This window comes from Zootoca vivipara, chromosome 1 (genome assembly GCF_965207765.1).
Source record: "Zootoca vivipara chromosome 1, rZooViv2.hap1.1, whole genome shotgun sequence".
NCBI classification, from domain to species: Eukaryota; Metazoa; Chordata; class Lepidosauria; order Squamata; family Lacertidae; genus Zootoca; species Zootoca vivipara.
Genome location: NC_142582.1, coordinates 9,277,043 through 9,348,014, shown reverse-complemented (window position 1 = coordinate 9,348,014; position 70,972 = coordinate 9,277,043). Strand labels below are relative to the sequence as shown.

Genomic DNA, 70,972 nt, shown 5'->3' with positions numbered 1-70,972 from the left:
GTCACCGCTTCACGCCCTGCCCCCCTTTAGGAAGATAGACTAAAGGATTCCGCCCAAGGCCTGAAACCGCCAAAGCTGTGACGTTTTGCTACGGGAAAGGCAAAACCTGCCAATGCAGGGGAAATTCCTTTCCGGCCCTTCAACAGCGACCTTGATGTAGCAGTGCCTGCGTACCTGTGGAGAAGAGGTTAACCTGCAAAAGAAGACTTAACTGAGGGAGGAGAGGGTGGAGAAGCTCTGGAGCCGACTGCCGCTTCGTAGGTATGATTCACCTTCTGTTGTGTGGGCAGGACGGACCCTCCCCTTACCTGGCCAATCCCCTGGCAACGCTTCCCTAGGCGGGATTGGACGATTGGCTGAGGTAGGGGGAGACCTCCAGGTATCCAGCCTGGGGAGGATGAGGCCAGCCGGAACTACCACGAGTTGCATTGGGATCCAGGGGGCTGCGCACAACCATGTGATGTGGGGAGCTGTCATTACTGAAACTGGCGGCCAGGCAAGTGGTGTGTTGGCAGAGAGGAACAGCAGCTACTACCCTTAAGAGGAGGAAGGACCAGCTTTCCCCTCCCAAAGCTCACTGGCTCTGTGACTGTTTAATCTTGACCACCATTGAGGGAAAATTCCTTCACTCTCCTGGCTTTGAAGAAGAGCAGGAAAACTTTCCTAGTGCCCAAGTTTAGACAGCCTAGAAAGACAGGAGATGGACAATCTGCTGGGGAAGAGATGCGATGCATTTCATACTTAAAGACAAACCTCCGTAATCTGAACCCAAACAATGTGTGAATCAGAAGCCATCCATTCTTTGAAATTTGCACTTGTATAGCTTTTACGGTGCAGTTCTGCAGCCAAGTCATGTGTACAAAACGGTGTATCCTAGAGTCAGGTGGAAATGCATATAGTACTGGAAATGGCATAAAAATGCCTTGTATTCATATATTGAGTGTAAGCTAATGAGTGATCATACATAGGTACGCATCCATGTGCAGGCATGTGCCGAGAAATATGTGGATGTATGTAATCTTAGAATTATCTTTTATAACAACTTTCACATTTTGAAGCAACTTCAGAGGTCTATCCTAGTGGTGAAGTAGACACCTATAGAAGTCTCAAACGGGATTTCACAGACCCTGTGCATGCCATAGACATGCTATGCAATTTGTGAAGGTAAAGGGACCCCTGACCGTTAAGTCCAGTCGAGGACGACTCTGGGGTTGCGGCACTCATCTCGCTTTACTGGCCGAGGGAGCCGGCGTTTGTCTGCAGACAGCTTCCGGGTCATGTGGCCAGCATGACTAAGCCGCTTCTGGCGAACCAGAGCAGCGCACGGAAACGCCGTTTACCTTCCCGCTGTAGCAGTACCTATTTATCTACTTGCACTTTGACATGCTTTCGAACTGCTAGGTTGGCAGGAGCAGGGACCGAGCAACGGGAGCTTACTCTGTCGCGGGGATTCGAACCGCCGACCTTCTGATCGGCAAGCCCTAGGCTCTGTGGTTTAGACCACAGCGCCACCAGCGTTCCTTCAATTTGTGAAGTAACGCTGAACAAAGTGAAAATTCCAGCCTAAATTGTTCACTTTCTGGTTCTCAAATTGCTCTCACGAACTAAGCAGCATCAGCAGGAAGGCAGCTTGCGCCGGTCGATACCACATTCCCCTAAGGCTGTGTTGTCAGGCATTTCAGTTCAAATTTATGTTGGGGTCTCGATGCCCAAGTTTCTCATGGAGCCCACTGGCACAATAGTTATGCACCGAAAATGCAAGAGTATGGGGAAATATAAAGACAACGTGGCTAAAGGGAGGTGGGCAGCGTTTGCCTCCAATTAAATTATTAGTTAAAATAACAACATGACGTTCTTTTATTTTCTCACTTGTTATATTTTAAGTTTACTGAGGGATTGCTGGATGTCTGGCATGGGTGTGATAGGACTTCATCCCTTCCTCTCCTACCTCCTGTAGCCCCACCCTTCAAAATCTTCTCTGGGGTGGGGGGGTGGGGGAGATTCTCTGGAGAAGATTTGGGGAGAGTGGGTGGGGAAAGAGGAAGAGGAAGTCTTCTCACGCGAGCAGAAGTCCATTCATGTGACATTGGGTGCTGCCCGATACTATTCTATATATCAATGGAAAATAACACAAAGAATGGAAGGAAATGAACTCATATTGACGCTGTAGGGGATAATCTCCTCTCCTTCCTTGCATCTTAATATTGAATACAAGTTTCATATTGACTAATTTTTCTAGGTGATGAACATTTGCTTTGCTGACTGCTGTTTGAGGTTAAGAGCACACGTATCGAGAGGCCCACGGTTTCCTGTCTTGAAACAACCAAAACATTGCTTACCTTTTCAGGTATATCCTTCCCTCCCCCCCCCTCTCTCTCACACACACTGTGTGGGTTCCGCTCACATCGAAATCCTCTATCGTGAACAAAGGACCTACCCATTCTAAATATCAATCTGGTTTGTTTCCAGCTTGTCTCGGACTAAGAAAGCATCAAACACCTACATGAATCCAACGTCTGGCTGTGTGATGATTTCATTTTTTCTCGCCATTGTCTTTCCCAACTTAGCTGCTGGCTTCAGCAAAGGTGAGTTATTAATAATATAGGACGAGACTGAGAAATTTCTCCTATGTAAAATTATCCAGAAGAGACATGAGAAACACATTAGAAAGTAGGGTTGTTGCTGGTGTCACTAAAGTAGTTGTTACATCTGCATTGGGAAATTTTTAATGTCTAATGTTTTACCATTTTTTCATGTGCTGTAAGCTGCCCAGTGTGCCTGGGGAAACCGGAAAACTCTCATTTATGTGCACTTTTAGTGATAGGATTTTGATGTTGTTTTCGTGCATTCTTGTTTTCACAAACATTTAACTGAGAGCCGCTTGAGGAGGACTGTTAGTTTTGAAAAGCTGTATGCAAAATTAATTAAGTAAATAAGTGAGAGACCAGAGGGGACTGCATTTCTCTGCTGCTATAATTCTCGAGACGTTACTGAGCGACTGCTAAAGAAATAGGTGTCTAAAATAAACAAATAAAACTTTTGTGCAAATTACAGGTAGGTAGCCGTGTTGGTCTGAGTCGAAACAAAATAAAAAAATTCCTTCAGTAGCACCTTAAAGACCAACTAAGTTTTTATTTTGGTATGAGCTTTCATGTGCATGCACACTTCCTCAGATACACTGAAAACAGAAGCCACCAGACCCTTATGTATATTCAGAGGGTGGGGGGTGATGGGAATGGGTGATGGGCTTATAGGAGTGGTAAACCTGTTGATGACTGTTAACAACTGTTAATGACTGCAATTGGTCTTGCGGGGGGGGGGCTGAGGTGCTAAGGAAAGCTTGATCATGTATAACAGTGGTCCTCAACCTTGGGCCTCCAGATGTTTTGAAACTACAATTCCCATCATCCCTGACCACTGATCCTGCTAGCTAGGGATCATGGGAGTTGTAGGCCAAAAACATCTGGAGGCCCAAGGTTGAGGACCACTGATGTATAAGCTTTCCTGTAACTTGACTTCTCACGGCGAGGGAACCGCCAGAAGGCCCTCGGCACTGGACCTCAGTGTCTTTCAGGACCGGTGTTATGTGGTCTCTCTTCCCTCAAGATATAAATGTAAATTAAATAACCGATATTAAATAAGTATCTGAGATACCTGCCATTCCCTTTTCTATGGAAACAGCCTATTTCCCTTGAGTATGTTTATTTATCACGGTGCTCTGTTTGATATTTCATTACAGTCATTACAGTCATGGAAGTAACTCAGCCGTCGTTCCTGGTGGTAAAAAGGCAAGACCCTGCCTTCTTTTCGTGTGAATACAGGAATGCTGGAGATCCAGAGGGACTCGTAATAACTTTACTTAAACACCTTGGCAACGAGTCTCTCAAGATGTGTGCTTCTTCGCTTACTGCTGGGTATGAGCCGTTCATCACGAAAGATGGCATCAAGTGCCAAGTCCACCCTGGTCTTAATGGTGTAAACGTTACTCTTTGGGGTCTGCAGCCGACTGATGCTGGTCTGTATATCTGCAAGATGGAACGAATTTTCCCACCACCCTACAACCGAGTCATGGGAAGGGGGACCCAGCTCTATGTGGTTGGTGAGTTAAGAGAGCTCATGATCTGATGTCAGAGTGCTTTCAAGTGTTTTGCAAAATTAACGGGTGTCCTTGAGGTCTATCAGTTCAATCCTGTAACTCTCAAATCAGCCTTCTCACAGTACACACACGTTTATGCAGAAGTCTGTCCCACTGGGATTTGCTTCCTAGTAAGTGAGTTATGAATTCCTCGCAGCACGTTGTCCTCCATATCTGTTGCCAGTAGGGATGGGGAGAAATCAGATTCAGTTTGCATTTATACTACCTGTGAGGGGCAAGGGGTATCGCGAAGCCCCTCCCCTCCTGAGTTCCAGCCCAGCCCAGAGCACGACTGAGAGCAGGGAGAGCTCCAGCTCCAGTGGGGAAACAGGAAGTGGGATCCAAGGCTCTGGCAGGGTAGAAGAGCCAGCGTCCCAGGTGGGACAGAAAGGAGGAAAGAGGGGGGGCAGGCCCATCCCCCCAACTCCGGAACTTCGCAGAAAGCGTCGGGGGAAGAGGATGGGGCTCCCCAAGTTGTTATGCTGGCGCAAGACGCGCCAAAAGCCATTCGGAGGTTCTGATGAAAGCTGAAAAGATGTGTCTCTGTAAATAGCTCTACCTTTAGCACTGTAAATACGCAGCACCAATAAAAAGATAAAATGCAGAGCGGTGGAGAGTCGTTACTCTGAAGTAGTCCCATCCGACCACTGTGACACTACCTAATTCATATTTCCCAAAACAATAGGAGAACTGAAGCACAGCCATCCTTGGTTTCCGAACGTTTTGGAAGTCGAATGGACTTCCATAAGGGATTCCGTTCGACTTCCAAGGTACGACTGTACAGTGGAACCTCTGTTTGTTAACACCTCGGTTTACGAATTTTCGGTTTACGAACGTCGCGGACCTATCTGGAATGGATTAATTCACCTTCCATTACTTTCAATGGGAAAGTTCGCTTCAGTTTATGAACGCTTCAGTTTATGAACAGACTTTCGGAACCAATTGTGTTCATAAACCGAGGTACCACTGTACTTGACAACTACGGAGGAGGCAATTATGGAGGAGGAAATTACAATGAGAGCCAGTGTGGTGTAGTGGTTAAGAGCGGTAGACTTGTAATCTGGGGAACTGGGTTCGCGTCTCTGCTGCTCCACATGCAGCTGCTGGGTGACCTTGGGCTAGTCACACTTCTCTGAAGTCTCTCAGCCCCGCTCACCTCACAGAGTGTTTGTTGTGGGAGAGGAGGGGAAAGGAGATTGTTAGCCACTTTGAGACTCCTTTGGGTAGTGATAAAGCGGGATATCAAATCCAAACTCCTCCTCTTCTTCTTCTTCTTCTTCTTCTTCTTCTTCTTCTTCTTCTTCTTCTTCTTCTTCTTCTTGAAAAACGTGTGTGTGTGTGTGTGTGTGAACGTGTGTGTTAAGATTTGCTCTATCTTCCTGAAGATAATTTGAAATATTAAATGTATTTCAGACACAGATCCATGCCCAGACCAGCATCTCTATCTTTGGATCATAACAGCAGTAGCTTCTGGATTGCTAGTATTCAGCATTTTAATCACAACCTGCATTATGAGAAAGGCTGTAAGTACGTGATCTGTAACATAGCACATGGGCATTTAGGAATAAATCCAGGGGAATTTGTAATATCATGACCATCATATTTTTGGCAGTTTGGTTCCATTGCATTCTGGTCAGCAGACAGGCCTGAAAAGTCAGCCTGGAGAATGTAGCCATGCATTCACATCAATTGGTGTGTACGTGTGTGCTAGAAATTGCATCCAGAGTCTTGAGTTGCTATCCCAAGAAGGACTTGAATGCAATCTCTGCCTTTGTATATCCTCTGGTCTACATTGCTATGCAGCTGAGCAGAATGTAGAACAGGCATGGCCAAACTGTGGCCCCCCAGCTGTTTTGGGACTACAACTCCCATCATCCCTAGCTAACAGGACCAGTGGTCAGGGATGATGGGAATTGTAGTCGCAAAACAGCTGGAGGGCCAAGTTTGGCCATGCCTGATCCAGAATGATTAGACCAAGGAAGGGGTGTCCTCACCACCATATTTTAATTTGGTCCACCAACATGCTTTGTTTTTTGTTTTAAGCAAGAGTACATGTGCAAGAACTCTTGACACAAGAGGCATAACTGACCCATATTAAGTCATCTAAGACCAGATTATTTGTTGTTGCAAGAATTACAACACCCAACAAGCAATCCACCAGAAACAGTACTATTAAATTATTACGGTACTCTTGCCGTGAAAGGTGAAGGAACAGCGAGATACCGAAAAGTCTGTATTACTTCGGTAGAAGATGAAACGAAATTCCTTGCAGGGTTATTTAGTTCTTCAAGGTCAACTGCTGTGCTAGGCTTGAGGTCAAAAATGATGTTCATCAATGTGAAAAGAACGGCAGCAGTTTCTTTCTGATTCAGAACTAGCAAACACTGCCCTTGCCTTCCTCACCACAATACCAGAGAACTGTAATAATCTCAATACAATGATTAGAGTCAGCATGTGCTGAACAGGGTGGTTTAACTCTTCACAGAGGTGTGTTGTCTATCGGAATTAGAGTATATGCATGTTCCTTAGAGTCTTCCAAGCACTCCCCATCCTGTGCTTTTGCCTTCTAAAGTCTTACCTGAGTTGAATCTGCCTGGCACATCTTTTCTGGATATTGTGGATGTTGGGGTTTTTTGGACTTTAATCTGGAGATTATTACTGAGTTCTTAGGTAAAGGTAAAGGGACCCCTGACCATTAGGTCCAGTCGTGACCGACTCTGGGGTTGCGCGCTCATCTCGCATTATTGGCTGAGGGAGCCAGCGTATAGCTTCCAGGTCATGTGGCCAGCATGACAAAGCCGCTTCTGGCAAACCAGAGCAGCACATGGAAACGCCGTTTACCTTCCCGCTGGAGCGGTTCCTATTTATCTACTTGCATTTTGACGTGCTTTCGAACTGCTAGGTTGGCAGGAGCTGGGACCAAGCAACGGGAGCTCACCCCGTCACAGGGATTCGAACCGCCGACTTTCTGATCAGCAAGCCCTAGGCTCAGTGGTTTAACCACAGCGCCACCTGAGTTCTTAGCCACCTTCAATCCTTCTCCAGCTGCAGCCTATTTGAAAATCCCACCTACTCCCTTTGGAGAATATTTTGCAAACCCTCCCCCCCACTCTGCCCAAATTTCACCCCTGGAAAAGAGTGTAGAGAATTTGGAGAGGCCATTTCCCCTCAGCCGCAGTGCAGAAATACAGAGAAGAAAGCTGTGGTTGTGTAAAATTGTGAGAAGCATTAAGGAATATGTTGGGTCCAGGCATCTCACCATCAGCGTTGCGTATAGTAGACTGGGAACGCTTTATCTAAATTTCTCAGGCAGAGGTTACAAAAACAGCAAACAGGCCATCAATTCTAATACATTCAGACTTAATCTTTGTTGTCTTCCTGGATTTGAGATTATGGAAGAATGAAAAAGTTTACAGATTGTGAAATATTCTGTCAAAAGCAGTTATCAGGGCCCTCATTTGTTAAGATCAACAGAAATTAGAGAGGTTGAGAATATATACCTGGAGGTAGGTTATATCAATCTCATTTGGAAGCATATATGGTAGGATGGAACACAGTTTTCTTGCAGTGCCAGATAATTTTTCTTATTTTACAGATACGGAAAAGCAGCTATTTTACTCCTGGGGTCTATGAGAAAATTGTACCAATGTAACCGGGGAAAAGAAAGGAAACCTGCCACGGAAAAGGAGGAAATGATGTTGATTTCTACCAAGTATCGACAGTGAAAATAATTGTCTAATAAATAGGAATGCAATTTGTTACTTCCAGATTGGATCACTTAACAAAGGGAGATGCAACACATCAACAAAAGAATACTAAATTGACCCTGGAAAGTCTGTTTGGTTCTTGAGTTCCTTAGGATGTAGCCACACCACTCCACAGCGTGAACTCCCAAGTACCCATCTTCTTTGCAAAATCTCCCCACAAGTTCTACCATAACAAAAATAGCATTATGCTTAAGGTCAGGCTATATAGAGTCCGCAGAATCAGCAGGTACAGCTTTTCCTAGACCGCACCACTTCAGGCTGAAAGTAGGGGTGTTGTTTACATGTTTGAATGCTTCCCCTCAAACAAGAGCATGTACCCTTGCTTACCTTTTTCATGTGCCTGTGTTTTTGTTGTTGTTTCGTTTTTACTCTCTCTCACACTGTTGAACAAAACCAAACCCTGACTCCTCCTAGAAGCAATCCCAGCCAACCAGGCAGAGAGACGATGTCTATCCTCACCTAGCCAACTACCGTATTTTTCGCTCCATAAGACACGAAGATGCTTTTTTCCTCCTAAAAAGCAAGGAGAAATGTCTGTGTGTCTTATGGAGTGAATGTGTGGTCCCTGGAGCCAAATTGCCCAGGGGCAAAAAGCAGATGGTGCTTTTTTGTTTTTGTTTTTTAGAAAAAGCTAAAGGCTAACAAGAGGGAAAGAGGGGTGTTGAAAAGCAGCCGCTCAGCAGCTGATTGCAAGAGATCTGGGAGGGAGATAAGGGAGGCTAGCTCCCTTCCCGGCCCCGCCCCCTTGCCCAGGCCTCCATTGTTGAATGTTCTGCAGAGGGAGGCTGTTTGTTTCCCCAGCAACATGTGACTGGCTGATTGGATTATGTGGCTGATTAGATTATCAGAAGCTGCAGAACTGTGAGTTGAACAGAATTTTTCCCCTTCGCAAACTAAACTCAATAACTTTGAGCTGATCCTTTAAAAAATGGGGCTTTTCCTCTTTGCAAAAGAAACTGCACAACTCTGAGCTTTCCCCCTTTCCTCCTCAGAAAACTAAGTGCGTCTTATGGTCAGGTGCATCTTATGGAGCGAAAAATACGTTATGTATAGCTATACGATGATGTCTGAAAGTCACATCAGAATAAGGACAGGAAAAACTGCCCATACGCCAAAGAGGCTTCCCGATTATGCCATGTAGCTATTCAGACGTGAGCATGGGAGGACATCACGAATCCATATTGGAGGAAAGGCAATCCATCCATGTTCCTTGCTCCAAAACTGGCAAGTCTTTTGCCTCTGCATAGAGTCCTTCCAAAATGGGAGGGCATTTAGGAGAAGCAAGTGTTTTAATTATTTGCTTTATGTCAACCCTAGTTCCGCACTCCAGTACTGGAGTCAGGAAGTATATATAGTGGTACCTTGGTTCTCAAACTTATTCCGTTCCGGAAGTCCGTTCCAAAACCAAAGCGTTCCAAAACCAAGGCAGACTTTTAAAAACAACCTCCAAGACAGTCGATTTAACATGAATTTTACTCTCTAACGAGACCATTGAACGATAAAAGGAAAGCAATAAACAATGTACTGCAGTCACACAATCAATTAATCAGTAGCTGAACAGGGTTCCACACAGTCACAAAAAAGAGCCGCAAATACAAAAAAGCAAAATAAATAGCAAAAAGAGACAGACCTCAGCGTAACACTCAAAACGGAGCACGTTTGGCTTCCGAAAAAGGTTCGCAAACTGGAACACTTACTTCTGGGTTTGCAGTGTTTGGGTTCCAAGCTGTGTTAGTACCAAGGTGTGTGAGAACCAAGGTACCACTGTATTTCACTGTATCTTTTATTTCATATCCCAATGAACTTCTCACTTTCATTCTGCTCACTGACAATCACAAGGCAGTCATCAATACTCTTATTGTCTCCTTCCAACCAAGTATCTACCACCCAGTCTGGTCTTTATTTCTATTCTTTTTTAATATATATTTTTAGTTTTCTAAATTTTAACAATTTACAAACAATCAACATAACAAGAGAATTCTGAAGAATCTCCTGGATTTCCCTCCTCCCCTTTGTGGGTCCTTTGTGGGTCCTTTTCCTCCTGCATCTTGTCTATTAATCCAAATCTTTTAAATCTCCATTATACCCAAAATTCAGCATTATACTACAAGTGTTATGCCAATCCTACTAATAATTTTAATAAGTGGTTTTTAAAGTAAATTACATATTTCCCCCATTCCTTATTGAAATTTTGGTCTTCCTGGTTTCTGCTTCTTCCAGTTATCTTTCCCGATTTGGCACAGTCCACCAACTTAATCTGCCATTCTTCTCTGGTAGGTACTCTGTCTTCTTTCCATTTCTGGGCTAATAACATCCGAGAAGCAGCAGCGGCACCTAGAATTCCTAAGACAAAAGCTTTGGGTTTTTGTTTTTGTTTAAAAAAGAAAATGTTATTTTAAACACACACACCCCAGTTCCTGTCTTTCATGTTGCACCCCTTGTCTTGTCCTTAGCTCCCTTTGCTATCCTCTCGTTTTAAATAAAGCTTTGTAAATAACAGTATAATTATCAAATGAATACCATCTGGTCTCTTCTGTGTATGTATTCTAACTACAGTGGTACCTCGGTTTACAAACACAATTGGTTCCGGAAGTCTGTACTTAACCTGAAGCGTACTTTCCCATTGAAAGTAATGGAAAGTGGATTAATCTGTTCCAGACGGGTCCGCAGAGTACTCAACCTGAAGCGTACTTAACCCGAGGTATGAGTGTAATTGTTTCTGGAAGTCCGTACTTAACCTGAAGCGTACTTAGCCTGAAGCGAACTTTCTCATTGAAAGTAATGGAAAGTGGATTAATCTGTTCCAGACAGGTCCGCGGAGTACTCAACCTGAAGTGTACTTAACCCGAGGTATGAGTGTAATTGGTTCTGGAAGTCCGTACTTAACCTGAAGTGTACTTAACCTGAAGCGAACTTTCCCATTGAAAGTAATGGAAAGTGGATTAATCCGTTCTAGACGGTCCGTGGAGTTTTTAACCTGAAGCGTACTTAACCTGAAGTGAACTTTCCCATTGAAAGTAACGGAAAGTGGATTAATCCGTTCCAGACGGGTCCGCAGAGTACTTAAACTGAAAATACTCAAACCGAGGCGTACTTAAACCGAGGTATGACTGTACTGATTTTTATTATTTAAATGGCATTGTGGAGGTGTAACTAATTAACACTTGAATAGGGATGGGGCAGGGGGAATTTGATTCCATTCACATTTAAAGGCAGGCTCACCTAATATACACATTCTGAAATAATGTCTGAACCCAAGAAGTAAAGATGCATCATATTAGTGAAAATTGCATACGGACATATATATTAAGAGAAATAAAATGCTGGTGAATTTTTGTGAAGACTTGTTTTTTTAATTTTTTTAAAAATGGAAGCTGATTGTTAGGGATTGTCAGGAGACCGCCTCCCCAGCCTGACCCTTCCAGAGAAGAAGACAGTTCAGAATTACAATAGGGGTTTGAGGGAGGTCACAGCTCAGAGGCAGATGAGGGGGAACGTTGGGAAATAATGGGGGAGGAGGAGGAGGCAGAGCCGGAGCAGCTGGCTGACACATTATCACTAGAAAGCATTCCAGACCCACCACATCCCAGAACCCGGCGATCCTTAAAAGTAGGAGAGCAAAGAGCTCAGAGACAAATGGCCCTAAGCTGTAGGGGGCTTGTGGGAGAGAAGGAGGTGTGGAGATTTACTCGGGACAATGCCATTATTCCAAGAGGCTGCATTCCCAAGCCTCTCACTGTAAATATTGAATAAAAAGCAGATAGTAGGGACTTTTCCTTGTCTTATCTGTTCCTGGCAACCTGATGTGGGGGTTGGTTCCTCTGCCGCCTGACACTGATGTGGAAATAAAGAGAACTGGAAAAATGAGAAACTGAGAGATGATGACGACGACAACAACAACAACAGCAACAAGACTATTCTGTTTCCATGCCATGAATTTGAACCTGGGGATGACCCTGAATGTCCAGAGAAGTCACTGTCCTTTCCTGGTGTTGAATCAGCAGTAGGACATCGTTCCTTGTTCCTCTCTCCCTTCCTTGGCGTTGCGCCAGAGTTATGTCAGGCAGTAGTTAACGCTGATGGGTTTCTGAGCCAATGGCGACAGGAAAGAAAGGTCACACTGCAGGAGTCCTATTAGGCTGTTGCTGGGAGGATGCTCAAGCTCAGCAGGAAACTTCAGCTTTACAAATGATCGTATTAGAGTGCTCCGCTGTTCTAGCCACGGGCACTTGCCGGGGATTTTACAAATGTTAAACTGCAAAAAGCAGAAGGCAGCCCGGCTTGTTGTCTCTCCTACAGAATTTATCCAACAAAGCTAATTTCTCAACCAGCATGCATGCTTCTGTTTGCTAGCTGGGACTAAAATAGTTGGGCAGGGATGGGAGATGCAGCTTTCCGAAACTTCCAGGTTCTGGGATGCCCTCCCATCAGATGTCAAAGAAATAAACAACTACCAGACTTTTAGAAGACATCTGAAGGCATCATGGGCGTAGGCAGGGGGGGGCAGTTGCCCCCCCTAGAAGCAAAAGGCTGAGGGGCGCAGCATGGCGGCCCCAGGCTCATGCTCCCCGCGCGCCTCTGGAGCTGCGCGCGGAGAGCGGGAGCCTAGGGCCGCCTCCTTGGAACAGCTGGGAGGCACAGGCCACGTAGCCCCGCCCACATTCCCACTGTGGCCCCTCCCCTCCGTGCCTTGGCCCCGCCCATTGCCCCCCCCAATTTTGATCCTGGGTACGCCTCTGGAAGGCATCTGTTTAGGGAAGTTTTTAATGACTGATGTTTTAATGTATTTTTAATCTTTTGTTGGAGTGACTGGGGAAACCCAGACATATGGGTGGGGTATAATTAATTAATTAATTAATTAATAATAATAATAATAATAATAATAATAATAATAATTCAGCAAGGGGTTGTCCCCAAATCAATCAACATAGGGACATGGGATAGGGATGCCATATTTCAAACAGAGACAGAGCTTAAAGAAAGCAAACAACTCACCATTGTCCTCTAAGCAGACAATGACGAGCTGTTTGCATTTTTTATGCAAACAGTGGTCTTACCTATGCCAGGGTTGCCATATTTCAAAAAGTGCAAACCCGCACAGAAAGGTTGTTGAGCTTTTTTGGAAAAGTTGTTGAGCCGTTTTTTAAGGAAAATCACCCAAAACGACTCTGCCGACATGGGATGCCATGGGTTGTCCGGGACATATTAGTGATTTCTGCCGGGACACTGCTTCCGACTGCAGCATCCTGGACATGTCTGGGGAATTCTAGACTTATGGCAACCCTAACATAAGAAGACTCCAAATGAACCTGCCCAAGCTCTGAGATCTTTCAAGGGAGGCCCTTCTCTTAGTTTGGCCACCCTCACAAGGACCTTCTCAGTGGCTGCTCCCAGACTTTGGAGCTCCATTTCTAGAGAGGCGTAGGAAGGGGGGATCCGTGGGTGCAGTCATCACTGAGGGGGGGGGGTGACAAAATGGCAAAAATATGTGTTTTTGAAAAAACAACTCCTGCACCCCCCCCCACCGCATGCCCCTTCCTACGCCACTGCAGGAACACTCTCCCCTTGAGTGATTTCCAGAAACCAGCAGCATTCCTGCCTCTAACTTTGCAGGCAGAGCACAGCATTTATGGCTAGTAGCCTTCGATAGCCCTCTCCTCCATGAATCTGCCTAATTCAGAGGCATAGCTAGGTGAGGCGGGGGGCATTGGGTGTCACACCGCGGGGGCTGCAGCGTGCCTGAGCCACGTGTTTCTCCTGGGGGAGGCGCGGTGGGCGGACTGCCTGCAAGCTCTGCACTGCTTTTTCGAGCAATGCGGGGCTTGCTTCTGCCCACCGCCTCAGCTGCCCCCAATGCAGATGTTTTGATCACATACTGTTGTCCACCTGGCTGCACCTGCAATCTAGCCAATACATCCTGGACTAGGTGGAACTTTTGTTTTTCAGTTTCCAAGGCACATGCTGCTATTGTCCTCTACACTTACAGATTAGCTCTTCCAAGTTAAGTGGAGACCTACTAGATCAGCTCAAAGGCCTATGCAGTCCAGCATCTGGCTTCCTACACAGGCAGATGTCTCCAGGAAGTCCTCAAGACACACATGGGCGCAGTAGCTCTCTGAGGCAGCTTTTGAAGAAGAGAAGAAGAAGAGTTTGGATTTGATATCCCGCTTTATCACTACCCGGAGTCTCAAAGTGGCTAACATTCTCCTTTCCCTTCCTCCCCCACAACAAACACTCTGTGAGCTGAGTGGGGCTGAGAGACTTCAAAGAAGTGTGACTAGCCCAAGGTCACCCAGCAGTTGCATGTGGAGGAGCGGAGACGCGAACCCGGTTCCCCAGATTACAAGTCTACCGCTCTTAACCACTACACCACACAGGCTTTCATCCCACAGATTTCGCCAATTCCCCCTTTAAACTATCTAAAGCGACCAGCCATCGTCACAACTTGGTGCTCACAAATGTCATACATTCTTTATAGACTGTGTGGGAAAGTATCTCACCCGCTCACATCCCGAATCTATCGCCGGTCAACTTCATTGGATTATCCTGAATTTTAGTTGCCATACCATGCATAATTTTGTAAGTTCCTATCATTTGCTTATTAAGAGATTTCAAAGACACCCTTCATCAATTAGATATTAGGGCAATGTGTATAAAATGCCACCCTGAGTTCTCTTTTTCTGAACTTAAAGGCCACTAGGGTGTATCATGTCGGTTTCCCTTTTTTTTTTTTGCACTTTGTGTATTCCAAAAGTGATCGCACCATAAGGCATGTGTACGGAACCTTTGGAACGGCTGAAGTGGTCATATAACAACAACAACAACAACAACAACAACAACAACAACAACAACAACAACTACTGGCTTCCAACAGAAATATTAAAACACACTAATTTCTTAAAGATTAAAAGCTTCCCTAAACAGGGCTGCCTTCAGATGTCCTCCAGTAGTCTGGTATTTATTTTTCTTTTTGACCTCTGGTGGGAGGGCGTTCCACAGGGCGGGTGCCACTACCGAGAAGGCCCTCTGCCTGGTTCCCTGTAACTTGGCTTCTCGCAGCGAGGGAACTGCCAGAAGGCACTGGCACTGGACCTCGGTGTCCGGGCAGAGCGATGGAGGTGGAGACGAACTACAACCCTCATCATCCCTTGACCATGCTTGCAGGGGCTGATGGGAGATGAAGTCCAGCAACATCTGTAGGGCCATAGGTTCCCCACTGACATTCCCTTTTATAATGTACTTTACCAGTATTTGGGTGGCCCTGACGCCCCCTTCAGTTCCCTTTACTCGACCTGAATGATGAGCTGTGACAAACAGACAAGAGTCTGAGCAGAATGCCTTTTGTTATCTCTTCCTCCTAAGACTTGCTGTACTATCAAATGAATGTTTTGAAAGGATGCGGCTGAGGTCCTCGGGCAACATCTGAAGCCAAGACACTATTGTTGCTGCAGGGATCTCATTCTAACCTCAGGAAAGCCCCCTTCGATTAACCTCCTTTCAAATGACCTCGTTCCTCTCCCAGAGAGATAAAAAACAATATATTGCAAATGACAACTGGAGGTTTTAAAAAACAACACACACGCAACTCTTAAAACCCATCTGGGGGAAAAGAAGAAGATATAACTGAAATATGCCAGCAATATTTGCAGGTTATCTGGGGATTTCTTTTAGCCAAAGCCATAATTGAATTATTGCATTCAGAGTGTGATACTTAGCAGCACTTGCACAGGAAAGGAAAGCAAAACTACAATATCAGAATCTTTCTGGTAAATTGCAATGGTGGAAATACTGAGTTGTGCTGACTCCTTGCTTATGCATGATGAGAAATGTGTTCTTATCACTTCCCAGCAGAACGGGTTGGTTTCATAACTGAGCTTTGGTGGCCTGTTATGCTCTGTGGATGCCAAATCATTGAAAAACATTTTCAATTGACTTCATCCAATTGCCTTAACTCTTAAAATGGGTATCTATACGTATGTACGATTGCTTTTCTTTCAGGAGTTCCCCCTCCTTTATAGTCCGCTCTACGAACCTTGGTTTTGTTGTTTAGTCGTGTCCGACTCTTCGTGACCCCATGGACCATAGCATGCCAGGCACTCCTGTCTTGCACTGCCTCCCGCAGTTTGGTCAAACTCATGTTCGTAGCTTTGAGAACACTGTCCAACCATCTCGTCCTCTGTCGTCCCCTTCTCCTAGTGCCCTCAATCTTTCCCAACATCAGGGTCTTTCCCAAGGATTCTTCTCTTCTCATGAGGTGAGAAGAGAACCTTGGTTTATTCAGTTTCAAAGTGGTGGATGCTGTTGTGTCCCAAGAGAGCCCATTTGAACACAATGTGACAGCAAACATTTGAGCACTCTTTTAAGCACAGCATCGACGTGACAAGTCATTATAGCGTCAAGGCTTCACTCTTAGAAGCATTTCCAGAGACTGATCTAGACTCACCAAAGCCAGGGTCTCTGGACATTTTTCCAGAAGCACTATAAAACATAACGTTTTTATTCATGTCATGTCCACACCATACATGTAAAGTTGACTGTCACAGTCATGGCTTTCCCCAAAGGATCCTGGGAACTGTGGTTTGCATACCACAAAGCCACCGTTCCCAGCAACCCTAAAAAACTACAGTTTCCGGGAGTGCTCAGGCGACACGGATCCCTCAAGCAGTTGTGCCACCTCAAAATGCAAGTGTCGGTAGGCATTTCAATGTCAAAGGCTGCCCACATGCCATGCATTTTAAGCACATTCAAAGGACATGGCTTTCCGCAGATAACCCTGGGAGCTTTAGTTTACCCCTCAGCACCCTGTACAAACTATCGTTTTGCAAGCTGATGTGGAAATATGGGCAACTGATTTCTGCTAATAGGCACTTTCTGAAAACGAAATTTGGCCACACACCATATTTTCCTGTGTATAACACGCCCCTGTGTATAAGCCACCCTCTATTTTGGGGGACTCAAAATTAAGAAAATGGGGAGAGATTGCCTCCGTGTATAAGACTACCCCCCTTTTTAACATTAGTTTTTAGTAAAAAAACAACAAGTAGCCTCATACATGGAAAAGTACGGTATTTGCAAATCAGTTTCCCCATACATATTGCATTTATGTCCTCTGTTTTCACTGATACATGCCATAGCTGCCAAGTTTTCCCTTTTCTCGCGAGGAAGCCTATTCAGCATAAGGGAAAATCCCTTAAAAAAAGGGATAACTTGGCAGCTATGATACATGCATTTCTATGCACACTGTATCACGGCATGTGTGTTTTTGTACACATTCCTTTGCTGCAGAATTGCACTGCAAAATCAGGAGAAATGCCAGTGTTTTTGGTTTGTGTACAGGGCTACATTTCTAGAAAAAGAGGTGCCAGAACTCACCACAAATGCCTCCTCTGTTCTCTTATAATGACAATGGTGCCCACCTAAGAGGTGCCAAAACTGAGTTCTGGAGAGTTCTGGCTGAAAAAAGCCCTGGTTCCATAAAGTGCAAATTGGGAAGAAAAAAGGTAAAGGACCCCTGGCAGTTAAGTCCAGTTGCAGATGACTCTGGGGTTGCGGCGCTCATCTCGCTTTACTGGCCGAGGGAGGCATTTGTCCGCAGACAGTTTTTCTGGGTCATGTGGCCAGCATGACTAAGCCGCTTCTGGCAAAACCAGAACAGCACACGGAAACACTGTTTACCTTCCTGCTGGAGCTGTACCTATTTATCTACTTGCACTTTTTGGCATGCTTTCGAACTGCTAAGTTGGCAGGAGCTGGGACCGAGCAACGGGAGCTCACCTCGTCGTGGGTATTCGAACTGCCGACCTTCTGATCTGCAAGCCGAAGAGGCTCAGTGGTTTAGACCACATCCCGCAAATTGGGTAAGTCTATCTTTAAAAGCAAACTGATTTGAATCTCGCCTCCACCCCTGCCAACAACACATATTGCATTGGGCCATAAATAGAGAGGAAGACAGGAGTTGATCCAGGCATGCCAAAATGCAATTCCTTTGTTCGTGTTGGGTGTCCATCAGTATATTATTAAGGTAAGAGGAGGAATTATTTATTTTATCTCCTCTAGCATAGACTGGAAGAAAAAAGGCAAAGAGAACTGTACTACCCAAAACGATCCAAGTAAGTGTCACATAATATAAAGGCAAGTTTATTTTTTCTCCATTTTATCGAACACAGCTCACAAAGCTAACAGAAAAACAAAGCAGAAAGGCTGAATGTTTGGTGAGAAACTGGGAAACCAGGTATCTGGTATTGGCAAAAATGTATAAATCCAAATCAAATGTTGGAAATGTAAAGAGAAAGAAGGTTCTTTTTATCATACTGTATATGGTGGTCTTGTAGTAAGGTTAAGACTTACTGGGAAATGATATATAATGAATGGAAAAAGATGTTTAAAATAACGTTTGTAAAAAACAAACCCAGAAGCCTTCCTTTTGGGAATTATAGGGACAGAACTACCCAAACTGTATAGAAATTTATCCATGCATGCGACTCCAGCGACAAGAATGTTACTTGCCCAAAAATGGAAAGAAGAAGATGTCCCAGTGAAAGAAGAATGGATACAAAAACTTATGGAATATGCAGAAAAGGCGAAACGTATCAGAAAAATAAGAAATCAACTTTTTTATAAAAGAATGGTTTATTGAATATTTACAAATAAATTGTAAACAGATAAGAACATTGGCAGGATTATTGTAACAACCTGCAGTTTTATAAGAGCATATATTTAAAGTAGATGAATAAATGAGCAAATTAAGTCAATTTGGATCTGCGGAAAATATTAAAAATAAATTTAAGGAACTGCACAAAGAGGGGGAAAGGAAGTCGAGTTTCGAAACGTTAAAATGATTGTGAAATTATTTAAATGTATAAAATTGAAAAAATAAATAAATAAGAAACCGGAAAACCAAATTTGAGTGAACGCCTATGATGAACTTAGGGAATGGTGTGCCATCTCTGCATCGCTACAGCACAAAAGCAGAACTCTGTGCACCTGAAAGCTTGATCCAACCTTGAGGATGAAATGTACGAGGCCAGAAGGTCGACTTTTTTTTAGGGACAAAGGAGCTGCTGACATGAAGACGTGCTCCATTCTCTGCTCACTACCCCCCTCAGCTGTTGAATGAAATCTTAGCGTTGAATTAATAGGTTATGGCTGTTAGCCTGAGGCCCAGTAAGGTCACATGCCGGGAAGGGAGGGAGAGAAGGAAGGAAGGAAGGAAAAGAGAATCATAGAATTGGATGGGTTGGAAGGACTACTGAGGGCTGTCTAGGAATCTGCATACTCTGCGAAAGGAAAAGCTACAGGTCCCAAACAAATGAAGGCGGAACAAGGGCAGCAAAGGAAACTTTCCCCTAGCAGGTTGATCAATTGAAAAGGAAGAGTAGGGAGGAATCCGCAATCTATCAGCATTGCAGTGTTTCATCCTCTCATTGCATAGTGTGGCAGGACGCATTTAATTGCCTAATTGCTTGATGTATTGTTGTATGGGAAAGGGAGCTATTTGAATGTCTCCTCCCTCTTACCCTTTGGCTTGTTTCTGGCTTGGGAGCATTGAGTCAGCTCTTCGGTATGTCAATTGATTAGTTTCTTTTGTAAAAATAAACCATGATGCCAGGCCCGTCCTAGCCATAGAGGCTAGTGGCGCGGAGAACCACGATGCCGGGCGCTGGAGGGTGCTGGAAGGGCGCCAAGTGAGCGCAGGGTTCCGGCGATCTGGCCAGGACTGCACTCCTTCTCCGAGAACTCAGTGCTGCGCCTCCTTCTCGTTTCCCCACTGCTGGGTTCCGCTCAGTCGAGCTTCGCCACCATCGCGCACACAGCGCCCAAGCAGCTCTTGCTGGTCCCGCGGTGCGTGCGCTGGTGGCGAAGCTTGACTGAGCGGAACCCAGCAGTGGGGAAACGAGAAGGAGGCGCAGCGTGGAGTCCTCGGAGGTGGCCTCCCGCTGCTGCCGCAGTCCGCTTGGCACTTCCGGGCCCTTGGAGAGGTGCTGGAGGGGGGCGCTGGAGGGACCTAGCACCAGGGCGCTGGGTGGGCTTAAGACGGCCCTGCGTGATGCTACATTCCAACCACAGTCTGCTTCTGCTGTACTCTGCTACTAAGGGTTGAGTCCCTGACCCCCAGGGCTAAAGGGAGGGCCTCGGCCCACACTATCGTGCTGTCTGCCTATCGGCTCACCTAGCCAATACAGTCTATTTGGGCTGTTGGTTGCTTTATCGGCTGCTTAGATTGTGTGGCGATCCCTCGATCCCTCACAGAATAAATAAAGACACAGGACACATCGCATAAGGTTAATGGGTGTAAAAGGCCACAACTTTATTGATTACGGATGTAGAGAGGTATTGGCTTAGACATTGGATCTAACCGTCTATATCCGACTCCAGCCCACTCTGCTGGCAGTCTGTGAAGGGTTAACCACCACTGAGTGAGCCCTGCGATGCACATCAACTAGGAACTCACCCTGGGGCCACCCCTAGGGGGCGTGCCTTAGGCCCTCACCTACCACGGCTTCGGACAGTTGTGATGAGTCACTACGAGGTAGGTGAAAACCTCCAGGCCACACACACACAAAGAAGCGGCTGGGGGTCAGGAAAGAAAGGCTGAACCCCCGGCCACACGCTAGCTTTAATTGGCGAGCCACGCCCCCTTGGAGCGTCCGGATTGGACACGCCAAGGGAGCGCCGCGTCCAGGAGCCAGCCAATGGGCTGGGAGGATGGCAACTATCCCCCCCCCAGCACGTGCTCAGGCTCGGGCTGCCCACAATGTCCCCTCCTCCTACGGCGGAAGGGACTTTCTTCACTGGGAGATGCTGAGCACTGAACCTGGGATCCACTGCCTGTCAGAAGCATTTTTGGCAAAGGGTGTTTAAGGGGATAACAGAAATCGCCGGGTTAAAGCTGACCGAAATTCCAGAGGTAGCATTGCTATCGATTTTCGATGGGGTGGAAGGTTGGCAGGCTGTGAAGGACTTGCTCATAAATTTATTGACAGCCGCACAAGTTATTATAGCTAGGAAGTGAAAGGGACAAGCAGAATATAAAATGGAAGAATGGTATAAAGAGGTGTGGGATATTGCTATTAATGATAAATTAACATGTGCTATTAAGGTAAGACATGGAATAGGCGGGAGAAATTATTCTGAGGAGATATGAAAGGAGTTTGTAGGATTTGCACATCGCGAGAGGTGTTGAAATTTTGGGACGTTGGATAGTCACAATGGAATCGTCTTGCGGATGGGGTGCACATTTTTATTCTTATTTATTTACTATTATTACTTTGTCAAAATAAAATAATATAAAAAGAAGCATCTAGAGAGGGGTCCAACGCATGAGTTGTCCGATGCTAGAAGCCACTGAGCTAAAATGGCGGAATTAGCTTTTGAAGAGATCTTGCGGAGTTGAGAAAGGGGGAGGAAAGGATGACCAAAATGATCAGAGAGATGGAGCAACCAGGAATGGTTAAGACATTTGGGGTGTTTTAGTTCAGAACAAAGCGGGCCCATGATAGAAATGTATAACATCACACCCATGGGTTTTCAAAGCCAGAACTCACCAGAACTCAGTTCCGGCATCTCTCAGGTGGACGCCATTGCCATTCTAAGAGAACAAGGGAAGTGTTCATGCTGAGTTCTGGCACCTCTTTTTCTAGAAAAATAGTCCCAATTATGCCTAGTGTGGTCAAAGTGGACAGAGATGAATTTTCTTCTCTCTCTCATAATATTCACACTAAATAAATGTGATCTGTGAGGTTCAGAGCAGACAAAACCACATACTTCTCCACACAACACATGGTTGAGCCGGCCAATTTGCGTTCTCTGGATGCGGTGATACGCCACCAACTGAGGTGGCTTAAAAAGGGGATTAAGGAAATTTAGAGGAAAAGGCTTTAGCGGGCTTTCCTAACCTTCCTCTTGTTCCACTGCTCCCCCTGCCACAGGAAAAACCGCTCTTTAGCGCTCAATCAGAGCAAATGGCAATTTGGGTATTCTCCGGATTGACGTTTGTTCCGATTTAGCATTAGAGAGTTTTGCCTGGGAAAAGAGTGGGGAAGCGGAAAAACCGCTCAGACCCATGCTTTCTACACACAGGACAAGTGGCAGTGCAGATGAGCCCCAAGTGAGCCACAGGATCGGGGGAAGAATTTGGGCTTTGCAGTGCTGTCCGCTTTCTCTTGGGATCTGACGCTGGGCAGGCAGAATTTTGTGGCCTGCTGGAGTGTCCACATGGTGCCTCTATTCCTGCATTGCAGGGAGTTGGGCTTAAAGACCCTTAGAGGTTTCTCCCAACTCCACAATTCTTTGGTTCTATCTATATTTTTAAAGTAAACTCACACATTACAAAATGATGTAGGCCTCCAGCAAAGCTTTGTTGTTAGATCTAGACAAGCACTGCACCTCTGGGATGGCCTCACCTTTTGGAGAAGTGGGGTGAGCACAGCAATGTCATCAAAGCCACAATAAAGGTAAAGGTAAAGGGACCCCTGACCATTAGGTCCAGTCGTGACCGACTCTGGGGTTGCGCGCTCATCTCGCATTATTGGCTGAGGGAGCCGGCGTATAGCTTCCAGGTCATGTGGCCAGCATGACAAAGCCACTTCTGGCAAACCAGAGCAGCACATGGAAACGCCGTTTACCTTCCCGCTGTAGCGGTTCCTATTTATCTACTTGCATTTTGACGTGCTTTCGAACTGCTAGGTTGTCAGGAGCTGGGACCAAGCAACGGGAGCTCACCCCGTCACAGGGATTCGAACTGCCGACCTTCTGATCAGCAAGCCCTAGGCTCAGTGGTTTAACCACAGCGCCACCTGGGTCCCTTAAAGTCACAATAGAACCATCCTTACAGCAAACCCTGGAAAGTAGGTCAGTGTCGCTGTCTTCTCCGTTTCACATATGAAACTGTGGCTGGCCAAGGGGCATGGCGTGGACTTTGTGTCTGCGGCAGAATTTGCACCGGAGGCTCCCTGGCTCGCCGTTCATATTTTAAAGCCCCAATTCAACCACCCTAGGCATAGATAAGTGTCCTGTTTAGTCAAAGAATTTATCCTCGCCTACCCTCAGTGCAATTTAATGGAAAATATAAACATCCACTTCCCGCCGTGTCTTGGGGGCAAGTTAAAATTTGCAGACAGCCGTGCTCAAACCACTTAGATGGCAGGGTTTTGTGAATGGCTTCTTCTGAGGCGTATAATGGAGCTGTGACTAAGGCTGAACGATGAGCGCAGAGCCAACAAACAGCTCATTAGGAGATGGCTCACAAATGCAGCCTGAGCATGAGCGCCACAGGCTGAATCCTGCCCACTGATCCGCACGACAGGACCCCTTCTCAAGGCTTTCTCTTTCCATTTGTGCCTGAGTTTAACGGCAAGCATTACGCCGGAATCCAGAGATGCCCAGAATTACCTCCCCTCCCCTCCCTTTTGATTTTGGCTTCTTTGTATAATTTCCCAGGAACGTTGAAACCAACTCAGCAATATAGACGTCATGGGCGACGAATCTTCCTCTGACCCCTCAGCTGATTATTTGACAAATAGCCTCCCAGGAAAGGGAGGCTGTGAAGCTCTGAGCACTTGCAAACTGCAGAGAAATGGCCTGCTCTGTTTTCTTTTTTTGCAGCTTCTCTTGCAGCCTGGCCCATTCCTAGACAGCTGGAAGGTAAGTATTGCAACCCTGCCCCCCCCCCCCGGAAGGCAACGTGGGTCGACCAAGCCGATAGGATCACTGCTGTGGCTTTATTGTTTTTCTATAAACCACTTAGAGGTTTTTATTATATCAAGTGGCATAAACATTTCTAAAATAAATAAAATAATGAAATAGCTAAGTTCAGACAGCTTCCCAAGGGATGTACACATCAGTGCAATTCAGCTTGCAACACTGCTTTAGAAAGAAAGGCAAATTATGCTGCTTAGCTCGTCATGTAAAAAGTGTTGGTTCTGGGGAGAAAAACAGGTTATAGAGGATAGCAAACATTAGTCACATTCAGAGTTTTTTTTTAAAAAAACCAAGTTTTTATTTATACTTTTCATGTTTATACATTTCATTCATTTTTACAATCAATTTAACATTTCAAAATTTGACTTCCACCCCCCCTCTTTCTGCAATTCCCTAAATTTACTTATTTTAAATGTCTTCTGCATATCCAAATTCATTTAACTTGCTCGTTTAATTATCTACTGTGCTCTGGTCCATGGGGTCATGAAGAGTCGGACACGACTAAACGATTAAACAACAACAACAACAACAACTATATACTCTTGTGAAACTGCAGGTGAAACTGCTAATGCTTTTATTTGCTTACAATTTATCTGCAAATATTCAATAAACAATTTCCATTCTTTTATGAAAAGTTTGTCATCTTGATTTCTTATTCTTCTGGTAAGCTTCGCCATTTCTGCACATTCAGAGTTGACCCAGTTCATTGATTTCAATGGATCTGCGCTGAGTTGGGTAAAACCAACCATCGATTCTGTTTACATCTCTTAACCTCATGGCAAGGAGTATCTGGAGTTCCTGGAGATGGAACCATCTGCCCACAAAGCCTCCATCTTCCAAGGATTCAGACTCAGTGTCTTGACCCAGAGTGCATTAGCCCTCAGGTTATTTACACGCCCCTGCAAGTAGGAATAGAGCTACTGTAGCACAGGGCCGCCTGACGCCCATTCCACAGAGCTGACCCAGCAGGATTCCTTTCTTGTTGGCATCCGCCTGTCTCGAGAGACTATGGAGTGCAGCCCTGGGCATGAAGCCAAACCACCAGAGAAGAAGAAGAAGAAGAAGAAGAAGAAGAAGAAGAAGAAGAAGAAGAAGAAGAAGAAGAAGAAGAAGAAGAAGAAGAGTTTTGATTTGATATCCACCTTTATCACTACCCAAAGGAGTCTCAAAGCGGACACAAAACCGGTTCACCAGATTACGAGTCTACCACTCTTAACCACTACAGCACACGGGCTCACAGCGCCCGCTGTGACTGCAGACCTGTAACTTGCAACTGCTGCCTCCCGTGTTGTTTTTGCTGCATTAGCAGCACTGAAGTGACCTCACAGGGGCACAAGCCTGAGCAGTGTGTATGGAGGCCCTGGGCTGCCCAGACAACAAGATCCCCCTCTCAGCCTCGCTGATGTGGGCCAAAGGAAAGCAGAGCAATACGCCTGGCTGCAGGAGTTGACGGAAGGAGGCCTACAAGGCACCACCCAACCGCCCTAGGCTTTTCTTTTCCCGAAGATGTCCCACAAAGCAGCAGGTATGGATTTTTCCTCAGAGTTTACTCCTGAAGCTTCCTCATGAAAAGGCAACAGAGGGTTTAGGATCGGTGTTTTCCATCTCCTAGATGAGCTACCTTCTCAGGTTGATGAATCCTATCTGCAGGACACTACGGTCAATTTATATCAAAAAGCTTCTGTGCATTCACCTGCCTCTCTCCTAATACCTGGGCCTGAACCAAGATTGAAATGGATCTAGATCAGGCATGTCAAACCTGTGGCCCTCCAGATGTTTTGGACTACAATTCCCATCTTCCCCAACCACTAGTCCTGCTAGCTAGGGATCATGGGAGTTGTAGGCCAAAACATCTGGAGGGCCGCAGGTTTGACATGCCTGATCTAGATCATCAGTGTCCTCCAGAAACGCCGCTATGACCTTTGCCACTACCTTACCCCCAAATAGGGAAGCAGGTGGCGCTGTGGTCTAAACCACTGAGCCTCTTGGGCTTGCCGATAGGAAGGTCGGCGGTTCGAATCCCCGCGATGGGGTGAGCTCCCGTTGCTCTGTCCCATCTCCTGCCAACCTAGCAGTTTGAAAGCACACCAGTGCAAGTAGATAAATAGGTCTTCTTCTTCTTCTTTGGCGATCACTCATAGCCGAATAAGATTGTCTTCCATAAACACGGTTTTAACAATGGGTCTGTAAGTGACTGTGGAGGCCAATTCTGCATCCACACGTCCTTCCACAGTGGGGACATTGGTTTCCAGGCCGGAGTTGATCACAGTGTGGATTTGCCAAGCGTGCCTTCCTCTTAGCACGTTTCTCCCTTGTGTCCTGAGATCAAGTGTCTTCAAAGTCCACGACACCTTTGGTAAAGGCTGTTCTCCAACTGGAGCGCTCGCAGGCCAGTGTTTCCCAGTTGTTCCTAGTGTTTCCCAGTTCCCACATTTTTTTAAGATTTGCCTTGAGACAGTCTTTAAGCCTCTTTTGTCAACCACCAGCACTATGCTTTCCATTTTTTAGTTCAGAATAGAGTAGTTGCTTTGGAAGACGATCATCAGGCATCCGCACAACATGACCAGTCCAATGAAGCTGATGTTGAAGAATCCGCTGCGGTGGGAAGGTAAACGGCCTTTCCGTGCGCACTGGTTTCCGTCACGGTGTCCCGTTGCGCTAGAAGCGGTTTAGTCATGCTGGCCACATGACCTGGAAAGCTGTCTGTGGACAAACGCCGGCTCCCTTGGCCTGAAAGCGAGATGAGCGCTGCAACCCCATAGTCGCCTTTGACTGGACTTAACCGTCCAGGGGTCCTTTACCTTTTTTAAAAAAAAAACCCAAAATGGAATTTTAGCAACTGGTCAATAGTTGCTGTTTTCCATTGGTTCTGGCTTTTTAAGAAGTGGACACACTCTTTCAATATGGCAGGCCCCAGGGCCTTCTTAAGCCCATCCAGCGCCCTGGCGCTCGGTCCCTCCAGCGCCCCCCTCCAGAGACTCTCCAAGGGCCCGGGAGTGCCAAGCGGACCGCGGCAGCAGCGGGAGGCCACCTTCGAGGACTCCACGCTGCACCTCCTTATTGTTTTCCCAGCGCTTGGTTCCACTCAATCAAGCTTCGCCACCAGCGCGCACACCGCGGGACCAGCAAGAGCTGCTTGGGCGCTGTGTGCACGCTGGTGGCGAAGCTCCACTGAGCGGAACCCAGCGCTGGGGAAACGAGAAGGAGGCGCAGTGCTGAGTTCTCGGAGAAGGAGCACAGTCCTGGCCAGATTGCCGGAACCCTGCACTCACTTGGCGCCCTTCCAGCGCCCTCCAGCGCCCGGCGGCGTGGTTCTCTGCGCCACTAGCCTCTATGGCTAGGACGGGTCTGGCAGGCCCCACTCCTTCTTACAGTCTCTCACACACTGGCTGGCTGGCTTTCACCAGCCGGGACAGGCAAAGCCACAAGTTATCCTTCCCACTTCATCAGGCTGCGCTAAGTGACAATGATCACATTTTTATGGTTTCTCATTTGTATTGGACAGGCAATTCTCCCCCCCCCCCCGGCCATCCATTAAGTCCTACCCACCAAAAGGATGCCAAAGTATCTTTAGCATGAGTTCATCCCACCTTTTACGAGCTGTTGATTAAAAAAGATGCTTTAAAAGTTTCTTTCTGTACAGCTTTTGTTATAAGCATCCCTCCACCTGCCCGACACAGCTAAGCAATGCACAATGCATCCATCCTTTTTCCACTAAAAGGGGAAAATGCAGATCAGCAGCACCCCTTTGTGGCAGATGCTGGTAACTGCATGTGGAGGGAATTAAGCCAACATGGGAAAAAATAATAATTGTTTTCAGTATGGCCTGTTCCCCACCCTCCCATAACTACATGCCTCTTGGTGTGCTTTTAGAATTGCAACCATCAACCTTAATTTATTCTAAGAAAACGAATTAACCTGCCAATATACAACAGTATATTCACACGCAGGGCCGGATTTAGGCTCAATGAGGCTCTAAGCTACTGAAGGTAATGGGGCCCTTTATATGTTCAGCTGTCCTTTGTTAACATCAAATAGTCGCTGTTATATGGTAATTTATGGACCTAATAGGTATCTAAAGCCATTTGCACATGCAGAATGTAGGCACCCTATATATAGAAATGAGCAAATCAGTGATATTTTAGGGAGCAGGCTAGCAGACGGGACCCATTACTTACACCATAGGAGCCTACACAACGCAATACACTGTTGCTCTATGTAGGTTTGATTTTATTGGTTTTTTATCTTATATTTTGGAAATGTACATCCAGTTTTTTCCCTTTAATTTTTTTGGGGCCCCCCAAGAAAGTGGGGCCCTAAACTATAGCTTGTTTAGCTTACATGTAAATCCAGCACTGTTCACATGCCTTATCTTGATGCTCTGGAATAATTCTTTTCAAACTCGCTTTGGAAAACTGTTTTTTTTTTTAAAACTGCATTGAGAAGAACAGTAGGTACAAGGAAACCATTGAGGAGATTTTTCTCTTGCCACTGCCGGGCAACCCTGGGGATTGTTGTCATGGGACATATGTCATTCATTCTTGGGATCTATCGTGAAATTTACATATTTAGGTTAAAATGCATACAAAATGCATATTTTAGGATTAAATGCCTTAAAATCTATGCTCTGATGCAGAGTTGTTTCGTTTAAAATCACGGGCTAAGGAGCAAATGGGATGGAACACTTGCAAGACTGACGTGTCAGTTTTGCAAGGGTTCTGTGCATAAGTCTGACCCGTCCACCCTTAATAGTAAAGCATTTTCTGATGATTAAGTGGTTAGCATTCTCAGGCAGATCTTAATTGCCTTGCTGATCTTTTATTTATTTCGGTGAATTATCTGGTGATCTTAATTGTAAAGCTGTATAGGATATGTCACAAGGGTACATTTGATCCACCGGGATCCATCCAAGATCCACCAGGATGAGTGTGTCAGGATCCGGTGGACCTCTGGCGCAGCTGGCTAATTCCTGGTGCAACTGAGCTATGCTAATATAAGTCCCATATCCTGGCTCGGCCAGAGAGATGTTGGAGCAAGTTCCTCACCCCTGAGACCTGCAGATCTTACATTAGAAGAAGCTGGGTAATCCGGGAGAGAAGCAGGGGAGCAATGGGGGAAGGAATCAGGCTGAGTGAGGGACCCTTATTGTCACAGTGGCCGGAGCGGACTACTTCAGAGTAACGACGCTACGCAGCTCTGCATTTTATTCTTTTATTGGTGCTGCGTATTTACAGTGCTTAAGTCATTGCTATTTACACGGAGTGATGTGGTCAGTCGGTTTCAGAACCTCCTAATGGCTTTTGGCGCGTCTTTCTCCAACACAAAAGCTTTGGCAGACCCATCCTCTTTCCCCTCCTCTTTCTGCGTAATTCCGGAGTTGGGGGGATGGGTCTCCCGCCCTTATTCGCCCCTTCCTGTCCCACCTGGGACCCTGGCTCCTCTACCTTGCCTGAGCCTCGGACACGACTTCCTGCTTCCCCACTGGAATCGGAACTCTCTCTGCTTTCCCCTGTGCTCGGGGATTGGCTTGAACTCAGGAGGGGAGGGACTTCGCGATATCCCCTGTCCCTCACATCCACCCCCCTCCCAAGCTCTCCTTCACCCCTCCCCAGGTCCCCCCCAGGTGTCGGTGACGACTGGAAGCCTAAGAACTCAGTGCTTTCCGAGCCCGTTGGTGTGAACACCTCCCCCCAGTCCTGCAAGCCCCCCCCTTCCGCCTGGGAGGACGGGAATCCCAAAAAGTCTGTGGCGTCAGAGCTGGTGGGGGTAAAAATGTTCTGCCAATCTGCTCCTTCCTCTGACTGGGTGGATCTCGGTGACACCCATACCTCATCCTCTGGTTCCTCAAACTCCGCTTCCCAGCGCCATGGTGAACTGCTCTCCCGTGCTTCCTCCCCCTCCCCCTCCCTTTCCATGTGCCAGGGCTTGGGTCTATGGGGAAAGAGGGCGTGAAATTCTTCTACCAGGAATTCCTCCTGTATCTGAGTGGCTGGGACCCATTCATTCTGGGACGGTGGAGCATCCTCCCATGCCATGAGGTACTCCAGTCCCCCCACCCCCCACCTTGAATCCAGGATGGCTGTGGCCTCATTGAGTTGCTCCCTGCCTTCCCTCTCCCCCCCTCCCTCAGGGGTTTGTTCGCTGTCTCGGAGCCTGCTGCTTTCCCTGTACGGCGACAGCAGCGATCTATGAAACACTGGGTGCACCCTCATGTCCTCTGGCAGTGCCAGCCTGTATGCCACCGGGTTGACCTGTTGCGTGACCGTGAAGGGGCCCAACCTTCTGGGCGCCAGCTTTTTGCATCGCCCTCTGATGGGAAGGCCCTCCGAGGACAACCAAACTTTGTCCCCCACCCTAATGACCTCCCCCGGTCGCCTGTGGCGATCTGCCCCCCTCTTGTACGCTTCCTTGGCTCTCTCCAAGTGTTCTCTGAGCTGCTGGTGCACCGTCTCCAGTTCCTCTGCCCAATCCTCAGCCTGTGGGCCCTCCTCCCCCTCCTCCCCCTCCCTCTCTGGGAAAGATCTGAGGTCACGCCCGTAATTGGCCTTAAAGGGCGACACCCCTGTGGAGACGTGCACCGCATTGTTGTAGGCAAATTCTGCCAGTGGCAGGCGATCCACCCAGTCCGTTTGCCTCTGGCTGACGTAACATCTCAGGTACTGCTGCAGAATGGCGTTGACCCTCTCCGCCTGTCCATTGGTCTGCGGGTGTCTAGCCGTCGACAAGCTGACCTCCACCTACAGGAGGTTCATGAGCCGCCGCCAGAACCTGGAAACAAATTGGCGGCCACGATCCGAAATAACCCTTAAGGGTAATCCATGCAGTCTGAATACGTGATCCACAAACAGTTTGGCTGTCTCTTCTGCAGAGACCGCCCTGGCACACGGTATAAAATGGCACATTTTGGACATGAGGTCCACCACCACCAACACTGCGGTCTTGCCCCTGGAAGAAGGCAGATCTGTGATGAAGTCCATGGACACCACTTCCCACGGCCTGTGCGGCGTGGCTAAGGGCTCCAGCAATCCCGGTGGCGCTGCTCTGACCACCTTTGCCCGCTGGCAGGTGTCACAGCCCCTTACATAGTCTCGAACATCTTCCCTCACCCCTGGCCACCAGAAGTGTCTCATGACTAGGTGAGTGGTTTTGTCCCTCCCAAAATGACCCGCCGTTGGGTTGTCGTGCATCTGCTTGAGGACCGTACGTCGAAGCTGGGTGGTGGGCAGGTACAGTGCACCTTTGTAGAAAAGCAGCCCCCTGCGTTCTGCAAAGTCTTTTGCCTGCTCCCCCCCCTCTCAGTTCTCTGAAGATGCGGTTGGCAAATTCATCCGCTGCCGTCAGTGCTGTGAGTTCTGCCTCGCTCACCACTGCTGCTCCGCAGGACCATGCTGACGGGGGGAAAATGTGCCTGGGTGCCGGTGGCACCTCCTCCTCCATGTACTCTGGCTTGCGGGAGAGGGCATCCGCCCTGACATTCTGCTCTCCCGGGATGTAGTGTATGGAGAAGTTGAAGTTCGAGAAGAACTCTGCCCACCGTATCTGCCGCTGGTTGAGCACCCTGGCAGTTCTCCAGAACTCCAGGTTTTTGTGGTCCGTGCACACTTGGATGGGGTGCTTGGCGCCCACCAGGAAGTGTCTCCAGTGCTGGAACGCAGCGTGGATCGCAAGAAGTTCCCGATCAAACACCGTGTAGTTGCGCTCTGGCTGGGTCAACTTCCTGGAGAAGAAGGCACAGGGTCTCCACTCTCTGTTGGCGTCCAGTTGCAACAAAATGGCGCCCACAGCTTTATCAGAAGCATCTGTCTCCACGCGTAGGGGCGCGTCCTGAACCACGTGGAACAGGTTCTGGTCTGAGGCGAACACCCTCTTGAGGCTTTCGAACGCTGCTTGCGCCTCTGGTGTCCACCTGAACTTCTGCTTGCCTCTCAGGCAGTCAGTGATGGGAGCCGTAACGTGAGAGAAGTTCTTGATGAACTTCCTGTAGAAGTTGGCGAAGCCTAGTAGGCGTTGGGCATCTTTGCGCGTCCTGGGGCTGTGCCAGTCCAGGATGGCCTGCACCTTGTCCTTGTCCATCGCCAGCCCCTTGTCTGACAGCTTGTAGCCCAGGAAGTCCACCTCCTTGGTGTGAAACTTGCACTTCTCCAGCTTCACATACAGGTGGTTCTCCTTCAGGCGCTGCAACACCTCCCTGACATCTTTCACATGCTGCACTGGGTCATTGGAGTAAATAAGGATGTCATCCAGGAAGACCAAGCATTTCCTGAAGAGAAGGGACCCCAGGACGTGGTGCATGAAGGCCTGGAAGCATGCTGAGCCCCCTTGCAACCCGAAGGGCATCACCAGATATTCAAAAGAGCCCAGAGGCGTGAACATCGTGGTTTTCCATTCATCGCCTTCCCGGATCCTGATCAAGTTGTACGCCCCCCTCAGGTCTAGCTTGGTGAAAATCTTGCCCCTGCGTGCCGCTGTCAGGAGATCATCCACTCTGGGCATGGGGAAAGCCACTGGCTCTGTCACTGAATTCAGTCGTCTAAAATCCACCACCAGACGGCGCTGTTGCGTGTCTTTCTTGTCCACCCAGAAGACCGGGCTGCCCCCTGCTGCCTTGCTTTCTCTGATGAACCCCCGCTTGAGGTTCTTGTCGATGAAAGCGCGCAGATCCTCTGACATGGCGTACAGCTTGGCTGGGGGTATAGTTGCCCCTGGCACCAGGTTGATCTGGCAGTCAAAAGGCCTGTGTGGGGGTAGGTGGTCGGACTCCGCTTCGCTGAAGACCTCCTGCAGGTCCCAGTACGGCTTGGGTATCGCCTCACCCCCTTTGACGTGCATGGTGGCCACCGTGGCTATCGGAGGCCCCTCCCCTGGTTGGTGCTGCATGCAATGTTCCAGGCAAAAGTCCGATCCAAAAGTGATGCATCTCTGGTGCCAACTGATGGAGGGGTCGTGGCGCGCCAGCCAGCTCATGCCCAAGACGATGGGGGGGTCTGAGATGGTGGTGACGTTGAATGCCAGTGTCTCTGAGTGCCTTCCCACCGTCATTTTCATGGGGGGGGGGGGTTTGATGAGTGATGGCCCCTCCCAGCAGCTCTCTGCCGTCAATGGTCGCCACGTGCAGAGGAAAATCCAGCTGCAGAAGCTGGATCTGGTGCTCTTCTGCAAAGTTCCTCGAGAAGAAGTTCGCTGACGCCCCACTGTCAATTAAGGCGAGGACTGTCAGGGGATAGCCATTTGGGAGCGTGAGCGTCACTTCTAGAACCACTCCTGCTCTGGGAGGGGTGGGCTGGCTCTGCTCCTCTCTGTGCGGGTGGGTGGGCTGGGGCTGTTGTCTGCTGACTGTGCCTGGCTGCTGCCCCTTGTCTCCTGCAGCCAGGCTTTCCCGTTTCCCTGCTGTGGTGCTGCGTCAGTGGGGGAGGGCACAACCGTTCCCGCCTTTCCTTGCCACTCCCTGCGATGTGGGCAGTCTCTGACGAGATGCTGGGGGGAGTTGCAGAGAAAGCAATTCCCACCCCTTCCCTCCTTGCGTCTTGGCGCCGCTGGGGTTTGAAAAGCCCCCCCGCGCGCGCTATCAATCTGCATGGGTTCCTGGTCCTGACTGGCCCCAGGCGTGGCTTGAAAGGGTTGTTGGGGGGGTGGCTTCTCCTGCGACCGTGGGAACCAAGCCCGCTTTGCGCGCGTTGCTTGCTTGTCGCTCCACCGGGATTCCTGTCTCACCCCCACCGCCAGAGCCGCTTTGCTCAGCTGATCCATATTACTGGGCTTTGGACCTCTCGAGAGCTCATCCTTCACCTCCTCATGCAACCCCAAGTAGAACGCCGCTTGCATTGGGGGTGACTCTAGTGCCCACCCCAATCTGTGCACCAGCATGGTGAATTTCGCCCAATACGCGCGAACTGTCATATTTCCTTGGCGTAAATTGTGAAGTTCCTCCTTAGTCTGGTCCATATGACTATCGGACGAATACATCGTTTTCAAACCTTCTAGAAATAGTTTGACATTCTTCATGCAAGGATTCTTTGTTGCAATTAACGGTCTTAGCCACTCCCTGGCTGCCCCGGTAAGGTGCTCCACAATAAACGCTACCCTGTGCTCATCATCAGGGAACTCATCGTGGTGCAGCTCAAGAGCATACACAATCTCAGTCTCAAAGCCCTGATATTCCTTCGGGTCTCCATTAAACTTGCTTACTAGCGTCCCGGCTCTCCTTCCTGGCAGCACTTGGACTTGGGGTGCCCCTCCCGCCTTGTTTTTCTCTGCATCCAGCTTGTTTTGGAGGTCTACCGCCACCGCCCTTAATTCCTGCTCTCTTTCCTGTAGCGCTCTCACCTGTTCCGCAAGTTGTAGCCGGTCGTCCTGGACCTTCTTAGTCTCTTCTTTAGCTGCCTTCAATTCCCCCTGCGCCTGCAGCGACAGCTGCTGCAGTTCTTGCTGGGCTTGCTCCGCGATCTGCCGCCATCTCTCCGCCTCTGACACGCTCATCCCGGCAACTCCAAAGTAGCCCAAAAAGGATTAGGAGGTTGCTGTCACAGTGGCCGGAGCGGACTACTTCAGAGTAACGACGCTACGCAGCTCTGCATTTTATTCTTTTATTGGTGCTGCGTATTTACAGTGCTTAAGTCATTGCTATTTACACGGAGTGATGTGGTCAGTCGGTTTCAGAACCTCCTAATGGCTTTTGGCGCGTCTTTCTCCAACACAAAAGCTTTGGCAGACCCATCCTCTTTCCCCTCCTCTTTCTGCGTAATTCCGGAGTTGGGGGGATGGGTCTCCCGCCCTTATTCGCCCCTTCCTGTCCCACCTGGGACCCTGGCTCCTCTACCTTGCCTGAGCCTCGGACACGACTTCCTGCTTCCCCACTGGAATCGGAACTCTCTCTGCTTTCCCCTGTGCTCGGGGATTGGCTTGAACTCAGGAGGGGAGGGACTTCGCGATATCCCCTGTCCCTCACACTTATGCTGGAGCCTTACTCCATTCAGCTTGGTCATGTGATGTGGCAACCCCAAGAAATGTGCACCAGGAAAAGGGGTGGTCGAGGTCAAACTCTATTTGAAAGCCTTGTTTCCCTTCTGTCAGGCTTGGACCAGCTCAGCCAGCCGTCACCCTGCTCCTATATGAAGTTTGAAATAGGCTCAAGTTGCACCAACTTAAATTCAGTTGGCATAAGTTCCACCAGCTTGCTACATTGTGCAACACAACATGATACTAACAGAGGAATTGGTACACCCTATACATTTCACGAAATTAAAAGACGCCTGCTTCTTGGGAGAAAAGCAAGGACAAACCTAGACAGCATCTTAAAAAGCAGAGACATCACCTTGCCGACAAAGGTCCGTATAGTTAAAGCTATGGTTTTCCCAGTAGTGATGTATGGAAGTGAGAGCTGGCCCATAAAGAAGGCTGATCGCCGAAGAATTGATGCTTTTGTATTATGGTGCTGGAGGAGACTCTTGAGAGTCCCATGGACTGCAAGAAGATCAAACCTATCCATTCTGAAGGAAATCAGCCCTGAGTGCTCCCTGGAAGGACAGATCGTGAAGCTGAGGCTCCAATACTTTGGCCACCTCATGAGAAGAGAAGACTCCCTGGAAAAGACCCTGATGTTGGGAAAGATTGAGGGCACTAGGAGAAGGGGACGACAGAGGATGAGATGGTTGGACAGTGTTCTCGAAGCTACGAACATGAGTCTGACCAAACTGCGGGAGGCAGTGGAAGACAGGAGTGCCTGGCGTGCTCTGGTCCATGGGGTCACGAAGAGTCGGACATGACTAAACGACTAAACAACAACACCATACATTTCCACGTCAAGTCCTTTTCACACTGCTTCAGAACCTGATCTCTAAACCTCTGGAGGACGATTCAAATTCTACTGCTTACATCTCCAGATTGCAAGGTAGTTTCCTTTGCCCTCTATCCAGAAATATCAAGCGGTATATTCAGGCACACATTTGCAACCCAAACCTAGCAGAGAGCATCACAGAGCCTATAGGAGAGCCTACATGGCCAGGGCTGCGTTGTGCTGTGGACCAGAAAGCAAAATAAAAAATCAGGTTCTAGACCCCTAGAGGGCACCACAAAACAAGTTCCCGGAGAAAACCACAAACATGTTTTCAAGATGTCTGAGCACAGATGAGGCACCTCTTACCTTTTTTTCCCACCTGCCTTATTTGCATATAGAATGCTGTGGCTAACAGTGATGAAACGAAATATATTCCCCAAACCATGACAGCATCATCGGCTTCCCACATGAAACCTTGACTTTGACATGCTGCGAATAACATCATTGAACTGTGCAAATTGCTGCCAAGATGTGCGGCGCTACGGCTGATACAGCAGGTCTGAGAAACCATCTGGGCCATATCTAAGGTGCAAAGATCCTGCAGCTTAGAACATGAATCTCAGCGACCCAAAAAGGAGGAAAAGATAATACACACCAACCCCCCACTGAATTATTATCTAGCTAGGATTTCAGCCTGAGTGGAGAAGAATCCCAGTTTCACCATCAGAGGCTGATTTAGGACAGTGCAACCAATTCTCCCCCCCACAGGGCACAGGGGCAAAGGCCAGCTCCCAAAACCTAGTAAGCACTGGGCTTTGAGAAGGAGGTGTGAGGGCTCTGGCAGGGTCCTAGAGTCTGCTTTCCTCCTTCTCAAAGCCTTGTTAGTGCTTGCCTAGCTTTGAGAAGGAGGTGGAAGGGCTCTGGGACCCTGCCAGAGCCTCGTGGCTCCTTTCCAAAGTCCAGCACCTTGCTTACCCAGCTTTGGGAAGGCGGCACGAGGGCTGCAAGGGGGGGGATATCAAATGTTGGTCTCAAACAGGGCACCATATTACCAAGGTCCACCCCTGCCTCCTTTCTAGCCTTCTCTGTGTCTCCAGGTCACTTTCTCCCTCTGCCACACTCTCTTATCCATCTCTAGCCTCCTCTCACCTGTTTACTGGTGCATGGCATTTAGCAGGACTGATTGGGAAATGACATTTCTCAGCACTTCTGAGAGCTTATATGGACAGAGTTGCTCTCCCTGGTCTTTGGCGTGGAACCAACTTGATCCTCTCCTCCTCTTTCCTTTTTCCTTTCCCTTCTGTGATGGAACTCATATTTGGGGACTTCGCTGGCTTTTTTTCTGGCCCATGGAGGACCAGTCTGGATAGTTAGCCTGGTGAAGATTTGACATTTTCCTCCCCAAACAGTTTTTGATTTGAGTTTCTATTGAAATGAGGCTGCATTTTAATGTTGTATTTAATGTTGTTTTAAAGCTGTATTTTAATCAATTCTCTTTTTTTTATCCAGTGTTAGCCGCTGTGAGCCCGGTCTTGGCTGGGGAGGGCGGGGTATAAATAAAATTTATTAATATTATTATGGGTGGGTGGGTGGCTGGAGAAATCTTGCCATTTCTAACCCAGCAGAAGTACCAGGTTAGCAGGCAGAAAACTTTTGATAGTAAAAGGCAGTACTTCAAAGCATCAAAAGAGCTGGGTATCAGAATGCAAATGAATAAAGGAGGCTTGGGTTTTAGGAACAGGAGGAGGAGGAGGAGAGACCGGACCAGGAAGTGGAGAAGGAACCTTGCTTGTATGTGCCTGGAAGACTAAGATAAGGCAGCTGTAAGGATAGGCTGGTGGATTTTGGGGTGCTGCTGCTGCGTGCGCCCCTCCATGGGGGACTAAAGGTTGTACTTAAGTGTAAAATAAACAATTTCTTGTTTAAGACGCTCGCCGCCCTTGTGCCTAATTTTTCCAACGGAAGTGAGAGCCTAGAACTGCCCTGGAATTTTGCAACCACTTGGCAGAGAGTGGGGGGGGGCACCCAACTTTTTTAGCACTACATTTTCTTCCTTTTATCACAAGGATAGAAATGAATATGCCTTTGCAGTGACCCAGTTTAAAATACTGGTAGTATGAGTAACTGAACGATCACACTGCTTTCTGTGAGTATGAGTAAGACCAGTAGCACTACGTAGAGAAGAGCCCGACACACAGTTTGGTTGGAAAAGATCTACTTTATCTTCTCTGGTAGTTCTGGGGAGTTCTTTTGGACAGGGAAACTAATTCCCTAATATTATAATTGTTTCTGACCTTCCGATATATTCTGTTTAGTTTTCAGAACATCCTTGTTCTGGGGTATGCAATTCAAATCCCTCCAAGGGCCACTTCAAGACCGGTGTTATGTGGTCTCGGCGGCCGCTCCCAGTCACCAGTCTAGCTGCTGCATTCTGGATTAATTGTAGTTTCCGGGTCACCTTCAAAGGTAGCCCCACATAGAGCGTATTGCAGTAGTCCAAGCGAGAGATAACCAGAGCATGCATCACTCTGGCGAGACAGTCTGCGGGCAGGTAGGGTCTCAGCCTGCGTACCAGATGGAGCTGATAAACAGCTGCCCTGGATATAGAATTGACATGCGCCTCCATGGACAGCTGTGAGTCCAAAATGACTCCCAGGCTGCGCACCTGGTCCTTCAGGGGCACAGTTACCCCATTCAGGACCAGGGAGTCCCCCACACCTGCCTGCCTCCTTTCCCCCACAAACAGTACTTCTGTCTTGACAGGATTCAATCTCAATCTGTTAGCCGCCATCCAACCTCCAACCGCCTCCAGACACTCACATGGGACCTTCACCGCCTTCACTGGTTCTGATTTGAAAGAGAGGTAGAGCTGGGTATCGTCCGCATACTGATGAACACCCAGCCCAAACCCCCTGATGATCTCTCCCAGTGGCTGCATGTAGATGTTAAAAAGCATGGGGGAGAGGACAGAACCCTGAGGCACCCCACAAGTGAGAGCCCAGGGGTCCAAACACTCATCCCCCCCACTTTCTGAACGCGGCCCAGGAGGAAGGAGCGGAACCACTGTATGACAGTGCCCCCAGCTCCCAGCCCCTCTAGACGGTCCAGAAGGATGTTATGGTCGATGGTGTCAAAAGCCGCTGAGAGATCCAGCAGAACTAGGAAAAAGCTCTCACCTTTGTCCCTAGCCCGCCGGAGATCATCGACCAGTGCGACCAAGTTAAAAGAAATTGAAGTTATGATATTGAGATGTATAGGACTTGATGGAATGTTTGAGCGAGATTGGATGCTAGGCTAAGATTGGCCAGCCCTATGGAAGGAAGAAGCCTCGGCCAAAGAAGATAAAGAAGAAAATTGGCAAAATAAATTACGGAACTATGCAGGACAAATTATAGCGCCACAACCCCAGAGTCAGTCACGACTGGACCTAATGGTCAGGGGTCCCTTTACCTTTAGATTCTTACATTAGTATAACTTTTAAAAGTCACTTGTAATAAGATGAAGAAGATTTTAAAATTGGATTGTTAAGTATATAAGGTTTTATGGACGTGCATGAACAAGTATATTATAATGGAACCAAGAGGGGGAGTGGAGGGAAGTCGACCAAAAAAATATGGTTTAATTTGGTTATGTTTTTTTTTCTGCCCTCCCCCCCGGTTTTGTTATTTTTGGGAAATCAAAAAAATGTTATATAATAAAAAACAGGTCCCCCCCACTTACACAGGGGTTACATTACAGGCCCCCACATGCATCAGTGAAATTGTGTAAAGTGGGGAGCACACTCTAACACCCATTGGATAACGGGCAGTATATAAATTGAATAAATAATATGAATAACCAATAGGTTAGCCTGTGACTTCCTATTGAGCTTCATGGCTGAGTGGGGAGATGGTGAAGATAGGCTTTCCTGGTCTAAATACAACACTCAGGTCACTAATAATTACATTTATACCACTCCTTTCGTTCAAGGAACGTGAGACAGCACAATGCTTCCAGACTCTCCAAGTGTCCCTATTTTCCATAGACAGACCCGGATTTAGAGAAGCCGTCGCAGTTTCTGATTTGATCCCGGAATGTCCCACTAGGACATCCCTATCCTTAGGACATCCCTATTTTTATCAGAGAAAAGTTGGAAGGTATGAAGTTATGCAACCCCCCAAGCCAAGGAGATAAATAACTATACATCCTTTAGAATACATTTGAAGGGAGCCCTATAAAGGGAAGTTGTTTCATTGTTCATGTTTTATTATTTACAGGTAGGTAGCCGTGTTGGTCTGACGTAGTCGAAACAAAAAATAAAATAAAATTCCTTCCAGTAGCACCTTAGAGACCAACTAAGTTTGTCATAGGTATGAGCTTTCGTGTCCATGCAAACTTCTTCAGATACACAGTGTATCTGAAGAAGTGTGCATGCACACGAAAGCTCATACCTATGACAAACTTAGTTGGTCTCTAAGGTGCTACTGGAAGGAATTTTATTTTTAATTTCAGGTTTTATTATGTCTTTATATAGGCTGGAAACCTACCAGGGTGGCTGGGGCAACTCAGTCAGGTGGACGTGGTATAGATATTAGCATTATGGAATAGGATGTCCTTATTTTTACTGGAGAAATGTTGGAATATATGTACTTTCTCTCTCCCATTTTATCCTCACAATGGCCTATGGTGCAGTTTAGACTGAGAGATAATGTCTAGCTCAATATCACTGGGGAGCAAAGCAGGACTGGGAACCCTGGTCTCCAAGTCTTTAAAAATGTAACTATTACATCAGACCGGCATCACAGCTCCCTCTCTCTCTCCTTCCTTCCTTCCTTCCTTCCTTCCTTCCTTCCTTCCTTCCTTCCTTCCTTCCTTCCTTCCTTCCTTCCTATAATAATAATTATTTATTATTTATACCCCGCCCATCTGGCTGGGTTCCCCCAGCCACTCTGGGCGGCTTCCAACAAAACACCAAAATACAGAAATCCATCAAACATTAAAAGCTTCCCTAAACAGGGCTGCCTTAACTTCCTTCCTTCCTTCCTTCCTTCCTTCCTTCCTTCCTTCCTTCCTTCCTTCCTTTTTTACTATGCCGGTCACTCAAGCACAATGCCTCAGGGTACATGTCACCTTGAGACCTCATTACTTCCAGCCCACAAACAAGTACTTTTAGAAACAGGGGCTGTGAAACAGCCAGAAAACACTATTTTTAGCTTCATGGGAAGAAGTAATTTCTGACATTACCTGAGCCAAGGAGCACAGAGCCAAATCGTTTCCTCAAAGGAAAGCACCTGATCGCTCCTTCAGCGGAGCATTTTATCTGGCACGGTGCCAGGGTGAAACCCTGATTGCTTCCATTAGCCTCGTGATGGAGAGATCGTTACTAAGTGAGCTCCACAGGGCCTGAAGAAAAATGGAAGCCGTTCCCCCTCCCTCCCTCCAAAAAGGAGAGGGGAATGTCAGAACATGGAAAGGAAACGAGCCACCTTAATGAAGAACTCCAATTTCAGGTTGAAATCGCTGACTGATTGCAACTTGTGTTTTGTGTTTGCATGTAAAAAAGGGAAGGGAAGATGAAGGGGACTGGAAGCCGAAACACAGCAGAAGCTGTGTTTCTTCCCGGTCATAAACTATACTGGAGCCATCACTCCACTGAAGGCGCATGTCAGTACTGGACCGTGAACAACAGAGGGGTGAGTTGAATTTCGGTCCACTGGATTTCGGTCAGTTAGGAGCAGGGCCAACCTAAGGCATTTTGCTGCCCGGAGTTAAAGGCAAGATGGCACCCGCCATGGGAAAATGTTGACTGGGCAGGCAGATGAATCTTACTGCTAGAGACAGGAAAGCACCCTTGATTTTTACTGGAAGGCTGGCAGTGTCAGGAGTATGGGCAGGAGAAAGGCTCTGGGGCCTGTAGTGCTTTGCAGGACTGGGGCCTGCCTCAGCTTGTGCTGGAGAAGCAAGGAGTGGCCACTCAGGTGAGGCCTCAGCTTGTGCTGGAGAAGCAGGGAGTGCCCACTCAGGTGAGGCCTCAGCTTGTGCTGGAGAGGCAAGGAGTGACCACTCAGGTGAGACCACTTGATATCTCACTGCACCTGGTGGCAGGAGCTGGAAGGGATAAAAGCTCAGCAATTCTCTTCAGCTCTTTGCCACAGCAACGCTATCCCTGCCTGGTTGCATCTGGCCTCATGCTCCTTGGACCCTTGCCTTGCCGAAGCCTTGCTCCTTGGACCCTTGCCTTGCCGACGTCTTGCTCCTTGGATCCTCGCCTTTGCCGACGCCTTGATCCTTGACCCGTGGACCTTTGCCTTGCCGACACCTTGCTCCTTGACTCCTAGACCTTCGCCTCTGCCTTGCTCCTTGACCCTGCGACTGCCTGCTGCTGGACCCTCAACCCTGCACCTATTCCTGCTTCTACACCACCATCTTGCCTCTGGTCCTGACGTCCTCAGCCAGGGCTTCAACAGCCCGCCGACTGGACTATGACAGGCTGTTTTAGGAGGTGCAGGGGAGGCCTAGTGACACGCACAGCTGTCTTTTCCAATCCCTCGGCACCACTCCCTAAACCTCAGCACCTGCCATTTCCATCTTGTTGTTGTTGTTGTTGTTGTTGTTTTACAGATTTAGGGCACAGGTGCTGAGCCAAGGGGTTGCTAGTTATCTCTCGCTTGGACTACTGCAATGCGCTCTATGTGGGGCTACCTTTGAAGGTGACCCGGAAACTACAATTAATCCAGAATGCGGCAGCTAGACTGGTGACTGGGAGCAGCCACCGAGATCACATAACACCGGTCTTGAAAGACCTACATTGGTGTTGGTGCTGACCTTTAAAGCCCTAAATGGCCTCGGTCCTGTATACCTGAAGGAGCTTCTCCACCCCCATCGTTTAGCCCGGACACGGAGATCCAGCGCCGAGGGCCTTCTGGCGGTTCCCTCGCTGCGAGAAGCCAAGTTACAGGGAACCAGGCAGAGGGCCTTCTCGGTAGTGGCACCCGCCCTGTGGAACGCCCTCCCACCAGATGTCAAAAAGAAAACCAACTACCAGACTTTTAGAGGACACCTGAAAATTAGTGCATTTTAATATTTCTGTTGGAAGCCGCCCAGAGTGGCTGGGTATAAATAAATAAATAAATAAATAAATAAATAAATAAATAAATAATAAAGTGCCTAGTAAGCACTTCAGGAAGAAGGTGTGAGGGCTCTGACAGGGTCCCAGAGTCCTCCTGTCTCCTTCTCAAAGCCTAGTTGGTACCTGTCCAGCTTTGGGAAGCAGACAGGAGGACTCTAGGACCTTGTCAGAGCCCTCGCTACTCCTTCCCAAAGCCCTGCGTCTCATTTACTTGGCTTTGGGAAGGCTGCCTGACAGTTGCCGGTGGGGTGGGGGCTCACATTTTGACCTCACACAGGGCGCCATATTACCAAGGTCCACCCCTGGTTGCAGTTCCCTCCAAGTCTCCGTCTGTGATTGGGGTCACAAGAGCTCATGCAAGGGATCGAAAAGCTGTTCGGAAGAAAGGCTGCTTCGTAACAGAAGCAATGCTCTCCTCCAGAGGCTGAAGCAGACAATTTGTAGGCAAGATTGAAACAAAAGATTGAAATGCACACATTTCTTTATAGTCCTCATTGCAGAAGATCACGGATGAATATGGAAATGACCGCGTGGCACCTTATGAGGACAAACTGTCGACAAATGGCAAGTTGTTTTCCTGGAGGAACTGTAGCCAGAGAGGCCTGGCTGAAACCAACAGAGAAAATAGTCATCTCCTTTCAGAAATGAGGCTGTCAATGTGCATGTTATTGGATTGTTCAGGCTCATCTCCGGGGAAATTACTTGAGAGCGCGAAGAAGAGGTCACTGATCAGAGCGCTCAAGGGGAGATGGTAACAGACAACCTGTGGTTAGAAAATCCTGTATTCAAACAGATCACTCCAATCTGAATTATAGCTTCGAGTTTTCAAAAAAATAGACATTAAGGCTAGAAAAGAAAGAACTCCCATGTAATTCACAGTCATCAGCCTCCTTTCAAGCATTCATATCCAGCATAGAGGACATAAGAAGCGCCTTCCTGGATCAGGCGAAAGCTCCATCTAAGTCCTACAACTACTTCTTACAGAGGAGACCCAGATGCAAGCAGGACCTGAATGCAACAGCGCTCACCTCACTTGTCATCCCTAGTGATACAATCCCTCAGAATTCCACCAGGGGGGCTGGAGCCTGTCTCTGATTGGCTACCAAGACAGCTAGTCATAGGGGGGTGGAGCCAGAGGGAGAATAAAAGGAGCCGTTTCTGAGAGTGTGTTCAGATAGGGTTTAGTCTGAGAGGGAGACAGGGTGAGGGTTGAAGGGAGAGAGCGTTGGTTCTGGGTTGAAATGTCCACTTGGTGGAAAATATCTACAGCTAGGGAAAGGAGACTCTGAGCTTAGATTGAAGGACTGTGTGTAGTGCCCTGGGAGAGTATTTATTCAGACAGGAGTTAACTGGGAGGCAGAATTTGAGCAGCAGAAGTTGAAGCTGTGGGGATACAATCTTGTTGTTGTTTAGTCGTTTAGTCGTGTCCGACTCTTTGTGACCCCATGGACCATAGCACGCCAGGCACTCCTGTCTTCCACTGCCTCCCACAGTTTGGTCAAGCTCATGTTCATAGCTTCGAGAACACTGTCCAACCATCTCGTCCTCTGTCGTCCCCTTCTCCTAGTGCCCTCCATCTTTCCCAACATCAGGGTCTTTTCCAAGGATTCTTCTCTTCTCATGAGGTGGCCAAAGTATTGGAGCCTCAGCTTCACGATCTGTCCTTCCAAGATGGACAGGTCATAGTGGAGAGTTTTGACTAAACGTGATCCACCTGGAGAAGGAACTGGCAAGCCACTCCAGTATCCCTGCCAAGAAAACTCCATGGACAAAGACAACGGGGATACAATCTACTTTGGTCTCATTCTCCTTCATATGTCATTTTGCTTTTCTTTTGTTCTTACCTCCACTACAAGCTTGTTTGATATATGACAATCTTGGCTAAAAAGTATAATAATATAGCATTAATATTATTATTATTTTTAAAGGAGTTCCATTGAACCAGGTTGAGCTCACCTCAGCCAAAAGTAATTGCTGTGTGAGAGAGATTTTCATGGGGATTTCAGCTGCAGAGGTAAAGATTAAAATATCTCCACCCATCTTATTGCAGTCCTGATGGAAATTGCAACAAACACAAGGGACTGAAAGAATTTGAGGATGGAAACTGTATGAAGAAATTGTAGACTTGTGAAGTAACAGAGTAGCAAGTGTGAGTGTGCACATTCAAGCAAAAGAAGAGATGACAGACAAAGGAGGTCACTAGGACAGGGGTCCCCAAAGTAAGGCCCGGGGGCCGGATGCAGCCCAATTGCCTTCCAAATCTGGACCGCGGACGGTCCGGGAATCAGCATGTTTTTACATGAGTAGAATGTGTCCTTTTATTTAAAATGCACCTCTGGGTTATTTGTAGGGCATAGGAATTCGTTCATTCCCCCCCCCCAAAAAAAAATATTGTCCGGCCCCCCACAAGGTCTGAGGGACAGTAGACCGGCCCCCTGCTGAAAAAGTTTGCTGACCCCTGCACTAGGATCTACACATTTGTAGACCGAATGAAGGAGCATTGAAATGAACACACTAAAAAGCAAGCAAGCAAGTGAAGTGGAAAGCTGGTGGGGAGGACAGGAAGGAAGAAGGGAGAAGTAGATAAAGGAGAGCAGTAGAACGAAGAGGAGTCTTCTCCAGGCTAAACATACCCAACTCCCTCAACCATTCCTCATAAGGCTTTGTTTCCAGACCCTTGATCATCTTGGTCAGCCTCCTTTGCACATGTTCCAGCTTATCAATATCCTTCTTAAACTGTGGGGCTCAGAACTGGGCATAGTATTCCAGGTGGGATCCTACTAAGGCAGAAGAGAGTGATAATATGACTTCCCTTGATCAAATCGGTATACCTTTTTTTTCTGATGCTGCTGCTGTTGCAACACAGTGTTGACTTGTGTTAAGCAGCTTGTGATCTACTAAGACCCCTGGATTCTTTTCACATGTGCTGCTGTCAAGCCAGGTGTCTCCCATCCTATTTTAACCTACCTCACAAGGTTGTTGTAAACCACCTTGAGCTCCAGGGACAAAATTTGGGATAGAAATGCAATAAATAAACAAATGATAAATAATATCTATGCATAAATGATTCCCCCTGTTGAAATTCATTTTATTAGTTTTGACCCAGTTCTCCAAACTCTTAGGATAATCTTGAATCCTGATTCTGTCTTCTGAGGTGTTACCCCTCCCACTTTGGTGTCATATGCCGATTTGATGACCATCTCCTCTATTCTTCTATCAAAATAATTGGTAAATATGTTGAACAACACCAGGCCCAGAGAAAGATCAGGAATTATTGGTGAGCACTCTGGCTTCAGTCAGTCAACTGGCCATATCTGAATCCACCTAACAATAACATCATCTAGTCAATATTTTACCAGCTTCTCCTCAAGAAAATCACAGGAGACATTGTCGAAAGCCTTCCTGAAACAGAAATACACTACATCTACAGCATTCACCTGATCCACCAAGCTTGTAGCTCTATCAAAAGAAAGAAATGAGATTCATCTGGTGTGACTTGTTTTTGAGAAACCCAAGCTAGCTCTTATTAATCCCAGCATGTTTTCTAAGTGCTTACAGACCTACTGTTTAATTATCTGTTCTAGGATCTCTCCTGGTATTGACGTCAGTAGTTGCCTGGGTCTTCTTCATTTCCCTTTGGGAGGAAAAAGGTCCCAGTCTCTGGCCATTGTAAGACTTTATTTTCCATACACAGGGTCAGGGTCAGGTTATCCAGAGGACTACTGCACAGAAAGCAAAGATTTGCATCGGAAATGCTATCATCATCATGATATATATTCATTTTTAGATCAGCATAAGCTGATAATCGCAAGCTCAGTGTTATTTCCCAGAAACGAACTGGGGAAACCACCATAGATCTCGGATGGATAATGAAGACCTTCTGTGGTGACGTGTCGAAGGTGTGGGATCTAACGAAAAGGTGGTGAGATATTTTGGCAAATGCAAGACGACTTCTAGACGGTGAAGTTGCCTTCCTCTAACTACTGAAGATTTCAAAGGGAATGAAGCCCCAATTGTTCTTAAGGTTCCACCTCTTCCCCTCAAAATAGAACAAAAAGGGAAGTGTGTCAGTCTCTCTGTTCAAGAAGCATGAAGCTATATATTGTGACTATCTGCCTTGTTGGCTTCTACTTTGAGCCTCTTCATGGTAAGTGATCTTCCACAGTCTCCCGGCAGCCATTTACTTATCAATTTACTAGTGGAAGGTTGTGTGGGGAAGAGGTAGCAGAGGAACACTGGTCAGAAAGCCTTGGTGAAGAAAAGGCACTTTAACTTTCACGGTGAACATTTCTGCAATCTTTTAAATGTCTCTGTGTGAAGTGGGTTTTTTTTATTGTTTTGTCGCTTCAGTTTAATTATTTACTTGTGTTTTATTTTGTATTTTATTCTGTGAACCGCCTTGGGATCTTTTGATGAAGGGCGGTATATAAAAGCAAATTAGAAAGAAATAAAAATGACAACAGCTTTTTACATGGAAATACGTTAGTTTTGAACTGAACCACTGCTTAAATTCAAAGGATGGGTGGATTTCTGCCAACATCGGTTGGTGCTTCCTGTGGTTTTTGAGGCAAAAACGTAATGTATCCCCCCCCTTTTCATATGCAAAGAAAGCTAACCTTTATCTGTTTATGTACCGCATACTGATAAACCTATGCTTCAACGATGCTTTAAAAACCAACTGTCATTTTTAAAAAGCAGCTGTAGTCAACTATTTCATTATCTAAGTAGTGATTCCAGAAATTTGGTTGTCTAGAGCAGTGTTTCCCAACCTTGGGTCTCCAGCTGTTTTCGGACTACAATTCCCATCATCCCTGACCACTGGTCTTGCTAGGGATGATGGGAGTTGCAGTCCAAAAACAGTTGGCGACCCAAGGTTGGGAAACACTGGTCTAGAGGTCAAGTCGAGAAGATTTGCTTGTCTTACTAAATAAGTCCTTTAGCTGAAGATGTAGCTAGACACCTGCCAGACAAATACAGCTTTTTAGGGTTTCCAATTGTGGCATAGCTCCCCATCCCTTATGACCTTTCCAATATGTCAGTTCTTTTGTTAAGTAAGTGTGATGGTGTGCACCTGGTTAGCGTGGTTCTCCTGTGAACAAGTAGGTACCCCTGCTTGTTCAATACATTTCAAATTAATAAAAACACAGCAACTCCTTCCCACTTAGTTCAGAACATATCTGCTGTTTCTTACATTTAAGGCTTGGAACCTAGATGTTTGAAAGACCTCCTTCCATTTTAGGAGCCTGTCCAAATGTCATATTTCTCAGAGTTCCCTCTCAGGTTCACTGCCTCTGAGGTGGGGCATGCTAGACTGCAGAAAGGGTCTTCTCAGGTCACCATGAAATGCCTCCTCACCCGGTACCAAACTTGGTGCCTTTTCAGGTCAGCCTTGTTTCCAGCATGTTATTTGAGCTGGTTTTAAATCACCTCGCTCTGTTCTCTTCTTCTCTCTTTGTTGTCTTAAACCCCACTATCAAATTTTATATCTTCTTATTAGTATTGTGAGCTCTGCTGGGAGCTGGTTTAAACTGAAGGGTGGCATGATTGCATTTTAAACAAAGAAATAAACAAAAAAAAATTGGGAGTTCATGGGCCAAACTCAGCAACTTCGGTCATTGAATTTTGGGACATCAGGCAGAGCTCTGTCCCACTGCCCAACCCACCACACTCTCCTAAATATCAATTGTTGTTGTTGTTCTTGTTGTTTAGTCGTTTAGTCGTGTCCGACTCTTCCTGACCCCATGGACCATAGCACGCCAGGCACTCCTGTCTTCCACTGCCTCCCACAGTTTAGTCAAACTCATGTTCGTAGCTTCGCGAACACTGTCCAACCATCTCGTCCTCTGTCATCCCCTTCTCCTTGTGCCCTCCATCTTTCCCAACACCAGGGTCTTTTCCAGGGAGTCTTCTCTTCTCATGAGGTGGCCAAAGTATTGGAGCCTCAGCTCCAGGATCTGTCCTTCCAGTGAGCGCTCAGGGCTGATTTCCTTCAGAATGGATAGGTTTGATCTTCTTGCAGTCCATGGGACTCTCAAGAGTCTCCTCCAGCAGCATAATTCAAAAGCATCAATTCTTCGGTGATCAGCCTTCTTTATGGTCCAGTTCTCACTCCCATACATCACCTGGGAAAACCAGTATCATATCAATATTTTATTAATATTTCAAAGAGACAAAAACAACAAGAGAACAGAAATAGAGTTGCCATATTTTGAAGAGCAAAGCCTTCCACATTGGCCAACTATGGATCACTATGATGGCTCTACCCATGAAAAAGAGGACATGTCCTGTAAAAAGAGGACATATGGCAACCCTGTTAAAGTTGTCCATAAATCTAGCTCTTATATAGAGCAAGGCACCTGAGAACAGCAGAAGGGAGACTCAGTGGAGGACAAAGGGCTTGTGTGAATAGTACATCCTCTGGGATTCTGTTCCCCTCTTGGATGCCAGATAGCTCAGTCGGTTGAGCATGAGACTCACAATCTCAGTGTTGTGGGTTCGAGACCCACATTGGACAATGAGATTCCTGCTACTTATTAATACTACTTATTAACACACAATGTTTGCAGAATGAGAAATGTTTTCCATGGGTGAAAAAAAATACTGTTTTCTTTTTAGGTGGCGGCGACTCCTGTTTATCATTTGCATCCAGCAGAGCTTCGCTGAAAGGTACATACTTTTTTGGGGGTGGTGGTGGTGCTTGGATGGAATCTATCTTGCATGCCAAACTTCATTTCTCGCTCTGTTTTTACTATTGTGGATCTAGAGAAATGATACAAAAATTTAGAGGAAATAAATGATGTCTACAATCCTGTATCATTGTTAGGCTGTTTAAATCTTATGCAAGTAAATGGGATTAAAGCAGCCTGTGTTATGGGATTGGAGCTAAGGATTGTGATCCAGTATGCATGTATACTTAAGCACCACTGAAAGCAACAAAGATTAAGCATGCCTAATTCTGAGCTGGATTGCACGTAACATGATTTAAGAAGATTCATAACCATGGACAAAGATCTGACCAAGTCAGTTTTAAACTTTGAGATATCATCCAGAAGATCTGTTCAGAATAAACTATTTTGGCTGGTATTTTATCACATTTATAAACTGCAAGATTGCAGCCTACAGACTGGGTCATCAAATGATCAAGCTCCGTCCCTGGCAAGGGCACAGAAGAGCAGAAAACTGAGAGTGAAAGACTTAGAAGAACTTTAAAACTTTCTATGGCAAACGAATGCTTGCTAAAATTAAACCATACAAATACGAATATCGTCATCATCATCATCACCATCAATAATAATTCCATTTATATGCTGCCCTTTATCAAAAGATCACTGGGTGATGTGCAACATTAAAAACATATTTCATGGAGCAAAATAATAAAATAATAAAACAACAATAAAATCAAAGGATGGTAATAGATAGCATAATAATAAAAATAGCCATTAAAATTCAAATGACTTTTTTGCTTACGCAAAGCAGTTGAGCAGTTTTGGAAGATTTAACTGGAAATTCTTGGCTGTAGAGCAGAGATAGCCAAGATGGCTGCCTCCAGATGTTGTGGACTACAACTCTCATCATCCCTGGTCATCCTAGTTGGGGCTTATGGGAGTTGTAGTCCATCTTATTGGGTATCCTGGCCATAGGTGGGCATAGATCAGGCATCCCCAAACTTCGGCCCTCCAGATGTTTTGGACTACAATTCCCATCTTTCCTGACCACTGGTCCTGTTAGCTAGGGATCATGGGAGTTGTAGGCCAAAACATCTGGAGGGCCGCAGTTTGGGGATGCCTGGCATAGATGTTCCTGCTGCTTATGGTAGCTCATGATACAAGTTATAAGACCAGAGAAGACACCAGGGATTGGATGTCTAGAAAGAGCATAATTCCCCTCTTTATTGTTCCTCTTTTCCTGAAATGTTCTTTTTGTAAAAAATAAATAAAAATAAAAATAATAGAAGAGATGAAGGAAACAGCTGCTTGTACTTCCAATGGGATTTTTCTTCTATATACTTGTTGAGAACAATTTCATTCTCTCTCCACTTCCAGGGAATCTTACTGCCTCCAATGATGAATTTCCGAGAGAAAACTTCACATTTGACTGCCCCTTGCCACACATTGCTGACGTCTTCCATATAAAACTGTTCAGAGGGCAGCACAAACAGGAAGTCTGTGATCTCTACGTAGACGAAGGGAAACCAAGGGAAACCAATGGGAATGAGATTTGTAATCCAGTGTATTCCGGTGATAAAGTATCGTTTGTTCTCAGAGGTTTGAAAAGGAACCATAGTGATACTTACATCAGCTGCCTACAAATCTATACACCCGTCGCTCATTGCTGTGAAACAATTGAAAAACATCTATATATCCAAGGTCAGTATAGACTGCTTTATCTTTGTGGTCTAAGTGTAACGAGAGTCCTGTTAGTCATTCATCTGTGATAACAGTTACACCTTATAGTAAAGACTAAAGTCTAGAAAGTTAAAACCTCCTTCCAGTATACAATAGAAGGATTTCTATACTACATTTTTAAAAAGTGATATATGAGGTGGAGAATTTGTCTCTTGGCTTATTAATGTGTTGTTGTTTTTTGCATGTCCACCCTGGGGCAGTGTGGCATTATGACGGTAAACCTACAATTCAAATTTACCAGTCAGATCTACTGTGTTAGGAGGAAAACTGCCACATTTCCTCCGAGGTTCACGAGACTAGGATGGTGGACAGTTCAACAACTTTCTCTGTGCACCTTTCCTCCATCTGTAACTGTGGCCTTACCCTCACGAGGGAAAGGTGTGGCTGGTAGAGATGGAGTAGAAATTCGATTCAGTTTGCATTTAAAGGCGAATGGATTGAATTCACACTTCCCAAAACGATGCTCCAACCAAATTCCAAGCCATCGCTTGAAGTTTGCACTTCAGCGAATGTTGCGATGCCGTTCTTCTGTCAAACAATGTTTAGCCAGCTGCATATATCAGGGGAAAGTTTGCATGCAAATGAGTATATTAGTAATATGAAATTAGGGGAAATTGCTTGAAAAAAAAATGTGTACATTAGTCGAAACCACCTGGGAGAAATTTAGTAAGGCTGTTGGAGTTTCGTGAGGATTGTTTCATTTTTAGAATAAAGAACTGAGTTTAAGATTGGAGAAATCATAAAATGAAATGGCAGGTCCTTCCATCCCTAGTCACTAGGACTAAGGAAGACTGGCAAAGAAAGAAAGAAAGAAAGAAAGAAAGAAAGAAAGAAAGAAAGAAAGAAAGAAAGAAATGTACAGACAATAGAGGTTGATCTTAGGCCTGAAGATCTAATAATAACTATATATTTATTTTTTCAGAAGATGCAGAAGATTCAAAAGTTTCAGAAGACTCCTGCTTGTTCTCAGAATCTGCATCATGGCTACTCATTGGGCTCACTGTTTTTTCCATTGTTGCCTGCATCTTCTGTTTCATAGCATGCTGCCTCAGAAATGTGGTAAGTGATCTGAACAGCCTTCTTCAAAGGCTCCTAACCTGTCCCTGCGAGATGGAGTGACATTTGGGCTTTCGTTTCTCAAGATGCAGAGTCAGTAACACAAGTCAGCACGTCAAATGGAAACTGCTTTGATGAACAAATTTGAGCCATTTATTTACTACCGGAATTCGGTCACCGGGGACAGCAGTTTCTTTCAATTTCTCTGAGACAGAGCTGCTTATCGATTTAAAGACCTGGAGCTTGAGGAAAGGGGGGGAGAGGGGGCTTTGTGAACATCAGCAAAAACGACCCGAGGAAGCAATCCCCCTTATTGCTTCCTTCCAAAGGAGAAACAAATAAGTGGTGTGCCCCGGCCAGCTCTGAAGTCATTTGAGCAGTCTTGGTGAGAAGACAGTGAACATAGTTTATTTCTTCTTCCACTCAATCCGGCAAAGTGCCTCCAAGTCCATTTGGGATTCTTCCTGTTTGAAAGTAGGCATCAGGGCCAGGACACATCTTGTTTTTCCTTCATAAGGAAACATGTAGATGTGCCCCTCCTTTTTTTGAGGGTGGGGATTGTGTAGGTACACAAGGAAGCTTCCATTGATACCAGCTTCCTGATTTGTGTACACAAGGCCAAAAAGAAAGATAGACGGAATGTGACATTCACACCATAGCTGCCAAGTCTCCCGTATTCCCCGGGAAACCCCCATTTTCCCAGCTGTTTCCTGCTGGCAGCCCAGATTTAAAAAAACCCCGTAAATCCCCCGGATTCTTACTGGCCCAGGGAAGCTCCATCTGCGCATGTCTGAAGTCTCCGAACATGTGCAGAAGCGATTTCTGGCACTGCGGCCATTTTGGAAATGGGCAGAGCATGCGTAGAAGCGACTTCTGGTGCTGCTCTGCCCAGTTCCAAAATGGCCGCAGCGCGACTTCCGGTGCCGCTGCCGATCCCGGAGTTTTCAGTCTGGGAGTTGGCACCTATGCATTCACACGTAACGTTGTTCATCCATCCCAACACCAATCTGAATGTACGTGTGAATTGGCCCTTGGAGATGAATCATAGCTTTAGCAAACTGTAGAAAACCTAAGATGGGAAAGTTAAGTGTGTTGAAACCATAGCCATATCTATATGGAGGGCTGTCCCACTTTGAGCATGAATTAGGACACGCCAGCCTGGTCTATATGGGTATACAGTGGTACTTTGGTTCTCAAACTTAATCCGTTCCAGAAGTCCATTCCAAAACCAAAGTGCGCTTTCCCATAGAAAGTAATGCAAAACAGATTAATCCATTCCAGAATTTTAAAAACAACCCCTAAAACAGCAATTTAACATGAATTTTACTATCTAAAGAGGCCATTGATTCATAAAATGAAAGCAATAATCAATGATAAAAATTAAAAAAAAATTTCTTACCTGCACTGATGATAGTCATTGTTTGGATTGGGGGGGGGGGGCTTTTTATCTATTTCTGCAGTCACACAATCAATCAGTAGCTGAACTAGGTTCCACACAGTCATGATAACAAATGAACCGAAAAAGCCTCAAAAACAAATAACACAAAATAAATAGCATAAACAAAAGCGCCAAACTGAATCAATTCCGGAAGTCCATTTGACTTTCGAAATGTTCGAAAACGAAGGTGCAGCTTCTGCTTGGTGCAGGTGCCCTGGAAGCAATAGCCGACAGCCACATCGGACGTTTGGCTTACGAAAAACGTTAAAAAACCGAAACACTTACTTCTGGGTTTTTGGTGTTTGAGAACCAAGCATAGCTGCCAAGTACCCCGGTTTCCCCGGGAAACCCCCCGTTTTTACTTACCTTTTCCTGGTGGTCCCCCATATCACTTCGTCTCCCGTTTTTCTCCGTTATTTTCTCCTGCCGGTGGCCATTTTTTTTCTTTCCGATTTGCCCTTCTATGGGCACCAAAAATGGCCGCCACCGGCTTCAAAAATCGCATCTACGCATGTCCGGAAGTGCATCGACGCGACTTCCGTTGTTGTCGTCGGCCATTTTGGGTGCCCATAGATGGGCGGAGCGACACAGGAAGTTGCGTCGATGCACTTCCTGACATGCGTACAAGCGACTTTCGAAGCCGGCGGCGGCCATTTTTGGTGCCCATAGAAGGGCAAAGCGACACCGGAAGTTGCGTCGACGCAACTTCCAGTGTCACACGGCTGCTGGTCCCGGATTCTGCAGTCCGGGACTTGGAAGGTAAGGAACCAAGGTGTTTGAGAACCAAGGTAGCACTGTAGATAGAAATCAGCAATCTAAAATCTTTAATTTCTCTTTCCAGGTTTGCCGCCATGTCACGAACTCTCATGACTACAACAATGAATACATGTCCATGGCAGCTGTGAAGCCCATCTAATAACCCACCACTCAGAGGTAATGCACAATTCTATCAGTGGTGTACGGACCATGGACTAGCCTAGTTCCCCCCTAGTTCTCGGCAGGACCTTTCTGTGTACCAGGTTCCGTGTATCTGTGTGCATGCGCCCCCCCCCCACCTCTGTAAAGGCTGCAAAACTGAACGACCCTGCAAAGCAATACACACAAATGAGCAGGAAGTGGCTGCTTGAAGCAGAACTGCAGGACCCTCCCCCTCATATATATGATTTTCAGCTATATACATTTCAATAGTTTTACAATAATCTCAACATTTCAAAACTTGACTTCCTCCTCTTTCTGCAATGCAGTTCTGCAGCTAAGTAATGTCTACAAAGATGCATTAGTGAAAATGCCAAAAAAGAATGCATTATGCTGCAGAAAATTGCTTTGCGAAAATGTGTACGTTAGGCAAAATTGCACACACGGATGTGCATACTAGCAGAAATTCGCACTAAAATGCCAGTGAATTTTCATGAGGACTTGTTTAGGAATGAATAAATCAGAAGCCGACATGGAAATGTGAAGGACTGAACTTAAGACTGTAAAAATGAGAAACACAGAGGAACCCCAAATGCTAGCTGCTACCTCTGACATTTTATTAAACCATGGTCTCATGAATTGATTGAGGAGCGGATATTATTTGTGGTCCATCAGGTTAAAAAGTAATACAATAACTTTAGATCCTTCTGTCACAGGGCCTTTTAATTTCTCCCAGGTGGTTCAGAGCTTCAGTTTAAGGCGTGGCTTCTGGAGCGCAGCAGAGAGAGGGCAATGAGCAAGAAACCTCTGTCCACCTTGCAGTGTTCAGTTTGGGCCTCATGCTGCAGCCTCATTTCCCTGTTGCATCTTGCCCAAACCATTCTTCATGTACGAAGCACCCAGAACATGCCCAAATTACATTGATCAAATTTAATAGGTCTGTGTTTGCTTTTCAAAAGGGTTTTCTTTCTTCTTTTCGCAGCTATTCAGAAAGCAAGGCTTTCAGGGCCGGATTCAGCTAACCGAAGGACTGTGTGCGCACCATATATTTAAAGCACATTTCTCTCCAAGAATCCTGGGGACTGTACTTTACCCCTCACAAATAATCCCCAGCACCCGTAACAAACTAGAGGGATGGACTCAACTAACTTGGCATGCTACCAGAAGCCAGCGGAAGGGCTTTCGCTTGCACAACAGAGCTTCCCTTTCTCCTCCCTGCTCTGGCTACCCCCTGTCCCTCCCTGAAATATGCTCTGGAGAATTGGGAGACCTCCCAGAACAGCATGGCACGGAGGGGAGGAGAGGGCGATCATTCCGTCAGACATGCTTTTGCTGATGGCACAGTCGGAAGAGCGTGACGTCGAATTCCTCCCAAAACCTTTGATGGCAGGTTTCCTGTTCTCCATTTAGGGACGCGGGTGGAGCTGTGGTCTAAACCACAGAGCTAGGGCTTGCCGATCAGAAGGTCAGCGGTTTGAATCCCCGCGACGGAGTGAGCTCCCGTTGCTCGGTCCCTGCTCCTGCCAACCTAGCAGTTTGAAAGCACGCCAGTGCAATTAGATAAATAGGTACCGCTACAGCGGGAAGGTAAACAGCGTTTCCGTGCGCTGCTCTGCTTTCGCCAGAAGCGGCGTAGTCATGCTGGCCACATGACCCAGAAGCTGTACACCGGCTCCCTCGGCCAGTAAAGCGAGATGAGCGCCGCAACCCCAGAGTCGTCCGCAACTGGACCTAACGGTCAGGGGTCCCTTTACCTTTACCTTCCTGTTCTCCACTTCCCCAAACCCCAAGAGCTGAGATATATATATCTATATATCAGTGGACTCCCGTAAAATAACCAGCAGTATTACGCCAGTATGCCATGTGGCTGGACTATAGCCTCCTACAGAAGAATAAGAGATGGCTGGAAGACACCTGAGACTTGTTGAGAACACTCCCAGCCCAAGCATTTATGTGCAAAGTCTCTGCAGATCACCCTTTTGCGGTGCACGGAGGGTGAGGGTCGTTGTTTCTCTCCCCATGGGTATTGTGGGAGAACTGTGGGTCCTTCCTGGTGAGAACCAGGAGCTTTTGGGGTGACGAGTGTGTCATGTCGCCCCATGTCATGTGAGCTCAAGCTGAGGAGACAGCACTGGACGTCTGAGCGCTTCTGCTACCTATAAATACATGCTCCGGACAGAACCATCCATGACCTGAGAGAGATGTTGGGGCATCTCCACCTTTCCTTGGGCTGCTTAAGAAAGAACGGCATGCTCTGAGGGAAGGCAGAGGTGAGGGAGCCAGACAAGGGACCATCACAAACCACCGACTTCCAGTTGGCTTCAGAGGACTCTGCCACTCTATGTTTTATGTAACATATTTGCTTGGGTGTTTGAAAATTGTAGACTGCCCTTGGATGACTTGGCAGAAAGGCAGTATCTTAAGTGAATGAATGAATGAATGAATGAATGAATGAATGAATGAATGAATGAATGAATGTTTGCTAGGTGGGGCTGATGGCCTCTGAGGTATTTTGGATGTGCTAGTTGTTGCTATGGTCCCCATGTGTTAGTTCCTTCCATTTATATTCATGTTTAAGAGGGCATCTTATTCTTGTCTGTGCTGCTCTAAAATGTGGACAGCTTTACTCTCTTTTTGTTGCATTTGACACTTATTTGCGGTATTTTTTAGGATGTTGTAAACTGCTCAGAGGTTTCTGTGAAATATGAGGTGGCATGTAAATCACCTGAGTGAATGAATAAAAAACTATGTTGCCGCCACCTCCCGCACAAACCACTGGCACGTGCTCCCCCCCAAGTTGCCCACGATGGAATGTATCCCCCCCAAACCCTGCCCCACCTGCCCTAGACAGAAACCTTCGGCCAAATTTCTAGCTGGAACACCTAACAGAAGGGAGCTTGTGAAAATGTGCTTCCTTGTTGAAAACAGGCAAATTTGTGACTGAGAGTCCTCTTTACACCGACAGTGCAGAAGATTGAAAAGAAATTTGCTGTATAACATATGATCAGGTGTTCTGGGAAAATTCTTTATTATAGGTCAACTCATCATGCAATGAATTTATTATCCGTTTGTTCAGTTTATGTTGCTGACTCTATATTATGCTATGCTCTATATACTGCTGCAACGCAGGCCTGAAATTTGTCTTCCTAGTTTAGCCATAGCCAAAGGCTTCCATTTAATAAATGGCATTGACTACTCTACGTGAACAGCTTGGGTTCAAATCTTACGGCAGTTGTCAAGAGACCTGGGCAGGACAATATTTTTTAAAGCTAATTGATATGTGTAGATGCAAATATACAAACAATTACTCTAATTTAAATAGTGGACCAGGTGACTTGTCTGTGCTTGCTTATTCTCTTCTGCCCGGATACTGCTACTGTTGGGCAGCTTCGAAGGTCCTGCTGATCTCCATTCTTCTCAACATCTGTCTTTAACCTGAACTTGGACAGAGGACTGTTTGAGGTCCTCGAGGACCGTTCTCTGTTAAAGTAAGGAACTTTTCCGTACTGGTCTCCCTGATGCTAGTCCAAACATCCTAACTAGTATATTACACTGGTTGCCAACAATGTGACATCACAATAACAGGATGTCATGACCACAGCATGACCCCATATTGAACCCTTTCCCATAGCTGCCAAGTATCCCGTTTTCGCCAGGAAACCCCCTTTTTTTCCTACCATTTCCCGGTGGTCTCCCGTTTAGGTTTTTATCCTGATATTCTCCCTTAAATCTGCTTCTGCCAGAGGCCATTTTTCTGGTGCCGCTTTGCCCTTCTATGGGCACCAGAAAATGCCGGCGCCGGAAGTCGCTTCTACACGTGTCCGGAAATACATAGACACAACTTCCAGTGGCGCTTTGCCCTTCTATGGGCACCAGAAAATGGTGGCGCCTGTGCTGGAAGTCGCTTTTACGCATTTCTGGTCATGCGTAGAAATGACTTCCAGCGCTGGTGCCACCATTTTCTGGTGCCCATAGAAGGGCAAAGCGCCACCGGAAGTTGCGTTGACGCAACTTCCGGTGTCGTGGGCTGCCGATCCCGGATTTTTTCGTCCAGGACTTGGCAGGTATGCCAGCATTGAATATTCCCCCACTGCGCCAGCGACTTCAGAAGCAAAGACCTCTTGCAGATCACCATCATACATCCCTAACACGGGAAAGAGACACACACACTGGCCTAGAAACAGCATCTCCTCTTAGCGACAGGCCTCAGCTGTCAGCCTCAGATCCCATCAGCTGCTGTCTGACCACAACAGAATTAGGCTCTTCTGATCTCTGGGAGCTTCAAGCCATGTTTATGCTCCTAAGGGCCGTTTGTTGTTGCAGATTTATGTAGCGCAACACTTTGCCAGCTCTAAGGCAAGGTCCATGTGTGAGAACCCCTCGCTTCTGCCTGCGATAAGGTAGCTTTGATATATATCGGATCACTTAAGTACAGAAGGTTTGCTGATAAGGGAGAGCTGAGATGCGTGTGCAGAATTGCTTTGAGGAAAGAAGGAATTGCTGATAAGAGAATTCATAGGGTTTAAGAAAACCGAGTTACAAGAATGAGGTCCGTGTAAGGACAACACGGGCTGATAAGGCTATCAGGGTCTCCTAACCCTGATGCTCGCTTCTGCCTCCATGCTTGGAGGCTGTTGCTTCTGAAGACCAGCTGCTGGAAACTGAAGCATTAAGACAATAATACCATATAGGTAGCTTGCGCGAAGTCCATTGCACTTACTCCAGGCTAGAAATTGGATCGGTAGGAGCACTTGAGATGTGGTCTGAAGGGAAAGAGAAATAAAAAATACCAGCCGCCAGGAAAACCAGTTATGATATGAGCAAGGGTACGAGGGTAACTAACCCATTAACCAGAGGCCTTGGAAAAGGTGAGAAAGTGGGGATGGAGAGTAGAATGGTCCTGACCTAACAACCAGAGGCCTTGGAAAAAGTGAGAAAGTGGTGCAACCTCAAGTTATGGACGTGATACTAGGGAGAGGGGCCTTACAGACAGGGGTTGATGATTCTCACGTGAGAAGCCAGATCAATAAATAACCGGGTATAAAATACACTTCCGTGTTGAAGAGAAATATTTCAGGTAATGTCTGAATGTAAGATAAAGAAGGGTAGTGATTAATGGATATCCATGAGGTTATACATATATGCACAATATATAATAAACGTTCTAGAATCAGATAAATAAGATAAAGTACTTAAATAATACTCGTATGGTGAATAATAATATGTACAGAAAGCAATTATGTATTATGTATAATATATAGTTACTAGTATATATAAGGATATATATACTTGGGTTCCGATTCTGCTGGTGGGCTTCACATAGGCGCTTGGTTCTCCATTGTGAGAACAGGATGCTGGAGTAGGTAGGGCCACTGATCTGACCCATCAGGCTGCTCTTAAATTCTTAATTTATCTTCCCCGAGGAAACACATGATGGAAAGAAGGAGAAATGGGAGTCTGCTGGATCAGGCCAATGGCCCATCCAGTCCAACATCCTGTTCTCACAGTGGCCAACCACATAAAAACAATTCATTATCCATACCAAATGTTGGAGAGGTTATGAGGCTCTTGGCTCAAACAGGCATATGTGGTGGGGCTGTGTCACTATTAAAGCTTTGTGGGAGTCTGCATTTGCAAATATATCTGTGCTTGTTAGCATCTTAATTTGGACCCAATGCTAGCTCTCTTGTCCCTGGAGACCGATAATGATCTGAATATCATAATAAAGAATCAGTCGTGTTCTTATTATCAGCCACTCAAACGAAGATTTCTGCTATATCAAGAACAGGGACTGGTTTCCATGTTTGTTGTTGGTTAAACAGAGAGCCTCACTCCCCCTAAAAGCATGGTTTGTGGGCAACTTGGTTGCATAAGTTATGTAAAGAAATCTACCTCCTCAGCTAAACCTCCGCTAAACACATAATTGATCTTCCAAGAGATATAATAAACCCACAAGAGAAATCTGTTTGTTTATGTTTATGATTTGGGGGTATTGTTTGGAAGGAATTCTTTCCAGCTAATTTGTAGAACTTAACTTTTCTTTTTGAATCCTGTGATAAGTTGTTCTTTTTTCCTTGCATCTCTTCGCTTTTGTACTCCTCAGATGTTAAAATCAATGATGGATATATAAATATATATTTATACATTCTTTTTGCCAATCCCCTCATTCAGAGGGGTCAGAGGTTCCCCACCTCTCGTGTATAGAATTGCATTCTGAGAGAACATTGTATTAAATTGCCATTTCCCTCTTGAGCTGAAATTTAGAGGTCTGCATTTCTGTTCTATGATTATCAGTTCAATTCACTTGGGGGAGGTGGGAGAGAAAAGATTAGTCAGTTTTCGCAGTAAAATAAATTAGATGGATCAGCACTTTTATATATTCACACATACATAGATATAATGAATGCATAAAATCAAGGTGCAGAAGAGTGGGGAATTTTCATCTAAATTACTATCTCCATGCTATTTAGTGCCTTAGCAAAGCAGTAAGTTCTCAGACGGCCGGGGATATCAACTTTTAACATGAAATAAATCAGTTCTAATGATCAAGGCGAAAGATTTAACTGCAGCGCACATTAAATACTATCACTTTTTTAATATTAAAAAAACCCCACACATTGACATCTTTGAAATACTGAGGAAGATTCATCATGTAAATCCAACCTCCGTTTTATGGAGTTTTATTTTTCGAAAATGCAAAGTACTCAGCAGTTCCAATCTCAGACACTCAATCAGAATCTGCCTCTTGGAAACTAATCCCCATGAGTTCATTTTATGATCATTCAGCAGATACAGATTCTGCACCCCCCCCAATTTCACCCCTTAATATTTACTGCCAATGTCATTTAACTCTCAGCCCCATATGTTCAACCATAGGATATAGCGTTTCCAATAGTTGTCTCCAATAATTCTGACTGACATCACATAGCCACCAAAGGTGACAGAAGATTCGAAGTAACGTCTCTCCAAAGAACTCTGATCTCATTCAGCTGACTGGATGGGAGAGAATTATCCAAGAAAAGCTTAAGACACAGGGCAAACGAAAATATACGACTGGGGAGGCAGATGATGCGTTCTTCTCTTCTTGGTTATACAGTGGAACCTCGGTTTATGAACACCTCGGTTTATGAATTTTCGGTTTACGAACGCTGCAGACCCATCTAGAACGGATTAATTCATTTTCCATTACTTTCAATGGGAAAGTTCGCTTCAGTTTATGAACGCTTCAGTTTATGAACAGACTTCCGGAACCAATTACACCTATGCTTCAGTTTATGAACGCTTTAGTTTATGAACGCTTCAGTTTAAGTACTCCGTGGACCCGTCTGGAACGGATTAATCCACTTTCCATTACTTTCAATGGGAAAGTTCGCTTCAGTTTATGAACGCTTCAGTTTAAGTACTCCGCGGACTGTCTGGAACGGATTAATTCATTTTCCATTATTTTCAATGGGAAAGCTCGCTTCAGTTTATGAACGCTTCAGTTTATGAACAGACTTCCGGAACCAATTGTGTTCATAAACCGAGGTACCACTGTACTTCCCTTTAACAGCAGATTGCATTTGACCTCCTACAGGACTAATGCATACTAGACACATAGCATATGGTGATCACTTTAGGTTTCATGCTTCTTGCTCCTGCCAAACGTGTTATCTTGTTTCATTTGCCATAAGCCCTAAGCAAAACAGGATGTTTCAAGGCATACTTCAGCACCTGCTGGTTTCTGCTGAGGTGCAAAATTACAGGCTCAAGTGACAAAACCAAAGGCAAAAGGAGACAACGAAGGCCTTGGTTTGGTGCTCAAAAATTGGGAATGAGCTTACTTATCCAATATGAGCCAGGAGTAGCATAGTGCTTAACAGAGTGAGCAGCAAATCGGGAAGAGGACACTGAGGTCCAGCACCGAGGGCCTTGTGGCAGTTCCCTCACTGCGAGAAGTTAAGTTACAGGGAACCAGGCAGAGGGCACCCTGAAAGATCCCAGAATTGTTGAGCTTCTTCTTCTTCTTCTTCTTCTTCTTCTTCTTCTTCTTCTTCTTCTTCTTCTTCTTCTTCTTCTTCTTCTTCTTCTTCTTCTTCTTCTTCTACAAAAAACCAGCAAATTTTTTATTTGACTTGCCTAAGCGCCGCCAGATCTATGGCAGCCCTAGCCAGAAGCAGTGGTTGGTCCAGAGGGTGGCAACACAAGAACAGGGCCTTTTCTGCAGTGGCTCCCTGTTTGTGGAATACTCTCATCAGGGAGGCCTGCTCGACGCCTTCGTGATACATCTTTAGGCGCCGGGCGAAAATTCACCCAGGCTTTTGACTGGTTGACATCTGATGCCCTTTTAGATGTCTTGTGGGAGGGGAGATTAGTGGGCTGTTTTTGCTCTTATTTTTATTATGTATTTTGTGGTGGGTTTTTTTTTTTAACATTGTAATTTCATGTTGTGAACCACCCTGAGATCTATGGATGAAGAGTGATATACAAATTTAATTGATTGATTGATAATAACTATTCCCTCAATACCTCAGTAGTGATGTATGGAAGTGAGAGCTGGACCATAAAGAAGGCTGATCGCCGAAGAATTGATGCTTTTGAATTATGGTGCTGGAGGAGACTCTTGAGAGTCCCATGGACTGCAAGAAGATCAAACCTATCCATTCTTAAGGAAATCAGCCCTGAGTGCTCACTGGAAGGACAGATCGTGAAGCTGAGGCTCCAATACTTTGGCCACCTCATGAGAAGAGAAGAATCCTTGGAAAAGACCCTGATGTTGGGAAAGATGGAGGGCACTAGGAGAAGGGGACGACAGAGGACGAGATGGCTGGATAGTGTTCTCGAAGCTACGAACATGAGTTTGACCAAACTGCGGGAGGCAGTGGAAGACAGGAGTGCCTGGCGTGCTCTGGTCCATGGGGTCACGAAGAGTCGGACACGACTGAACGACTAAACAACAACAATACCTTTGGGTTTTGGCCATGACACTAGGAATTAGGTAGGTGCTGGTGGGTGCAACTGCCTGACCCAGTGCTTCTCTTCACAATGCTGGATCATCATCATCATCATCATCATCATCATCAAGAGAGTTTGGTGTGAGCTGTGGTGGGCCTTCCAGGGATCCTGAGCTCTGGCATTCACCTCACCGTGGCCGGTGCGGATGCTGGTCCTGACTGAGGAAGCAAATGCCATTGCCGACATTCTCTCCCCCAAAGACATGGATTAAAATCTGTGGCATCAGCACATCCAACCTTTGCAAATGCAATTAGGTCAGGTTAGAAGAGTTTTTATGAAGATTGAAAGACTGGTTATATATCGAAAGTATTAAACTCAATATTAACAAGATAAAATTAATAGTTTTGAAATGAGTGATTAACTGCCTTGCTTCCTGGAACGGGAAACCCTAGAGACAAAATCTATATTCTTTTCATTTCTTTATTTAAATAGAAAAGTGTCTCATTGAAGCAAGGAGATTAGGCAAGCAAGGTTTCGAAGAGGGCTTTGGACTTCAAATCTATGTCATGTGGAGAGGTGACTCACAGCTCCTCTCAACTATGAACCATGGCAGAAATGGTGTTCATCCTTGTGGTTTTTGCTAGTGCAGGTAGGCACATGTTTAAGTGACCACTAGCACGCCATGTTGAAAGCAAGGATACTCTAAGGGTGGCCTGCCTTACAGGTTAGTCAAGGGTAATGTGAAGTGATTTGAACACATATAAATGTGGAGTGTTGCTATAGCTCAGGCATCCCCAAACTTCAGCCCTCCAGATGTTTTGGACTACAATCCCCATCATCCTTGACCACTGGTCCTGTTAGCTAGGGATCATGGGAGTTGTAGGCCACTGGTCCTGTTAGCTAGGGATCATGGGAGTTGTAGGCCAAAACATCTGGAGGGCCGCAGCTTGGGGATGCCTGCTATAGCTATTACAGCTGTGATTTCAGACCCTCCAAATGTCCCTATTTTCCTACAGAGGACGTCCCGGTTTCTGATTTGAAACTAGAATGTCCCGCTTTTCCCTTAGGACATGCCTATTCTCATCAAAGAAATATTGGAGGGTATGGTAGGACGTCCCTATTTTCATTGGAGAAATGTTGGAGGGTATGGAGTTATCCAACCACCTGAAGGCAGCCCTGTATAGGGAAGTCTTAAAAAAAAAGTTTAATGCTTTATTATGTTTTTATATATGTTGGAAGCCACCCAGAGTGGTGTTGTTGTTGTTGTTGCTGCTGCTGCTGCTACTGTTGAATAGGATATCCCTATTTTCACCGGAGAAATGTTGGAAAATATATGATTTCCTGCCCACATGGCAACACACCTCTAATCGTAAAAACAAAACAAAACAGTGAAATCTAGAGCCACATTTCACCCTCTGAAATAACCAATGACTTCTGGAATAAGCAACAGATCACCTTTCCCCAAGCGATTGTGGCAGTGTTGTTTTTGTTGTTTTTGTTTTTGTTGTTGTTGTTTAGTCATTTTGTCGTGCCCAACTCTTCGTGACCCCATGGACCATAGCATGCCAGGCACTCCTGTCTTCCACTGCCTCCCACAGTTTTGTCAGACTCATGTTCGTAGCTTCGAGAACACTGTCCAACCATCTCGTCCTCTGTCGTCCCCTTCTCCTAGTGCCCTCCATCTTTCCCAACATCAGGGTCTTTTCCAAGGATTCTTCTCTTCTCATGAGGTGGCCAAAGTATTAGAGCCTCAGCTTCAGGATCTGTCCTTCCAGTGAGCACTCGGGGCTGATTTCCTGGATAGGTTTGATCTTCTTGCAGTCCATGGGACTCTCAAGAGTCTCCTCCAGCACCATATTTCAAAAGATTGTGGCAGTAGCACCTCCAAATAGAGCAGGCATTTCTGAATGTTATTCTAGCAAGCAGGGGCGTAGGAAGATAGGGGCGGTGGGGGCGGGCCACCCCGAGTGGCACGATCCCAGGGGCGCCATCATGGCTGCCCACCCCGCCCCCAAAACATGCACCCTGCCCCTGCGTGCAATGTGTCCCGCCCCAAAATGCACGCGAGGTGGTGTCATGCTTGTGGGTGGCGTGACACCCCTCGCTGGCCCGCCCCTCACCTCCGTCCAGGGAGAGCGCGCGCCACAGCAGGGAGAGCACGCGTTGGCTGAGCAAGCCCCTGCAGCGCCTAGTGAGGTTTTTGCTGGGCAGCTGCCGGGACCGGCTTGCTCTCTCGGCTGACGCACGCTCTCCCTTCCTGCTGCCGTGTGCTCTCCCTGGGTGGAGTTGAGGTGCGGGCCAGTGAGGCGACGCTTGTGACGCCCCTCGCTGGTGCGCCCCTCAACTCCGTCCAGGGAGAGCACGCATCGGCCAAGGGAGCAAGCCGGTCCCAGCAGCCGCCTGGCGAAAACCTCACTTTCCTTCTGGAAGACTCTTTGAGCTCAGTATCCTACACTGTGGCCAAATTCTGCACCTTAGCTGTTAAAAAAACGTAAATCTCTTTTATTGAATAACATATTATAACAATTTGTCCTGCCCTCCGATGATGATATTGCAGCTACAGTTCTTAGTTAAATTTCTTATTCTTTTATGGTGTTTTATTCCGCTGGACCTGTATTTTAAGTATTGTATATTGACTGTTAAAACTCCATATCAGTTGCTTTTATTGTCCATGTAGAGCAGGCATCCCCAAACTTCGGCCTCCAGATGTTTTGGACTACAATTCCCATCTTCCCCAACCACTGGTCCTGTTAGCTAGGGATCATGGGAGTTGTAGGCCAAAACATCTGGAGGGCCGCAGTTTGGGGATGCCTAATGTAGAGAATTATGCAGAATTTCTGGTTTAATATGCTGGCTGTTTGCCGTAATAAATATTGACTTGACTTGACTATGCGCTGCAGGGCTTGCTCAGCCAACGCGCACTCTCCCTGGACAGAGGCGAGGGGCGTGCCAGCGAGGGGCATCGTGCCCGCGCGTCGTGACGTCACAACGCTGCGGAGCAGCACCCCGCCCCTGGGGGTGCCTCCGCTTTGACGCCCCGGGTGCCAAAACGGCTAGCAATGCCCCTGCTAGCAAGCAAACGCCTCCGTTTCCCGATGACTCTAATGCCGGATGACCAGATCTGGCAACGCCACTCCAAATTGGACCCCAAGCGGTTGGAGCTGAAAACTTCGCCTCTCCAATCCAGCCTTGATGACAACAAACACAACGAGACTGCATTTTGTTTGCTCCCTTTCCGTTGGCCCAGGCTTGTAAATCAAACCACCCCGAAGAAGGTTGTTTTTTGCTCAACAGGAAATGTGGTAACGAGATTGTCAGAGGCAGGCTGGAAATCATGATGATACATTTTCATGAGCGTGCCGATTGCCTTGGGTGACAAAGAACCGCAGCGCGTCTGCTGGGAGGAAAACAGAACGTGGCTCGCTGTCTCTCACTTGTTCGCGGGCCTTTGAATTGGAGTCGCTTGTCACCTCAGACCTCATTTCTGTTGTCCCTGAAGCTGTTTTCTGCTTTTTTAGGGCAGAGTCAGAAGCGGGTAATGGAAAAAGGAGCCCTTTCTAATAACAACAAAACTGGGGGGAATCTACCCGTGGCCTGAGTAAGAATGAAAAAGAACTGTAAAGAAAAATAAAGCACGATTGAAAACAAACAGGCACTGATAGACAGAGAGGATGTTTGTGGGGTCCTTGGCACCTGCCTGATGCCAATAGGCAGGGAGTTCCAAAATGTAGCCATTTGAGCCAAGTGAAGTAATAATAATAATTTATTTATACCCCGTCCATCTGGCTGGGTTTCTCCAGCCACTCTGGACAGCTCTCAACAGAATTAAAAGCACAATAAAACATCAAACATTAAAAACCTCCCCTAACAGGGCTGCCTTCAAGTGTCTTCTAAAAGTCAGATAGTTGTTTGTTTCCTTGACATCTGATGGGAGGGTGTTCCACAGGGCAGGTGCCACTACCAAGAAGGCCCTCTGCCTGGTTCGCTGGAACCTTAATTCTCACAGGAAGGGAACCACCAGAAGGCCCTCGGTGCTGGACCTCAGTGTCCCGGCTGAAAAATGGGGGCGGAGATGCTCCTTTAGATAGATTAGTACCTACAGATGCACAAATTATCTGTGCTTTCAAAACAGGTATCTTTAAAGGAAATCTGTGCCTGACTCAGCTGCGTACAGTCAGCCCTCATCTGTAGATATTTCTGTCCACAAAACCACATTATTAGAGTCAATGAGATTGTGTGATATTCTGCAGCATTCTTAGATTAAGGTGCAATATAAATGTTTTGATCACTTCGGGGAAGGGGAGGGGTCCCTTTTGAAGCTTCTAATATCTTGGCTGATCACTGGATAAAGTCCCTTTGGACTCACAGCTGTCCATGGAGGCGCAGGTCACTTCTGTGTCCGGGGCAGCTGTCTATCAGCTCCAACTGGTACACAGGCTGAGACCCTCCCTGCCTGCAGATTGTCTTGCCAGAGACCCTCCCTGCCCGTGGACTGTCCCGCCAGAGAGGTGGGGATACCTTTGAAGATGAGTCGAAAACTACAACTAATCCAGAATGCGGCAGCTAGACTGGTGACTGGGAGAAGCTGCTGGGACCATATAACACTGGTCCTAAAGGATCTTCACTGGCTCCCAGTACACTTCTGAGCACAATTCAAAGTGTTGGTGCTGACCTTTAAAGCCCTAAACGGCCTCAGTCCTGTATACCTGAAGGAGCATCTCCACCCCCATTATTCAGCCCATAGCTGCCAAGTCTCCCGTTTCCCCCGGGAAACCCCCCTTTTTACTTACCTTTTCCCGGTGGTCCCCCGTATCCCTTTGTCTCCCGTTTTTCTCCATTATTTTCTCCTGCCGGCGGCCATTTTTTTCTTTCTGATTTGCCCTTCTATGGGCACCAAAAATGGCCGTCGCCAGCTTCAAAAGTCGCATCTACGCATGTCCGGAAGTGCATAGACGTGACTTCCGGTGCTGGCGGCGGCCATTTTTGGTGCCCATAGATGGGCGGAGCGACACCGGAAGTTGCGTCGGCGCACTTCCTGACATGCATACAAGCGACTTTTGAAGCCGGCGGCGGCCATTTTTGGTGCCCATAGAAGGGCAAAGCGACACCGGAAGTTACATTGACGCAACTTCCGGTGTCAAATGGCTGCCGGTCCCGGATTCTGCAGTCCGGAACTTGGAAGGTAAGATTCAGCCCGGACACTGAGGTGCAGCACTGAGGGCCTTCTGGTAGTTTCCTCACTGCAAGAAGTGAAGTTACAAGGAACCAGGCAGAGGGCCTTCTTGGTAGTGGCGCCTGCCCTGTGGAACGCCCTCCCACCAGATGTTGAGATAAAGAACAACACAACTTTTAGAAGACATCTGATGGCAACTCTGCCTCTCTGGTTAATGGAATTCTCCCAGTCAGGGTTGCTGGACACACAAAAGTTTCTAAATAAGTTCAGTCCTCTTCAGGCCTTTGTGATGATAACATCAAGATCTGAGGAGTGTGTGTTACTGGAGTGAGTGAGAATTTGGTGAGAACACTCTTGCCCCTGTCTCAGTTTTATTTATTGCTTGTTCAGGCAACTGTCTGGGCATGTCCCCCCCCCCCCCGCCTCATAATTTCAACGCTGGCAAAATGCAGCCGCCCAGTTTTTCGTAGCATCCATTCTTCACAGATCACACACTTGTATTTTCTCATCTCTTTGCTTTCTGCCTTGTCAATTCTTAAGTTGGGGAGCTGTTTTGGCTATGGACGTAACTTTCAAGAACCCCAAGAAAGCTTCAGTAAAATTCAGCATCTGGCCACAATGACAAAATTAATGGATATGATTTCCTTAAGGCAAGGTAGACAAAGAAATGAGCAATTTGAGAACCAATACCCCCCCCTTCTTAAGTACATGAAATGAGAACATCAGTTAGAATTATTAAAAGTCTTTTCACTACTGCCACAATTAATTAATAAATTATACTATAGAAATTTGAATAATGTGTAGTATAATACTTTTTTAAAAGGAGAATATTACATTTGCATTCTATTATATTGAAGATGTACTTTGAATTTCAATATAGCATCATCGAGAAGTCAGTTGATACATTAGTGGTTATTGAACTGTATCATATGTGTAATCCATAATAATCCATATCCATTGAGGATAGCTCAGTCCGTAGAGCATGAGACACTTAATCTCAAGGTCATGGGTTCGAGCCCCACGTTGGGCAAAAAATTCTTGCTTTGCAGGGGATCGGACTAGACGACCTTCGTGGTCCCTTCCAGCTCTACAGTTCTAGGATTCTATGGAACTAAGCTTGTCTCTTTGTATATACATAAGTGAAAATGATTTTTTTAAAAAAATTTTTTGTGGATTTGAAACTCAGGCTAGTCACTTACGCATACTTTCCTTCCTGTTGCAGGAATGAGCACACAGAAGTGCAAAAAAATTATGTCTTTATATATTTATACAAAATGTATATGTGTAGATGCGAATATATAAATAACTGTCATGATTACAACAGAACTGCAAAACAGTCCAACTCCCCCCCCCCCCCTAGTGAGGAAGAGTAGAACCGGGTGACTTGTGTATAGTTGCTAATTCTCTTCTGCCCAGATGCTGCAGCTTCCAAGGTCCTCCATTTTTCTAAACTTCTCTCTCTCTCTCTCTCTCTCTCTCTCTCTCTCTCTCTCTCTCTCTCTCTCTCATTTTATTAGTTTTACAGTTTAATATTCCACACACTTATCATGTAAAAGAAGAAGAGGAAAAAAAGAATCCAAATATTCCCCCCCCCCATGACTTCCTTCAACTTCCCTTTCCGGTTTTTTAAATATTAGCTTTGTTGTTTAGTCGTTTAGTCGTGTCCGACTCTTTGTGACCCCATGGACCATAGCACGCCAGGCACTCCTGCCTTCCACTGCCTCCCGCAGTTTGGTCAAACTCATGTTCGCAGCTTCGAGAACACTGTCCAACCATCTCGTCCTCTGTCGTCCCCTTCTCCTTCTGCTTAATTTATTTTTCCTTATTTAGTTAATCTTTTAATTAAATGCTCTTATATTCTTAATGTTGTTATACCATATTTCCCTTTCAATTACATCTTGCACTTAATTCCAAATTGTTGTTTCTTAATCTTTACTTGTGTTTTCTTAGTTGTGTTTACTCAAATCCTGCTAATGAGTCCATTTCTTTACAATGTTTCTGTAAATACAGCATAAATGGTTCCCAATCTTTTTTAAAGTCTCTATTGTCCTTGTCTCTAAGTCTTCCTGTAAGTTTTTGCCATTTGTGCATATTCCATAAGTTGCCATTCTTCTTTCGTTGGTATCTTATCGCCTTTCCATTTTTGAGCTAGTAAAATCCTAGCCGCTGTTGTAGCATACATGAATAACTTCTTCCATTCTTTTGGCAATTCTTGTCCTATAATGCCTAACAGGAAGGCTCCTGGCTTTTTAACAAAAGTTATCTTGAACTTCTATCTTTAACCTGAACAGAGGATTGTCGCCAAAGAGCCCATCAAGTTGAGGACCGTTCTCTGTTAAAACTGTTCCCTTGTCCATACCCATCTCCCTGATCCCAGGACGAAATCCTAACTGCTATATCACACTGGTTGTCAATACAGTAATGTAAAATCACAGTAACGTGATATCATGACTACGGCACGAACCACTATTAGATCCTTCCCCCAGCACTGAACATTCCTCTGCTGTGCCAGCGACTTCTGAGGCTCATGCGCTGGCTTGCAAAGACCTCTTGCAGATCACCATCTTAC

General features: G+C 46.4%; 2 protein-coding genes and 1 non-coding gene across 4 annotated transcripts; all 3 read left to right on the top strand.

Moving 5' to 3' along the window:
- Positions 1-2,248: 2,248 nt before the first annotated feature.
- On the top strand, positions 2,249-10,419 carry CTLA4 (cytotoxic T-lymphocyte associated protein 4). 2 transcript variants are annotated; one of them, XM_088670653.1, is made up of 5 exons: positions 2,249-2,347; positions 2,470-2,585; positions 3,740-4,099; positions 5,549-5,658; positions 7,731-10,419. In XM_088670653.1, the coding sequence occupies exons 2-5, from the start codon at positions 2,504-2,506 to the stop codon at positions 7,785-7,787; spliced, it is 609 nt and encodes a 202-aa protein (XP_088526779.1). In that variant the 5' UTR covers positions 2,249-2,347; positions 2,470-2,503; the 3' UTR covers positions 7,788-10,419. The 2 variants fall into 2 exon arrangements, with proteins under 2 accessions (XP_088526779.1, XP_088526748.1); XM_088670622.1 differs by lacking the exon at positions 2,249-2,347 and having other exon boundaries at positions 2,400-2,585.
- Positions 10,420-46,438: 36,019 nt separating this feature from the next.
- Positions 46,439-57,501, top strand: LOC118093858 (inducible T-cell costimulator-like). The gene is made up of 6 exons (XM_088670549.1): positions 46,439-46,629; positions 49,098-49,148; positions 50,525-50,848; positions 51,810-51,946; positions 54,223-54,314; positions 55,279-57,501. Exons 1-5 carry the CDS (start codon positions 46,572-46,574, stop codon positions 54,295-54,297), a joined length of 645 nt encoding a protein of 214 aa, XP_088526675.1. The 5' UTR covers positions 46,439-46,571; the 3' UTR covers positions 54,298-54,314; positions 55,279-57,501.
- Positions 48,924-48,997, top strand: TRNAV-CAC (transfer RNA valine (anticodon CAC)). Its single transcript has one exon. It is a non-coding gene; the product is annotated as a tRNA-Val (tRNA).
- Positions 57,502-70,972: the final 13,471 nt, after the last annotated feature.

What these genes read in the sequence shown, in the direction of transcription:
- CTLA4 (XM_088670653.1), top strand. Translation starts at nt 2,504, where the DNA reads ATGAATCCAACGTCTGGCTGTGTGATGATTTCATTTTTTCTCGCCATT. An exon ending in GACCCAGCTCTATGTGGTTG is followed by an intron (nt 4,100 to 5,548) that starts GTGAGTTAAGAG and finishes AATGTATTTCAG; the next exon opens with ACACAGATCCATGCCCAGAC. An exon ending in CCTGCATTATGAGAAAGGCT is followed by an intron (nt 5,659 to 7,730) that starts GTAAGTACGTGA and finishes CTTATTTTACAG; the next exon opens with ATACGGAAAAGCAGCTATTT.
- LOC118093858 (XM_088670549.1), top strand. Translation starts at nt 46,572, where the DNA reads ATGAAGCTATATATTGTGACTATCTGCCTTGTTGGCTTCTACTTTGAG. An exon ending in CAGCAGAGCTTCGCTGAAAG is followed by an intron (nt 49,149 to 50,524) that starts GTACATACTTTT and finishes CTCCACTTCCAG; the next exon opens with GGAATCTTACTGCCTCCAAT. An exon ending in AAAACATCTATATATCCAAG is followed by an intron (nt 50,849 to 51,809) that starts GTCAGTATAGAC and finishes TTATTTTTTCAG; the next exon opens with AAGATGCAGAAGATTCAAAA.